The sequence below is a fragment of the Olea europaea genome, unplaced genomic scaffold, assembly GCF_002742605.1.
Source record: "Olea europaea var. sylvestris unplaced genomic scaffold, O_europaea_v1 scaffold3089, whole genome shotgun sequence".
Lineage (NCBI taxonomy): Eukaryota > Viridiplantae > Streptophyta > Magnoliopsida > Lamiales > Oleaceae > Olea > Olea europaea.
Window position 1 is genome coordinate 44822 of NW_019249625.1, and position 60676 is coordinate 105497.

General features: G+C 33.3%; 3 protein-coding genes, 2 long non-coding RNA genes and 1 pseudogene across 7 annotated transcripts; 4 read left to right on the plus strand and 2 right to left on the minus strand.

Annotated features, from left to right (window-relative positions):
• Positions 1 to 11813: 11813 nt before the first annotated feature.
• Positions 11814 to 13621, plus strand: LOC111385101. Its single transcript, XR_002701012.1, has 2 exons — positions 11814 to 11948; positions 12116 to 13621. It is a non-coding gene; the product is annotated as an uncharacterized LOC111385101 (long non-coding RNA).
• Positions 13622 to 22797: 9176 nt separating this feature from the next.
• On the plus strand, positions 22798 to 23690 carry LOC111385102. Its single transcript, XR_002701013.1, has 2 exons — positions 22798 to 22891; positions 23347 to 23690. It is a non-coding gene; the product is annotated as an uncharacterized LOC111385102 (long non-coding RNA).
• A 7232-nt stretch (positions 23691 to 30922) lies between these two features.
• On the plus strand, positions 30923 to 38907 carry LOC111385100 (CDP-diacylglycerol--serine O-phosphatidyltransferase 1-like). Of its 3 annotated transcripts, XM_023009467.1 has the most exons (15): positions 30923 to 31278; positions 31986 to 32070; positions 32888 to 33083; positions 33372 to 33437; positions 33546 to 33605; positions 34791 to 34881; positions 35176 to 35230; positions 35317 to 35396; positions 35538 to 35654; positions 35768 to 35852; positions 36713 to 36804; positions 37367 to 37433; positions 37896 to 38082; positions 38198 to 38286; positions 38397 to 38907. In XM_023009467.1, the coding sequence occupies exons 3-15, from the start codon at positions 32920 to 32922 to the stop codon at positions 38519 to 38521; spliced, it is 1278 nt and encodes a 425-aa protein (XP_022865235.1). In that variant the 5' UTR covers positions 30923 to 31278; positions 31986 to 32070; positions 32888 to 32919; the 3' UTR covers positions 38522 to 38907. The 3 variants fall into 3 exon arrangements, with proteins under 3 accessions (XP_022865235.1, XP_022865234.1, XP_022865236.1); XM_023009466.1 differs by lacking the exon at positions 31986 to 32070; XM_023009468.1 differs by lacking the exons at positions 30923 to 31278; positions 31986 to 32070 and adding an exon at positions 31639 to 31793.
• Positions 38908 to 38982: 75 nt separating this feature from the next.
• Positions 38983 to 39943, minus strand: LOC111385097 (annotated as a pseudogene).
• A 14076-nt stretch (positions 39944 to 54019) lies between these two features.
• LOC111385099 (ATP synthase subunit beta, mitochondrial-like) lies at positions 54020 to 58810 on the plus strand. The gene is made up of 6 exons (XM_023009465.1): positions 54020 to 54559; positions 57949 to 58024; positions 58114 to 58202; positions 58330 to 58447; positions 58536 to 58639; positions 58732 to 58810. The coding sequence occupies exons 1-6, from the start codon at positions 54101 to 54103 to the stop codon at positions 58801 to 58803; spliced, it is 918 nt and encodes a 305-aa protein (XP_022865233.1). The 5' UTR covers positions 54020 to 54100; the 3' UTR covers positions 58804 to 58810.
• Positions 58811 to 59641: 831 nt separating this feature from the next.
• Positions 59642 to 60670, minus strand: LOC111385098 (probable S-adenosylmethionine-dependent methyltransferase At5g37990). The gene is made up of 2 exons (XM_023009464.1): positions 60307 to 60670; positions 59642 to 60232 (listed from the first exon to the last, which is right to left on the minus strand). Exons 1-2 carry the CDS (start codon positions 60577 to 60579, stop codon positions 59885 to 59887), a joined length of 621 nt encoding a protein of 206 aa, XP_022865232.1. The 5' UTR covers positions 60580 to 60670; the 3' UTR covers positions 59642 to 59884.
• Positions 60671 to 60676: the final 6 nt, after the last annotated feature.

The window sequence follows — 60676 nt, forward strand, 5'->3', positions numbered from 1 at the left end:
AAAAAATATAGAGAGCAAAAGCTTCGTGCTGCACGGTGCGCACAGAGCGAGAGTTTCGTGTGTGCAAGGAGATTTTTTTTCTTACACTGTACAATTTCTCTACCTCTTTCTTGCTATTTTTTTCCCCTTGATTTTTGGGTAGCTCACAGTTCCTTTTTTGCATATCAGAAATTATTTGAAAGTATAAATTTCCTTTTGTTCTTAAAATCTCTTTGTGAGTTTTGTAAGATTTTGAATTGGGATTTTTGAGTTTAATTTATGTTTGGCGTTAATTACTTAGAGAAGTTTAAAGTCCTTTTTTCTCCTTCTCATTTGGATTTCAGGCAGATAAATTAGGTTGAATTTAGGTTGTTTCCTTCTTTTTCTTTTCCCTTTGTGTACGTTTGTCCATCTGAGAGATTTGGAAGTGTTCCTAAAGAAACCGAAAGAGGTTAGTTATACTTTCACTTTATTCTTTCAGTGTTCCATTAAGCTGAAGTTTGTAGATTATAATCAACTGCAAATTCTGTATTTGCTAGGTGTTGCTTTTGCACTCAAAGAAAGTAGTTCAAATATACATATCCTATCCTACATCATATCCTATCCTACTCCTACATATATAAAAGAGAGAAACACTCCAAGACACGTGTTGGAAAACTAAGCCGTTCACCAATTTATTTTTTTATTTCGTTTTTTTCTCGACCAATACCCAGACCATTCATCTGTTTCTACATTCTTGCATTCTACCAGACTATTCCTTCTCTTTCTTCATCCTTGCACTCAACCAGCCAACTGCTCCATTTCCCACAGCCTAAACCTCTTCTTTATTTTTCTTCTTTTTTTATTTTTTTCCCTGCCTACTGTTGCTGTAATTTTGCTGGAAAATCATTTCAATCTCGTGTACATATTTTTTGATCTTTTTCGTTTTCCTTTTAACATGCTTTGAATATACAAGGTGGGTGTTATTTTTTCCCTCCTTTTTTGGTTTATATTGTATAATTGGTTGCTAGATTTTTGGATTTCAATGCTCTGGAAGTATGAATATGCAAGTGTATAATGTGTATGTCAGCAATTTTACCTGGGTGTAGCATTTAAGCTTTAATTTTTTATATTAATCATTAATTCGGCTTGCGTTTTTAAATTTTTTAATTTAATGTAAATAACTATTCTTACATTATCATTGCTTTCTATTGCTTTTTTTGCTGTGAATTTAGGCTCTAATTATTTTTTCTTTGATAATTTGTGTTGGCAATATTTCTTCTTTTTCTTCCTTAACTTTCTTTTTCTTCTTTTTACTGTTATCATTTAATTCTAATTCCAATGCTTAAAATTGTTATTTGTGTTTAGTTCTTTGTCTAATGGATTCTGTGGCAAAAGAAACAAATTCACAAGAATCCTAAGCACGAGAATTGACATCTGGTGATAGAAAAGTACAAAGAATAGGTAGTTCTATAAATTCTGTTTTTGGTTTAACTATATATTTCTTCAATTCAAAATTTTCTTTTATTTGCCTTTTGCTTTATTTGCATTGTAGATAATTCTGTATTCAGAAGAAGTATTAGTCAAGAAACTAACAGAGAAGAATGTGACAAAGGTAAGTCATATGTTTATATATTGGAATTAATTGCTAATTGCGTATTTGTTAGGTATTACTTCTTCGCCAAAAGAAAGTAGTTCAAATATACACATTTTACAACAAATTCCAATCCAGAGTTATTTATTCTTCGTTTATGTTTAGATTATTCTTTTCCAGGCAACGTTTTACCTTTTAAATATTATTACATTTATTGTAAACTCCAAATCTCTAAACCCTATTGCATTATTGTAGCTTTTCTCTTCTTATGTACAACTCTAACTTATTCTTTATTTTCTTAATTTTTGCTTGGGGGATTGACAAGTACACAATTACAGCAACATTTTATCTAATTAGAATATTGTAGCACATAATAAACAATTTTAGTGCTTACCCATTGTTTGCACAAGATAAGTAAGGTATGATCTCCAACTCCATATCTTTATTTCTATATTTTCTCACATCTCTTCTCAAAGGAGTTGAAAACAATAAAAATGTTTGGACCATACCAACTGTTGCCATTATATAATTTATAACTTCTTCTTGTGTGAACATCATTGCTGCAATCGTATATTTGAAATTTCCACTCATGAATGTTAACAACAAAAAGGTACCATTATTACCTAGGTACAAACATGGAATTAATAGATAGTTGCACGCTGACTATTGGCGACCAATTGTAGGTAATTCACCATTTACATATCTATGTAAATCAATTGTTTCCAGTGCTTGATCTTTGTTGTTAACTTCTTTTTTGAATTTATGACCCAAAACATTTGGCGAACACATTCAATTTGAAATGCAAAGTCCATGATCGCATATTCTTAAGAAACAAGTGTACAACCTTCATTAATCCGTTGTTGCAATAGTTTTAACTCCACCTCAATGTTCTAATAAAATAAATAGGCATAAATTAAATATATAAAAATCAAATAAAACTTATTGTAGTTACTAAACTTTACTTACTGCAATGGTTAAATCTTTTGTTATATTCAATAAATCTTTCAATACGTCTCTTCTATACATATTGCCACATTCGTATTCCCAATATGTACTGTGTAACCAACTTAAATTAGAATTAGGTAAATCGAAATAAAATTATAATATTTAAGCTCACAAAGTAAAATTAAATTTCCTACCTAGCTGGATGTCTCGCGATCTAATCTCTAAATGTTGTGTATCTCTTCATCAGATGGTCTTCTAATGAAAATTTTATAGGGAAGATCGTACCTCTTTCCCCTTATTTTTTCTTTCTCTTCTCAGTCTTTCGAAACTCTTAATTTGTAGTTGTTGATGTTGAGATGTAGAAGATGGCATCAGTTGAGTCCTAGGAATTGAACTGTTGGGAATTGAAGTAGTTGCAGGAAGATTTTGCTACATAGAACCTATAATTACTTCCATATTTAATTCCCAGTCATGTAATTCGTTCAGCATACTCTTATTTTTTTCATCAATGTAAGATTTTAGTGAATTCATGCTGACATTCAATAAGATTCCATGCCTGATTGGATGTTTTGATAATGATTTTCTTGCCAATTCCGTTATTCTTCAAAGAATTGTTGTTGATTGTCAAGGATTGTTTGATAATCAACTTCTTGTCTTTTTGATTCCTGAGTAATATAATCTTTTTACCATTTTTGATGTTGTTGAAACAGTTGTTTTTTTATTTTCCAAAAGTTTTTCTTTTAGGCTGTTGTTGTATATAGCCAACATTTCTTCCATTTCTTTTTTTACTTATGTGGTTGCACTCACCAGAAGATGTCGCGGAGCTAGGTTGAACTCCAACTGAACCATATGTTCTTGAACTGCCAGGAATAGTCATTTGTTCCACATTCAAGTGTGTTCTTGAACTACTAGGAAGAGACATTTGTTCTACATTGAAGTCATCTGGGATTTGTTCTTCTGCTACATCATTCAAATTTCTATTTCCCACAATAGCATCTAATATGTTGTGTTGAATGTCCAATGACAGTGATAGAGTAGTATACCATAATGTATGTAATTCTTGTTTCTCTGGTTGTAGTAATGCAAATCAATCTGTGAAATCAAATATATGAGAATGATTGATTTTCTTTTTTGTATATTTAAATGTATTTGTAATTACTAATTGATAAATGAGAAAAATATACGTTTTCGTGGGCCAATAATTGTTTGAATATTTTCTCTATCAAGTAGAATTTTGATTTCTATTTATGCATTCATGAAATTTATGCTATTTTATATCTACGCCGTCCAAATCTTTCTCCGATTTTAGGAAATGCTTCATAAATCCAATACTATAGCATAATTGAAAATTCCTATTAGATGTATACAATATTTTTTTTGTATAAATAAATAAATTATACAAAATAGGTAATAGAAGAGAACAAAATTACCTGGAATGCAAGAAGATATCCATGCAATGCATATTTACAATCTATTTGTGGATTCTGTTGTGTCCTTTGTGCTTTTTCCAATTGTGATTGTTGCAAGGAGCTTAACATAACAAAATATGACTTACGACCCCATGGATAAGCAAGAAACTCTTCAAGGTCATCAACCATGCTCAAACTTCTATAATCAATATACCTTCTAGTTGGTTTCAGGACACACTCTACCAACATAATCAATCCAAGCTTAAATTTATCTGCTTCATTATCACACATGTGAAATATTTCAGAAAGCATTTTCATGTTGATCTTTCTACTACCGTTAAAATATTCATTTCTAAGTTGATTGCTATTAAAATCAATATTCATGGGTGGTCCGTGACAAGGTAGACCAATAATAAGACAGAATTCTTGCATGCCAAATCTAGCCAAATTGTTATCTAATCTCACCCAAATTTCACTTTTCTTACCAGAGTTCACAATTCTCATTATAAATTCGTGAACTAATTTGTTGCTAAATTGTTCATCTTCTCTTCTGTAAACAAATCCATAAATAAATCCACTAAAATTACAGCATAATAAGTCTACTTGTTTGTCAGCATGTATAAATTCCACGAAATCTTAAAAGTATTGATGATTTGAATATTGACTGATTGTAGCAGAAAACCACTGATTAGGAGATAGTGCATACTCTAAAGACATCTACAAATTATGCAAAAAAACATTTTTTTAATACGGGAAACAAGCAAGTATAAATAATGGATCATAGGTAGGAAAAAAAAAAAGAACTTGAGAAACCAGACAAAGAGAAGTACGATAATTTCTTAAGCATGCTCAAAGGATTTGTTGTTAACCAAGTACCTATGTTCTGTTATGTTATTGGTACTGTAACGGTTTGGCATGATTTGATGTTATTTTAGAATTTGAATGAGTTGTTCGAGTTGTCCATGCTTCGTTCTGTGTGCGCAAGGAAGTTTGCTCCTTGCGCGCACGGAATAGGTCGTTTCTTGTGCGCACAGGAGCAGGTTCTGCTTCCAGGAACAGATATGCTCCTTTCTACAGTTAAAACTACTCCATTTGCTATACTACTTCTCCATTTCATAAATTTATACAGTTTTATCATCAAAAACATTTTTAGCTACATAGATCTAACCAAAAAAATAAGTAAGCATACCTTTTTTTTCCTTTATGTGGGAGCTTTTTTACTTCTTTATTCTGTCTGATGAAAACTTGAGAGTAAGCACATGAAAGTGAAATAGTAATGGTAGAAGAAGATAATTAAAAAAGTTTGGTGAAAAAGTAGATATGACATTGAATATATGTTGAAAATTTCCAATAATTTTTTAATTACTAAAATATCAAATTATGTAAACTTTTTAAAATGTTAGAATTCCTTACTTATTTCAAACAAATTTTACTAAATGGGTAGAACAAAAATTTTAAATACTTCCAGCAAAATCTTGCAATTACATTGATTTTTTCTGCTAGCAAATCTTTCGGTCATACATTTCTCCACATTTATCCTAAAATTATGCCAAATCAAATTATTTTCATACCCAAATCCACTAACTCCTAATTTTCATATACTACCTATTGAAGAAACCATACTTATCATCTGTCAAAATCATACCTTTCTTCAACACCTTGAATTTTTAAATATGTTTCTTTAGCTATATATAAATGTATAATTTTGCAATCTTTTTCCATCATCAGTCGTCTTCTCATTTCTTAATCTCTTCATCTCTCTACATTTCTTCGTCTTGCCCATATTTCAAACTTTACAAAATGTATTTCCTAATAATTATACCATCTTTCCATTCCATAGAGCAAGAGTTTTTGTTTAGTTGCAAGACTCATCAGTAACTGTTGAAACTACGATGATAGGAGAACCTGATAAAAAGTTGTTACAATATTCTGCACTCATATTGATGAAACTAGCAGCTTTGGTTTGTACATAAAACATATATTTATATATACCCAATTAGATTACCAGATCTAACGTTTGCGTTTAATAGGAGAAGGAGCATGATTTCATAAAATCAATCAATACTTCTAAGATAGAGGATTGCCTATTTTTCTATATCAAAGTTATTAAACAACAAAATAGAGGAGAAGAGTATAAATACGATGTGATTTTTATTGTACATGCTCCTCTAACAGAACATTCGAGCAGTGATGGTACCAGTTTAACTCTATCAAGTCCATTTGCTGGCGATGGGAGCAAATCTCTAACTCCAATCACTAAATCAATTCAATTGATAGAGCAGGATTCAAATCAATCATCTGCTAAAATAGTTTTATTCTCTACTTCCACTCCTTCAAATACTACTAATGCCAAAGGCAAAGACATTGCATCTGAATCCATTGATGACAGTCTTTAGTTATGTAATCAATAATTTTTCTCTTTTGTCTTGTTACATTAGATGTAATGTAACATTTGTACAATAAAAAAATTGCTTACGCTATATAATAGTTATGCAATAAAAAACTTGCTTGTAATTTGATTGTATAACTATTTTTTTGTTAATTATATAAAATTATGCTTTTACTTCTTCTCAATCTCATTCTTTTAATTTATTTATTATTTCTTCAGCCATTATTTTATTTTATTTAATTCCTTATTTAGCACCTTACATTAACCTTAATAATAAATTTTATTTCTAACTAAATCTAGCAAATCTACCACAACCTTCCGTATATAATTAAATGAAAACGACTTCCCATTTTTGTTTTTGGGAAGAGTGATCTCTTCAATAATTTGTCTCCATTACTTTGTCTATTTTTGTAGGCTACTTTGTCTTTTTCTATTTTGTCTATGCAAGCTATTTTGTCTTCAATAATTTGGCTCCATTACTTTGTCTATCCGTGAACTCTTGTCAAATCCTCTAAAAAAAAAAGTAAAGTACATTTCATTAGCTTAAATAACTTCTTATACTATTTCTTCTCACCTAACAAACTTACGTATCTTTACGTACTGGCTTTACTAAAAAAACTTAGGTTTCATCTCTATTTATTTATTTCTTCACTTTTTACTAATTTTTTTCAAAATCAGTTTGTGGTTTAAATAACATCTAATTTTCAATCTTTAATTTTGTTAAAAATCATACACAGATTATTAATTCTTTATTTGTATGATATGGTGTATATAATTCTTTCTAAATTTAGTGCAGTGTATCAATACAAAATTGGATGTACCATTTAGCTTCTTCAAAATTATCAATCTTTCACTAGACCATAACAACCGTTTGGTAAGTTATATAATAATTTCTTTTTTCACATTTGTATAAATGTTTTATTAATATACCGCTTATATTTTTTTTTCATCTATGTAGATGCTTCCTTCATCTTTTGTTAATTATTGGAGACACGAACCAGGTGGTACAGTATAATTAATTTCATATGATGATTTAATTGTCACATTACAGTTAGAAAGAATCGACGGAGAAATATATCTAGCTAATGGATGTGAGCAATTTTTCGACCATCTTAACTTACAAGATAATTATGTCGTAGTATTTGAATAAAACAGAAATTTCACACTCAATATGAGGATATTTGATCATTCTAGATCAGATGTTACATATGGCTCCGATGTTGAAGAAGACAAGAACGCTTTACATATGAATAATCCTGCATTCGAAATAACACTAACACTCAATCACAACAAGCATCCAGAAATTATAGGTGTCATCTTTAATACCTCATTCTATATTTACCTCTTCCAAATATTTTTAATCTTAACATCAATAAATCATTCATCCATATTTTTCAATCTATAACATCAAGTTTTGCAAGATACCATCTGCCAAGACATATGCGGAATGTTCGAATCCACGACTCTTTACATCACAACTAGGATATCACCGCAAATTTAAGATCAAATGGCGTAATGCGCTGTCTCACTATAGTTTGGGCAGATTTTCAAGCGAAAAAAGAACTACAAATCGGCGATAGATGTGTATTTGAACAATTAAATAGCGAATCTCCAATGTTTATGGCCTACAAAAAAAAAAGAAAAGAACAAAACGATGGAACTCTAACACGTCTGTGAAACTTTTTTATTTATAACTATATTCGCCATCTAAATAAATAATTTTTAATTTTTATGTTTATCCATTTCGCTTTCACCACAGTTAACTATCTCTGAAAGATTTTTTTAAGAAATTACACTTTTTCCCATTTTTACAATTCAAACAAACTACAATATTTCGCCACCCCAATAACATTCATATCTTGTATATATCAAATACATATATAGTTACACCAATAATATATATACATAGTTACACTGATATGTTTGTCGAAACAACCACGACATTCTTATATTTCATATTCACCCAGCTAACGTGCAACGCATGTTGCCTCACTAGTAACCATTAAAATTTTAAATAATGGGGGCCAAACGGGCGCTTAAAGTGTTTGATAGATCAACATGGTGATTGATTGATTGTATTATTAACAAGTTGTGGACTCTTCGATAATCAAATATCTCTCTCTTACCTAATAAAAATGGAGCCCTCGAGTATAGTGAAATTGAACTTCGCCTCTTCATCGTGGATCGTCGGCCACTAGTTCTTCAATCAACACACCAAATCCGTAGGTCCTTTGCACTCTTGCCATGTATCCATCATCCATGTTGGCTCTTACACCAATGAGCTCCTAGAAATCACCGTAAGTTGTCTCATTTTGGGAATTTACAAATAATTAAGTATGCATTGTTTTGTAGATGTATTGTGTATGTGTTGTATGTAGAGTAAATTTAATGAATGCTCATTGAACTTTAGCATTGCTGCTACTTACTCACTTATTTTCATTTTCAAAAGGTTATCCAATATTCACCCATTCCTTCATATAATTATTCATCGACAACTCATCTAACTTGTATATCTTCAAATGCACTGAAAGTACACCTTCTGAATTTCTCTTTAACTGGAAGTTTTTGATGTTTTCGGGAATAATTTCTCATAGATGAATGGGTTGTTGGAATTCTTTTCAAAGTTTGGGAGTATTGAATGGCTTGAAGTTCTAGATCTGCACAATCTCAAACTTAGTGGTGAAATCCCTGTAGAGATAAGCAATTGTCGGTTTCTTCTCGAACTATGAGTTCAATAACCATCTCCTATTCTTCATGTTCATATCAACGTTTTTAACAATTGAACTGATGGAACTATATATATATTATGGAGGGATGTTTCTAGCAATTATTTAGCAAGAGCCATCCATAGAAGATGCTTTTTGGAACTACATGCATTCGTGTAATTGGAACTCAGGCCAAGATCCCCTTCAGAAGTTTCTCTAGAGTTTGTACAATCACAAGAAAAGTCTAATTCCAAGGGCAAATTGTATTCCTCCATTTAAGATTTTTTTTGGCCATCATATGCCAATAAGTAGACAACTTTCCATTCTTCTTCACTACGGACTCTAGAAAAATTACCCAGTGGTCTCTTTGCCCAGTCTCCATCAACAGATGCTGGATGGTTTTGTTGTTTCCGGAGTTTGAAGTTACTCCTTCGAAAACAATTCGACAGAATCATCTGAATGTAAGAATTGATCAACAGGATCCAAAATTGTAATTCGAGCCCACCGACTTCACGATGTTTCCTTAAAACGAATTTGCTGCCTTCAATGGTGCTAAAGGCGTCCAGCAATCGTTTCCCAGAATAGAACAAATTTTCGTCTCCTACGGAAGCAGCACTGCAGTCTGCAGGAGTTCCAACGAACTCAACGAAGTGCATTTTATTTCGAGACAATATCAGAACGAGAGAGAGGAAAATGAGATTCAAAGCACAGAAAGTTTGCAATCGGAACGAGAGAGAGGAAAATGAGATTCAAAGCACAGAAAGTTTGCAATGAAAATGGTGTGAATTTTCTGGTAGAAAGGCTGGCTATTTATAGACTTGTTCATGGTCGTTCGAACAGTCATCACCTTTCAGACAAGTCTCAAAAATTCAAACAGGCATGTTGTTCTTAAAAGTCGTATCTGTTAAGTCGGTTAACAGTCGGCTAATAGTCGACTGTTTGGTCGGTAAACAGTTGAAACAGTCGACTGTTAAAAGAAAATAAAACACCCGAAATAAGCCAAAATTTAAATTTCATATTGTATCCAAGAATTTGATTATTTACAATTTGGCCCAAAACCTTAAATAAATTTTGTCCAAAAAGTTAATATAGTGTAAAGGTCCACTCGCACCCGAACCGGATCGGACTCGGACACGTGCTCGTACTGAGCCGGTCGGACGGACGGCGGCGGCGGCGCGCGCGTGTGGATTTATGATCGAACTCAATAGGATATAGGTCTTCCCCCTTCCAAAGACTATTGGTACCCCTTGGGGCCCAAACCCAATTCCAAACTTCCACCTTGTAAACCACACCAAAATTTCCTAACTTTCCTATGTGGGATAAGTGTTTGGAAATCAAATTCTTCCATAATCTTTAGTTTATGTGGGTTACTTTAACACTTAATATTTCATTAAATTTTAAATGGTTTTCGATAAATAAATATATCACGTTAATCATCTCGCGGAGTAGAACGTGAATATGCTAGGTCTCGTATTAATTAAAAGGTGGGTCCCACTAAAATTTGGGCTCAAAGTTGACCCATTAACCATTTTTTTTCCAACAGGTTTTTTAAAATTTGGGGCATTTCTTCTGGAACATTGGATACAAGATTTAGGTATGCTATAAATTGCTTATTTTCAACTTGTGAATTTCTATTTTTGCCACGTATGGATTTTTGTGTTTATTTTCCGTCCATTTGAAGAGATGGAAGGTAGATGAGTAGTAGATGGGTAACCATATGGAAAGATGAGTGAGTATTCAGTAATTCTTTAAAGATGAATAAGTAAGTAGTAACAGTACTGAAGTTCAACAAGTGTTAGTTAAATTTACTCTTGGATGAACATCTGCATTTATGTACCTTTTGATTTATTGAATTGTAATGTAATGGTTTGACTTTGTCGATTTGTCGTCAGATATTCAGTTCTTCAGTTCATGGAATTATATTTCAAATTCAATTGTATAATTTTATAAAGTTATCAACTTTCTCTAGGTACTTTCTTCTGCAGGTTATGTAATTGTTTTCACTTTTTGATCTTCACCAAGTCAAACTAAGACGTCCAGTTTGGGTTGATGGGAATATTTGTGTTCATGTATGATTTATTGATGTATTTGGCATGTTAGAATTTTTTTGGGAAAAGTATGTTTTTCTATCATTAGATGATAAGGAAGCTTTTGTTATAACTCTAACTCTGTGATAAGGTAAGTTGTGGTAATATGACATAATTTTTGTTGATATATGTGCTGATTGATTGATAGAAAGAGTTCGTTATTCATTTTTTACCCGTAAGTCTTCTTTTCTTTTTCATTTTTTATTTACTGATTTAAATCGATTAACCAAGATTTGAAATAGTTAATATGTAGGCTCTTGGAATTTGGAAGCATGAATCATCTATAGCTATATTTTTCGAGTTTTATATGATTTGGAATTTAAAATCCAAACTAGATATAAAAGTGAAAAGGTTTTGAAGTTGAGATTACTTATCTAGTATAGTATAAAAGATTTTGTTCTCATCAACATAAGAGATTTTGTCTCCTTCCTATATGTAGAATATGCAAGCTTATATAAGCCCACCCAAGCATGCTTTATAGTAACTGTAAGCTGGGAAATGCTAGGTAGTTTATACTGCAAATATTTTTGCTTCTCGATTCTCATTAATTCTGTTGCCAAAGCTTTTTCTGATTTGTTCTTTTTGGGAACAGAAATCAATTGCATCTCCAGGTCATGGTATCCTTGCCATTGATGAATTAAATGCAACATGTGAAAAGAGGTTGGCATCCATTATACTTGACGACAAAGAAACAAACATACAAGCATATAGACAATTGCTGCGACCACTCCTGCCCTTGGTGACTATATATCTGGCGCCATTCTCTTTGATGAGAATCTTTACTAGTCAACTATAGATGGAAAGAATTTTGTAGGCTGTTTGTGAGATGAGAATATTGTAGCCGGTGTTGAAGTTGATAGGGTAAGCTAGTTATTATTTCAATCTGATTCTCTTCGATGAAATTTGTTTTAAAGATCACCAAATCATCTGAGATTTTGTGGTTAGGCTGCTATTTCATACAATACCTCTATTTTGTTGTTTTGTTTTGTTTTTTCTTTTTCTTTTGACTAGGTTTGGTTCTGTTACAGGATCCAACAGTAAATCTTGGTGCCAGGGGCTAAATGGATTGGCTTCTAGATCCGCTGAATACTATAAGCAAGGGACTTGTTTTGCTAAATGGTGTGTTGTTTTCGTTTAAACATGTTGTTTCCTTTTAAGGAAGAAAAACAAATGGTGCGTCGACCTTTTTCCTTTTGCATTCTGATATTTCAGGAGAACTATTGTTAGCATAGCCTTTCTACTTTGGTTGTTAAAAAAGCAGCATGGGGTCTTGCTCATTGTGTTGCCATTTCTCAAGCACCTATCCCAATTCCATTATATTCACTAAATTTCTCTTTTCAGCGTGCTTCTCTTGTTTTTGTGCACTGCATCCAGGTGACCATTCTTAAAAACCAAACGAACGAGATAGATATTTAACTTTCTATTGGTGGTGAAAATAATAAGATGTATTATGATTGCTTGGCAGGACAATTGGCTCTTGCCTATTGTGGAACTTGAAATCCTTCTGGATGCAGACCATCGAATTGAGAGGACACTTTGAAGTACCAGAGCGGGTGTGGTCAGAGGTGTTCTACTACTTAGCACAGAACAATGATGTCTTTGAAGGCATTCTACTAAAACCTTGCATGGTAACTCCAGGTGCTGACCACAAAGAAAAGTTTCTCCAGAGACCATTGCCAAGTATACACTCACCATGCTAAAAAGGAGTATGCCTCCGACAGTTCCAAGAATCATGGTATATATCTTGGACCCTCTATCAATTAAGTTAATTCTCCGAATTTTAAACCTTCGTGTTCCAAGGGACCAAGTGTGTAGCCTCTGAAGTTTGGTAGGCTAAAATTATGCACTAGTATATTGAGGTCAAAACTTAAGAAAGGGTGTTTCAAGCTCCGTAATTAGAGGTCCTCAATAAACATCACACATAGAAATGAAAAAAAAAAAATTGTTGCACCCAAATTTAACCTATATGCCAAATGGCGATCTTTTAACAAGTTGATGTGTTGAACTGAACTATCCTGCTTTTTTTTTCATAAATTAAACAGTTTCATGAGAAAAGAATATGAACAACATGAACTGAATACTTGCATCATGAATGCTTTTTAGCCTTACAATCATATAGTAAATGCTTTGGTCGTTATTTGAGTGTTCCAATCCATGGCACGCTCTTTCCACTATGCATGAGCACTACAGAACACAGTGCTTAAGACATGGCAAGGATGTGCAGAGAACTTAGAAGCTGCACAAAAATCACTTTTGGTGTGTGCAAAGGCGTCCTTGGCACAGCTTGATAAGTACTGAGCTGAAGGGGAGAGCGAGGAGGCTAGGAAAGGAATGTTTGTTAAGGGCTACACAAAACTACGTGCTAGGTTCACTCAAAAGTCAACTCATATAGTCGTGTAATTTTGATTAGTTCTTAGTTCTCTCTTGCTAGCTTTGTATGTCGAGGTGACAATGGAAAATCTCGTTGCTCTACTATTTCCATGTTTAGTACAATGCGGTTTAATAATAATAAGATGTGATAAGGATTTATCTGACTTTTGAAGCAAATTTAGTGATAAGTTAGATACTAGTAGATCATCTTGATGTAGTTAATTTTCAAAGATTTGGATAATAAGATGCTTTCAAAGGCGATCTTGACAAGGAGAACCGAAATTGTTTGAACTATTGTAATTGCATTTAGAATTGAACTATTTTGTCCAAAAAAAATTGACAAAATGCTTGACATACTTTCACATGGGTTGGGACCCATATGAATTATAAAAGACAAAACATTCTCCCACGACCCATATGACACTCTCTCTAGCAGTCTAGCAAGATTGTTGCGTTTATATTGAAAACTTATTGTGGTTGCTATTTTGGTAGTGATATTTGACCCATTTATCAACTTACTGCATTAGCTGCCTAGCATCATTTAGAAGCCTATAGGTGCATATTTAGATATTTAGTATGCAGTATTAGACCAAACTCCACAATTTAATATACAAGCTTTTAGTTTTTTTTTGCCTCATCAATAAAAGGCCAAAGCCATGTTATGAAGCCAGGAAAGATCATACACTCCTCTGCTTATTTTAAATTTACAAATTCAGAATATAAATATGATATTAGAACATTTCAAATAGACTTTCACATATATAGAAAATGTTCTTAATACTTAAAAATATGTTTACAGATATTCTATTTTAACTTTTAAAAAGTAGAGACTCAGTTTTACACTTCAAATTTTAGAGTCAAAAAGCAACCTTGTATTCTTAATTTACAATGAATTCATTTAATAAGTTACATTTTTAAATACTTTACTTCTTAAATTATTCAAATTACATTTAAATGGATTTGCTCTTTACATATAAATAAGAGATAGATAAGGAATCAATAAATGTTCCTTGAAAAAGCAAAATAATGAGTAGTGCTAAATTGTATGAATAAATTTGAGTAAAAATATTTTCAAGAGACTCTTTATTTTTAAATAACATATTCTATTATTTGAAAAGTATCTATAAATTTAGAGAGTGAAAATTTTAAAGTGTTCCAACAAACTTTTTATATTTAATACACAATTTTACCACTCCCAAAAAATATTTATTATTTTTTCTATCTTTTATTTTAACTAGCTTTTTTCTAAATTATTTTATCATTTTTCTACATTGAAAATTGAAACACTTTGAATGCATTTTATTATAGAGATGATTTTAAGAGTTGACTATTTAAAATAGAGAACATTTTTTTTTTAAAATGTCTATTGAAGATGCTATAATACTATTTAGCACCTTGGGTATTGCACAATTTGTTTAGGTGACACTCGGTAATATGAAATTAGAGATAAAATTAAATGAGTCACATAATTTTATTCATTTAATTTTATCTCTCTTTGAGCCTTATTACCTAGTGCAATTTAGATTTGTATTTTAGCACCAATGATGTTGGATATGATTATTTCAAAAATTAAATCTCTAAATTTAAAGATGTTATCTATTATGTTCAATATGCTCTTTATAAATTGAGAGATTCTTAAAGATGCTCTTAGAATGTTACTCTGTAAAATGGATACACCTGCCTTCTTTCAAAAATGGTACAATGAGGTTGATACATCGTAGACAAAATGAAAAAGAATTCATTCAATTTTATTTTTTACTTAATTTATTTCTTTTATTTTTGCCAAAAGTATAAATAATTTAAGTTTATATTTTTGAGCTCGAAATTTGAGGAGTCATGCTGAAATTCGATAAGAGATCGGGTATGATATTTATGGGCTTAAAGCCAGTAAAATATATTACGAAATCTTTCTAATTAATCTTAGAAATCCAAAAGCTACTAGGGATAACTAAATTTTAATAGAATTTATTGGAATTTGAGGTGTAGACACTTAAATTTTAATGTGATTTATTAAAATTTGAGTTATGACACAAACTTTTAGTCCCGACTTTTGGCGCCCCTATTTTTAAACCTGTCCCCGAGCCGGGATAGGGAGCAAGGTTCTTTAGTTGATGATAAATGGCATCCTTAATAATTGTTTAATAGAATTGGACAATAGAATTCAAGTACCTATTCTCAAGCTTGGTAAAGCTCAATAACTTTGGAAAAGTTACCATAATTGTAATTTTTTTCTTATAAAATAACTAGGTTAAAATCATTATAATTTGCTGAACCCTTTTTTGAAGGAAGCGTTTAAAAAAAAAAATCAAAATTTTTAATTTTCATCTAAAAACAGTGCATGACTAAGTTATCTTTCTTTATACTTGTCCAAATAAATTAATTTTTTTAATTTTTTATTTTTATCCTGACAATGAGACGGAGGAGCCATATTGTTTAAATTTATAGATTTTTGTGATTCCTCTTATTTTATTTTCAGATAGAGAAAAGGAAAAAAAAAAAAAACAGCTGTCCTCGAAATGTGACAGTGATAATATAATTTATTAGACATAATGTTAGGGAAAATTGGAATCTGACCATACTGAATTTGAGACATCTTAGGAAGGTCCGTTCTTTCTTGTCCTCAATTCTCATTAAAATTGTTACTCTTTTTTGTATTATAAATTTTGCTGGTCAACATCAAAATTGTGATTTTTTATTTTATTATTATTTTTTTAATCATAGAACCATACCAGTTTATTAAACCAGTTTATTAAAATTGAAACTTTGAAAATTCAGATTTCGTTGACAACGCAATACTCGACTTAAATATACAAATCTGTACTCGAGAAATACTTGCTTGAATTAGTAAAATACAACCACATTCCACAACCATAACCTCTACAAAATTTTATCTAAAGATGTTCTTTCATAATTATTTTTTGCATTAATTTTTTTTATTTTTTTTCATGAAAGTCATTTTCAAGTGCATGGTGTAACAATTAATCTAGCTTTATCTAAGTTGAACAAAGCTGAGCGTCCACGAGCAATTCAGTTTACTCTCAACCATCCATAAACTTTTTCACTTTCGTTCTATTGTACTTTTACTCTATCCGACAACATTTATCAAGTGACGTTCGTTATGAAACTCCAGGGAGATGAATTCAACAAAGTAATGACACACATCTGTCATTACCTTTGTTGGGGTGTTTCCAACTATTATTGTCCTAATCACAGCTTGCAAGTTGCAACATTTTTTTGTCACATTTTTCAACTTAAATTGACACTGAAGTTTAAGGGACCCCTAAGTCCATGGATCTATGGCAGGGGGGATGTCCTAATTGATAACTTCCATAATTTCTTTGACCCTTTAATTTATCTAAGACAAGTGCATTTGGATCTTCGATTTGTAATTTACACTCTGTTTGAGCCAACTTTTTGGAACATAAAAATTAATTTTTTTACTGTTACATCTCTCTTCAAGCCACAATTGTTAAACGGTTGTGTCATGTGTGAGACTCAGATTCTATTCCTACGGTCAACTTTTTTATGAAAATGATTTGAAAAATATGGTACAAACATACTCTTATCTAGTTCATTTAAAATAATGAAGAGATTTTGGGTCAAATCTCAACATGTGGGGTTGGAAACATAGTCAAGTGGAAACCCTACTTAGGTTGGATGTTCCTCTATTATTGATTATTTTTTCTTAAAGCCTACACATCCCTTTTGTTAGGCATTTATGGTTTAGTACTTTTTAAGGATCTTGGAGGCTTAAATGTGGACAACTTTCACTTGAGGTCCCTCGATTTCATCACCTTTAATTTGTCACAATTTATATTTTTGTTCTAGCGTTATTATTATTACATTTCTTTTTTTAAGTTGAACGGTCTTGTTAAACTGATAAAATTCTCATGACTAATGAAAAACTTTTAATTTATATGCTATTCATCATTGAACTCTGCTATGCTGACAGACTTTTTTGACAGATTTTTGAATAGAGAGCCTATTTGAGCGCCTTTTTCCATTCATCATTTGTGAAAAAAAAAAAAAAAACTTACACCGTTTAAACAAAATGAGTTGAATTCACCAATGGCCCACATTAAGTATGAAGGTTGATCATAATGAAATAAAATCAAATTGGATGGTTAATGTGGTACTAATTATAAAATTGAGTGGCTATTGGTGAATTTAGCACAAAAGATAAACATTTGGCAACACGACTTTTAGCACTTGAAAAATTTGTATAAGCTTTTTCATGAATTTTCACAATATTTTTTTCAGTTTTGATAAAAGTTATGATAATTTATAAAACCAATCAAATTTTTGTTATAAGAAACATAAAATTACAAGTGCAGACATAACATAATTGAAAATTCCAGTTGGTCCCAAAAACCATATGACTGCCTGATATTTGGTCGTAAATATAGGAGGTATGAATTAATAAACTTACGAATAAATTTGTCTTATGCTATATGTAAATACTTCCTTTTATAAATTTTTAAATATATCTCATAGTTTAAAATTAATTTTTAGGTTTTCATTGAAAATCAACATTTTTTACGAATTACATGTTAGAGTAACATATGTGTTATTATGTTTAGAGTGTCATTAAAATAGTTTAATTTTTTTTATTAAAAAATAAAATATATTTTTAAAGGTTACATATACTGTGTATTTTGGATAAACAATCAGCAGTCGTCGTCACCACCACTACTATCGGAGTCACGATCGAAATCAAGCTCTCAAGTACTACCATCATCTTCCAAATTTCGCATCAATATTGGGGCAACACATGTATTACTTGTAAGATAATACACATACTACTGCTACCATAACTCGACATATCCTAGTATAAAAAATTTGAACACCATCAATATGCACATTCTACTGTCGCCGCCAAATTCGAAATGAAGCTCCCAAACACTAACACCACCTATAAAATCTCACCAATATCGCCATTAACATTAAGGTAGCGCATTTATTATTTGTAGGGTAACCATTGCCATAAATCTCTATTCTCACAAAAGAAAATAAAATCAAAACATCGCCAATTTTCACCTTCTACCGCTGGCTATGAAGTCATCACCATCGGAATCAAGCTTCATACACTACCACCATCTTCCAAATCTAATAAACACCATCATCAACAGAAATTTGAAAAAATAATCACCATTTTAGGTAATCTTAAAACATTTCAAATACTACGAGCTCTTCTTCTGGATATTTATGCTTCAAACATTACCCACGTATTTTCTTTACTATTGCAAAGAGGGCAATCAGAAAAAAAAAGGCAGGAGGACGAGACCTGCTTGGACCTCCTATAGGTACGGTCTAGTCTAGTGCTTGTTTGGTAGGAATTTTGATAATTGATTTTTTGACCGTCAGAGATAAAGTTGATTTTACCAGTGAGAGAAGAATTAAAAAATGACGGTTGGAGTAGTGAAATAACGGTCAAAAAATTGATTTTTATTGACTTAATATTTGTACCAAACAAACTCCTAATCTGACCATCAATGGTGTTCGACAGCCCAGCTAGAAAGTGGAAGAAATGATAAGTTTTTCAACCTAATAACAATGACGACAATGACAATAACTGGAATAATACACCTTCGGTTCTCTTCTATTGGTGGATACTTTCACATCTATAGATCCAAATAAGGATGTTTGACAACGACAACACACGGAAGCAAGGAAAGCAAAGCTGTAATGGGAGAGAAAATTTTAATTTTTGTTATAATGGATGCAGGGTAAAAATTAAATAATAAAAAATTGGGTATATTTGCACTTTTTTGAAGAAAAATGAAGTATGTGGTGAACTTAATGCAATTTAGCCCTCGTTTGAACCCCATTTTTCATTTATTAAAATCTATTATTTAATTGTGATCTAACATCATTTTCATCACACATTTTTCAATAAAATAGTATTACATGCATACCCAAAATTTTTCTTACTTTTTAACCACATATTCTCCATCGTAACACTATTTCAAAATGCATTTTTGAAAAAAAATGGGGCTCTAATAACTCCTTATTATTGTGGGCAGATAATAGCCTACTCAGCTTCAAATTTTGTCGACATATCATTCTAATTAAACTAAGGTCGGATCAAAATTACGAGTTTAGTTAGATTTCAGCTAAACTTCATTGATATTGGATCTAGAAATTGAGAACCAGACGCTTAGTCATTTTAATTTTAGCGATATGCTATTGAGAAATGGATGGTATTCGTGGATTCTAAAAAAATTATAGATAAAAAATGATTGGACCAAAAATATTTTTTTGACCCTAATAATTGTAAAAGCACGTAAACAATGAGTCAAATTGTGCATTTAGAGGGTGTTTGGGAGACATTGTTATGTAAAAATTCATTTTTGAATAGTAAATTGATGAAAAATGCGTGGTTGAAAAATAATGAAAAGTTTTTTATTTACGTATAATATTATTTTAATAAAGAATGTGTGGTTAAAAAAAAAGAGAAAAATGCATTTTAAAAAAAATGGGTACCAAACGGGACTTTAGTATCAATTGCTTATGTAATCACTTCCCTAACATTTATTCTTATAATAGTCCACCAAAAGTAAAATCTGTCCAAAATGACCTATATTAAACAATCGCGCTATAAAACGTTTACATACAAGTATACAATACTTGGCATGCATTCATTAGAAGATGAAAAAAAAAAGTGAATCATATTTTGACGCGTCAACTTCGATAACAAATTTGTCAAAAATTTCTTATACTTGGGGCTTTTTCCCATATTAAAACACGTGAATAGGGACACCATTTCACAAGTATTAATAAATAATTCAAAATAATAATAATAATAATAATAATAATAATAATAATAATAATAATAATAATAATAATTGTACTATTTTCTTTTTCCTTGTATATCGAACCAAAAAATTGATCTCCCATCTCCCTAGAATCCATGTGAATTGAAGCTATTCCCCATACATCTTTTATATTTCAAAATTGGTATAATTTCGCCATTCTTGCTAAAATTTTATGGACGAAGCAATCATTCCATGCATAAAAGGGTTTATATTAGCACAATTACGAATGACTAAATTCTCTGCCTCTTTTCCGTTTGTATATTTTTCACGAAAAATATTTAAACGACATAGAAAATAAGAATTGTTTCATCCCGCCTCACCTTGTTCTAGCTCCAATTCCTGAAATATGTATAGCAGCCACCTCACTCCGTCCCACCTATCCCCACCTCGTTTCAATCACTGAGCACATTGTATGTATGCAAATTACCGCTAAGGATGAATGATCTCTTCCTTGTTATAAAAAAGTATAATAGTATTTTTAAGTACTTATAAATTGCAAATTTTATGAAATATCAAGATAATATGTATATTAAGTTGGGAATCTAAAAAAATATGTGAATAGAACATATATTCGACTATTTTAACTTAAGATTTACCAAATATGTTAAGGTGCAAGGAGAAAATTTAAGAGTAATTTTTCTAAAAAAATGAAAAAGAAAAAGAATACAAGAAAAAAATGATTTTAACTTTTAAAGTGGAGTCTCAATTGAAAAAAAGAAAGAAAGAAAACATATATGTTCCCAATAGTGTCAATAAAAAATCCGAATTTAATTTTTATTACAACAAAAGTTCTCTCTCTACAATTGTCAAGTTGAACTTCAAAGCCCACCCCCTCAAATCTTGAAAATCTCTCCTCACTCTCCCTTGTTCTTGATGCTCACTGTAAATTCACATTTATAGAGGCTCATATAAGCACATGCGCATATATCAGTACAGGAAGAGAGTTTGTGCGTGTGTGAGAGAAATGTCCTTTTTAGTTTCAGTCTTTCAGGTTTCAGCCATTATTTTCTCTTCAAATCTCTTTAACTCTCTCTTCTTTTGTACTCTTCATCAACCCTTCTTCCTCTATATTTAATTTGACGGTTGAGATTGCTTAGTCGTTTAATCGTGTGACTGGGGATTGATTTTCAGCCTTTCTTCACGTAAGTGAACTGAAAAATTAAGTGCATTTTGCCTTTAACCATTCTATAATTAATCGGATGTGTAAGTATGTGTATGCCTACACACCTCTAAGCACAAATGCGGATTCGTATACTTGCAGCTCTCTTTCTTCTCTCTCTGCATTTCTGTAAATAGTGGTCTAAATCTGTAATTATTCGCATGCACTGTTCATAATTTTGGCGTGTTTATGAGATGAAATCTGGGTCAGCGTTATTCGTACATAATTATCGTTTTCTGGGCCTTATTTGAATATTTCATTTGAAGTTTCACCCGTTGTTTTATTGGGTTTTGATTGCATGCATTGCAATTTTTTCGATTTTTTACTGGGTTTTGTTAAATGTGGGGATTGACAGTGACCTCAGTCTTTTCCTTTTCTTTTAATCATTTGTTGTGAAGTTGGTTAATTTTACCCAGAGTTTTGTTACTTCAGTATGCTGTATTCTACACTGTTTTTACTGTTCAGCATCCACACAAGGCAAATAAGGATTTATAAAAGGTGGGATGGTTTTAAAATACTGAATCATATTGTCATTTTTACATGTTATGCCTAAAAATTTTGAAGAATTGGATTACTTTACTTGTTTTGGCCATTTTGGACAGCTGTTCGATTGACTTTTACTGTTCAGCACATATTTTCTTTTGTTTGAGAATTTTATATGTCCTTCGGCATTTGATTCTGTACTGGTAGCATTTTAAGGGAGTTCCATCATTTTGGGGTTTAAATTTGATGCTAGCTGTGGATCTTTCCCTTTGTTGTAAGTAATGAATACAAGGTAAATGATGGTAATTTTAGCAAGATTATTCTAGCTCTTGAAATTTAGTGCTAAGTTGTTATATTCGGTAAAAGGGTGTCAAATAGATGTTGAAAAATCTGGCCTTAAATTTTTGCCCATTGCTGTAACATTTATTAATAAGTTTTGATTTGTTCTAGTACCTCTTCGCTATGTTTAAATTATTTGCTTGATATTATGTTTTGTAATTAAGTTGAGAGAGAGATGAGGGGCTCCCCCCCTCCCAGAGGAGATTAGAAAAGAGGGATATACCAAAATTAACATGGTATAGTTGCATGTTTTGCTAAGCTTAAAAGCTGTCCCTCTTATTTGCAACTTATCCAAAAAAGGTGTTAGTTTGTTGTTGTTGGGATGGTTGGGGGACTGTAGTTGAACATAACTAGTTTGTGTCCTTATCTATTCTTTAAATTTTAGATTTGATTTGGATGCAAAGACGGATTGTTGTCATATTAACTTGTAATGGTGGTGAGTTACGAATTTAATTGTGGGGAAGAATGTCATGATGGTAGTGAAGATTCTATGCCATCAACTGTCAAGGCATTCTACTAAAACCTTGCATGGTAACTCCAGGTGCTGACCACAAAGAAAAGTTTCTCCAGAGACCCTTGCCAAGTATACACTCACCATGCTAAAAAGGAGTATGCCTCCGACAGTTCCAAGAATCATGGTATATATCTTGGACCCTCTATCAATTAAGTTAATTCTCCGAATTTTAAACCTTAGTGTTCCAAGGGACCAAGTGTGTAGCCTCTGAAGTTTGGTAGGCTAAAATTATGCACTAGTATATTGAGGTCAAAACTTAAGAAAGGGTGTTTCAAGCTCCGTAATTAGAGGTCCTCAATAAACATCACACATAGAAATGAAAAAAAAAAAATTGTTGCACCCAAATTTAACCTATATGCCAAATGGCGATCTTTTAACAAGTTGATGTGTTGAACTGAACTATCCTGCTTTTTTTTTCATAAATTAAACAGTTTCATGAGAAAAGAATATGAACAACATGAACTGAATACTTGCATCATGAATGCTTTTTAGCCTTACAATCATATAGTAAATGCTTTGGTCGTTATTTGAGTGTTCCAATCCATGGCACGCTCTTTCCACTATGCATGAGCACTACAGAACACAGTGCTTAAGACATGGCAAGGATGTGCAGAGAACTTAGAAGCTGCACAAAAATCACTTTTGGTGTGTGCAAAGGCGTCCTTGGCACAGCTTGATAAGTACTGAGCTGAAGGGGAGAGCGAGGAGGCTAGGAAAGGAATGTTTGTTAAGGGCTACACAAAACTACGTGCTAGGTTCACTCAAAAGTCAACTCATATAGTCGTGTAATTTTGATTAGTTCTTAGTTCTCTCTTGCTAGCTTTGTATGTCGAGGTGACAATGGAAAATCTCGTTGCTCTACTATTTCCATGTTTAGTACAATGCGGTTTAATAATAATAAGATGTGATAAGGATTTATCTGACTTTTGACGCAAATTTAGTGATAAGTTAGATGCTAGTAGATCATCTTGATGTAGTTAATTTTCAAAGATTTGGATAATAAGATGCTTTCAAAGGCGATCTTGACAAGGAGAACCGAAATTGTTTGAACTATTGTAATTGCATTTAGAATTGAACTATTTTGTCCAAAAAAAATTGACAAAATGCTTGACATACTTTCACATGGGTTGGGACCCATATGAATTATAAAAGACAAAACATTCTCCCACGACCCATATGACACTCTCTCTAGCAGCCTAGCAAGATTGTTGCGTTTATATTGAAAACTTATTGTGGTTGCTATTTTGGTAGTGATATTTGACCCATTTATCAACTTACTGCATTAGCTGCCTAGCATCATTTAGAAGCCTATAGGTACATATTTAGATATTGAGTATGCAGTATTAGACCAAACTCCACAATTTAATATACAAGCTTTATTTTTTTTTTTTGCCTCATCAATAAAAGGCCAAAGCCATGTTATGAAGCCAAGAATCATACACTCCTCTGCTTATTTTAAATTTACAAATTGAGAATATAAATATGATATTAGAACATTTCAAATAGACTTTCACATAAATAGAAAATGTTCTTAATACTTAAAAATATGTTTACAGATATTCTATTTTAACTTTTAAAAAGTAGAGACTCAGTTTTACACTTCAAATTTTAGAGTCAAAAAGCAACCTTATATTCTTAATTTACAATGAATTCATTTAATAAGTTACATTTTTAAATACTTTACTTCTTAAATTATTCAAATTACATTTAAATGGATTTGCTCTTTACATATAAATAAGAGATAGATAAGGAATCAATAAATGTTCCTTGAAAAAGCAAAATAATGAGTAGTGCTAAATTGTATGAATAAATTTGAGTAAAAATATTTTCAAGAGACTCTTTATTTTTAAATAACATATTCTATTATTTGAAAAGTATCTATAAATTTAGAGAGTGAAAATTTTAAAGTGTTCCAACAAACTTTTTATATTTAATACACAATTTTACCACTCCCAAAAAATATTTATTATTTTTTGTATCTTTTATTTTAACTAGCTTTTTTCTAAATTATTTTATCATTTTTCTACATTGAAAATTGAAACACTTTGAATGCATTTTATTATAGAGATGATTTTAAGAGTTGACTATTTAAAATAGAGAACATTTTATTTTTAAAATGTCTATTGAAATGCTATAATACTATTTAGCACCTTGGGTATAGCACAATTTGTTTAGGTGACACTCGGTAATATTAAATTGGAGATAAAATTAAATGAGTCACATAATTTTATTCATTTAATTATATCTCTCTTTTAGCATTATTACCTAGTGCAATTTAGATTTGTTTTATAGCACCAATGATGCTGGATAGGATTACTCCAAAAATTAATTCTATAAATTTAAAGATGTTCTCTATTATATGCACAACATGTTCTTTATAAATTGAGAGTTTTTTTAAAGATGCTCTTAGAATGTTATTCTGTAAAATGGATACATCTGCCTTCTTTTAAAAATGGTACAATGAGGTTGATACATCGTAGACAAAATGAAAAAGAATTCATTCAATTTTATTTTTTACTTAATTTATTTCTTTTATTTTTACCAAAAGTATAAATAATTTAAGTTTATATTTGTGAGCTCGAAATTTGAGGAGTCATGCTGAAATTCGGTAAGAGATGGGGTATGATATTTATGGGCTTAAAGCCAGTAAAATATATTACGAAATCTTTCAAATTAATCTTAGAAATCCAAAAGCTACTAAAGATAACTAAATTTTAATAGAATTTATTGGAGTTTGAGGTGTAGACACTTAAATTTTAATGTGATATATTAAAATTTGAGTTATGACACAAACTTTTAGTCCCGACTTCTGGCGCCCCTATTTTTAAACCTGTCCCCGAGCCGGGATAGGGAGCAAGGTTCTTTAGTTGATGATAAATGGCATCCTTAATAATTGTTTAATAGAATTGGACAATAGAATTCAAGTACCTATTCTCAAGCTTGGTAAAGCTCAATAACTTTGGAAAAGTTACCATCATTGTAATTTTTTTCTTATAAAATAACTAAGTTAAAATCATTATAATTTTCTGAACCCATTTTTGACGGAAGCGTTTAAAAAAAAAAAAAGTCAAAATTTTTAATTTTCATCTAAAAACAGTGCATGACTAAGTTATCTTTCTTTATACTTGTTCAAATAAATTAATTTTTTTAATTTTTTATTTCTAGCCTGACAGTGAGACGGAGGAGCCATATTGTTTAAATTTATAGATTTTTGTGATTCCTTTTATTTTATTTTCAGATAGAGAAAAGGAAAAAAAAAAAAAAAAACAGCTGTCCTCGAAATGTGACAGTGATAATATAATTTATTAGTCATAATGTTAGGGAAAATTGGAATCTGACCATACTGAATTTGAGACATCTTAGGAAGGTCCGTTCTTTCTTGTCCTCAATTCTCATTAAAATTGTTACTCTTTTTTGTATTATAAATTTTGCTGGTCAACATCAAAATTGTGATTTTTATTTTTATTTTTTTTAATCATAGAACCATACCATTTTATTAAACCAGTTTATTAAAATTGAAACTTTGAAAATTCAGATTTCGTTGACAACGCAATACTCGACTTAAATATACAAATCTGTACTCGAGAAATACTTGCTTGAATTAGTAAAATACAACCACATTCGACAACCATAACCTCTACAAAATTTTATCTGAAGATGTTCTTTCATAATTATTTTTTGCATTAATTTTTTTTATTTTTTTTCATGAAAGTCATTTTCAAGTGCATGGTGTAACAATTAATCTAGCTTTATCTAAGTTGAACAAAGCTGAGCGTCCACGAGCAATTCAGTTTACTCTCAACCATCCATAAACTTTTGCACTTTCGTTCTATTGTACTTTTACTCTATCCGACAACATTTATCAAGTGACGTTCGTTAAGAAACTCCAGGGAGATGAATTCAACAAAGTAATGACACACATCTGTCATTACCTTTGTTGGGGTGTTTCCAACTATTATTGTCCTAATCACAGCTTGCAAGTTGCAACTGTTGCAACATTTTTTTGTCACATTTTTCAACTTAAATTGACACTGAAGTTTAAGGGACCCCTAAGTCCATGGATCTATGGCAGGGGGGATGTCCTAATTGATAACTTCCATAATTTCTTTGACCCTTTAATTTATCGAAGACAAGTGCATTTGGATCTTAGATTTGTAATTTACACCCTGTTTGAGCCAACTTTTTGGGACATAAAAATGAAATTTTTTACCGTTATATCTCTCTTCAATCCGCAATTATTGATCGATTGTGTCATGTGTGGGACTCAGATTCTATACAAACGGTCAACTTTTTTATGAAAATGATTTGAAAAATATGGTACAAACATACTCTTATTTAGTTCATTTAAAATAATGAAGAGATTTTGGGTCAAATCTCAACATGTGGGGTTGGAAACATAGTCAAGTAGAAACCCTACTTAGGTTGGATGGTACTCTATTATTGATTATTTTTTCTTAAAGCCTACACATCCCTTTTGTTAGGCATTTATGGTTTAGTACTTTTTAAGGATCTTGGAGGCTTAAATGTGGACAACTTTCACTTGAGGTCCCTCGATTTCATCACCTTTAATTTGTCTCGATTTATATTTTTTTTCAAGCGTTATTATTATTACGTTTCTTTTTTAAGTTGAACGGTCTTGTTAAACTGATAAAATTCTCATGACTAATGAAAAACTTTTAATTTATATGCTATTCATCATTGAACTCTGCTATGCTGACAGACTTTTTTGACAGATTTTTGAATAGAGAGCCTATTTGAGCGCCTTTTTCCATTCATCATTTGTGGAAAAAAAAAAAACTTACACCGTTTAAACAAAATGAGTTGAATTCACCAATGGCCCACATTAAGTATGAAGGTTGATCATAATGAAATAAAATCAAATTGGATGGCCAATGTGGTACTAATTATAAAATTGAGTGGCTATTGGTGAATTTAGCACAAAAGATAAACATTTGGCAACACGACTTTTAGCACTTGAAAATTTTGTATAAGCTTTTTCATGAATTTTCACAATATTTTTTTCAGTTTTGATAAAAGTTATGATAATTTATAAAACCAATCAAATTTTTGTTATAAGAAACATAAAATTACAAGTGCAGACATAACATAATTGAAAATTCCAGTTGGTCCCAAAAACCATATGACTGCCTGATATTTGGTCGTAAATATAGGAGGTATGAATTAATAAACTTACGAATAAATTTGTCTTATGCTGTATGTGAATACTTCCTTTTATAAATTTTTAAATATATCTCATAGTTTAAAATTAATTTTTAAGTTTTCATTGAAAATCAACATTTTTTACGAATTACATGTTAGAGTAACATATGTGTTATTATGTTTAGAGTGTCATTAAAATAGTTTAATTTTTTTTATTAAAAAATAAAATATATTTTTAAAGGTTACATATACTGTGTATTTTGGATAAACAATCAGCAGCCGTCGTCACCACCACTACTATCGTAGTCATGATCGAAATCAAGCTCTCAAGTACTATCATCATCTTCCAAATTTCGCATCAACATTGGGGCAACACATGTATTACTTGTAAAATAATACACATACTACTGCTACCATAACTCGACATATTCTAGTATAAAAAATTTGAACACCATCAATATGCACATCGTACTGTTGCCGCCAAATTCGAAATGAAGCTCCCAAACACTAACACCATCTATAAAATCTCACCAATATCGCCATCAACATTAAGGTAGCACATTTATTATTTGTAGGGTAACCATTGCCATAAATCTCTATTCTCACAAAAGAAAATAAAATCAAAACATCGCCAAATTACACCTTCTACCGCTGGCTATGAAGTCATCACCATTGGTATCAAGCTTCATACACTACCACCATCTTCCAAATCTAATAAACGCCATCATCAACAGAAATTTGAAAAAATAATCACCATTTTAGGTAATCTTAAAACATTTCAAATACTACGAGCTCTTCTTCGGGATATTTATGCTTCAAACATTACCCACATATTTTCTTTACTATTGCAAAGAGGGCAATCAGAAAAAAAAAGGCAGGAGGACGAGACCTGGTTGACCTCCTATAGGTATGTTCTAGTCTAGTGCTTGTTTGATAGGAATTTTGATAATTGATTTTTTGACCGTCAGAGATAAAATGGATTTTACCAGTCAGAGAAGAATTAAAAAATGACGGTTGGAGTAGTGAAATAACGATAAAAAAATTAATTTTAATTGACTTAATATTTGTACCAAACAAACTCCTAATCTGACCATCAATGGTGTTCGACAGCCCAGCTAGAAAGTGGAAGAAATGATAAGTTTTTCAACCTAATAACAATGACGACAATGACAATAACTGGAATAATACACCTTCGGTTCTCTTCTATTGGTGGATACTTTCACATCTATAGATCCAAATAAGGATGTTTGACAACGACAACACACGGAAGCAAGGAAAGCAAAGCTGTAATGGGAGAGAAAATTTTAATTTTTGTTATAATGGATGCAGGGTAAAAATTAAATAATAAAAAATTGGGTATATTTGCACTTTTTTGAAGAAAAATGAAGTATGTGGTGAACTTAATGCAATTTAGCCCTCGTTTGAACCCCATTTTTCATTTATTAAAATCTATTATTTAATTGTGATCTAACATCATTTTCATCACACATTTTTCAATAAAATAGTATTACATGCATACCCAAAATTTTTCTTACTTTTTAACCACATATTCTCCATCGTAACACTATTTCAAAATGCATTTTTGAAAAAAAATGGGGCTCTAATAACTCCTTATTATTGTGGGCAGATAATAGCCTACTCAGCTTCAAATTTTGTCGACATATCATTCTAATTAAACTAAGGTCGGATCAAAATTACGAGTTTAGTTAGATTTCAGCTAAACTTCATTGATATTGGATCTAGAAATTGAGAACCAGACGCTTAGTCATTTTAATTTTAGCGATATGCTATTGAGAAATGGATGGTATTCGTGGATTCTAAAAAAATTATAGATAAAAAATGATTGGACCAAAAATATTTTTTTGACCCTAATAATTGTAAAAGCATGTAAACAATGAGTCAAATTGTGCATTTATTATCAATTGCTTCTATAATCACGTCCCTAACATTTATTCTTATAATAGTCCACCAAAAGTAAAATCTGTCCAAAATGACCTATATTAAACAATCATGCTATAAAACGTTTACATGCAAGTATACAATACTTGGCATGCATTCATTAGAAGATGAAAAAAAAAAGTGAATCATATTTTGACGCGTCAGCTTCGATAACAAATTTGTCAAAAATTTCTTATACTTGGAGCTTTTTCCCATATTAAAACACGTGAATAGAGACACCATTTCACAAGTATTAATAAATAATTCAAAATAATAATAATAATAATAATAAATAAAAATTGTACTATTTTCTTTTTCCTTGTATATCGAACGAAAAAATTGATATCCCATCTCCCTAGAGTACATGTGAATTGAAGCTATTCCCCATACATCTTTTATATTTCAAAATTGGTATAATTTCGCCATTCTTGCTAAAATTTTATGGACGAAGCAATCATTCCATGCATAAAAGGGTTTATATTAGCACAATTACGAATGACTAAATTCTCTGCCTCTTTTCCGTTTGTATATTTTTTTACGAAAAATATTTAAACGACATAGAAAATAAGAATTGTTTCATCCCGCCTCACCTTGTTCTAGCTCCAATTCCTGAAATATGTATAGCAGCCACCTCACTCCGTCCCACCTATCCCCACCTCGTTTCAATCACTGAGCACATTGTATGTATGCAAATTACCGTTAAGGATGAATGATCTCTTCCTTGTTATAAAAAAGTATAATAGTATTTTTAAGTACTTATAAATTGCAAATTTTATGAAATATCAAGATAATATGTATATTAAGTTGGGAATCTAAAAAAATATGTGAATAGAACATATATTCGACTATTTTAACTTAAGATTTACCAAATATGTTAAGGTGCAAGGAGAAAATTTAAGAGTAATTTTTCTAAAAAAATGAAAAAGAAAAAGAATACAAGAAAAAAATGATTTTAACTTTTAAAGTGGAGTCTCAATTGAAAAAAAGAAAGAAAGAAAACATATATGTTCCCATATAGTGTCAATAAAAAATCCGAATTTAATTTTTATTACAACAAAAGTTCTCTCTCTACAATTGTCAAGTTGAACTTCAAAGCCCACCCCCTCAAATCTTGAAAATCTCTCCTCACTCTCCCTTGTTCTTGATGCTCACTGTAAATTCACATTTATAGAGGCTCATATAAGCACATGCACATATATCAGTACAGGAAGAGAGTTTGTGCGTGTGTGAGAGAAATGTCCTTTTTAGTTTCAGTCTTTCAGGTTTCAGCCATTATTTTCTCTTCAAATCTCGATAACTCTCTCTTCTTTTGTACTCTTCATCAACCCTTCTTCCTCTATATTTAATTTGACTGTTGAGATTGCTTAGTCGTTTAATCGTGTGACTGGGGATTGATTTTCAGCCTTTCTTCACGTAAGTGAACTGAAAAATTAAGTGCATTTCGCCTTTAACCATTCTATAATTAATCGGATGTGTAAGTATGTGTATGCCTACACACCTCTAAGCACAAATGCGGATTCGTATACTTGCAGCTCTCTTTCTTCTCTCTCTGCATTTCTGTAAATAGTGGTCTAAATCTGTAATTATTCGCATGCACTGTTCATAATTTTGGCGTGTTTATGAGATTAAATCTGGGTCAGCGTTATTTGTACATAATTATCGTTTTCTGGGCCTTATTTGAATATTTCATTTGAAGTTTCACCCGTTGTTTTATTGGGTTTTGATTGCATGCATTGCAATTTTTTCGATTTTTTACTGGGTTTTGTTAAATGTGGGGATTGACAGTGACCTCAGTCTTTTCCTTTTCTTTTAATCATTTGTTGTGAAGTTGGTTAATTTTACCCAGAGTTTTGTTACTTCAGTATGCTGTATTCTACACTGTTTTTACTGTTCAGCATCCACACAAGGCAAATAAGGATTTATAAAAGGTGGGATGGTTTTAAAATACTGAATCATATTGTCATTTTTACATGTTATGCCTAAAAATTTTGAAGAATTGGATTACTTTACTTGTTTTGGCCATTTTGGACAGCTGTTCGATTGACTTTTACTGTTCAGCACATATTTTCTTTTGTTTGAGAATTTTATATGTCCTTCGGCATTTGATTCTGTACTGGTAGCATTTTAAGGGAGTTCCATCATTTTGGGGTTTAAATTTGATGCTAGCTGTGGATCTTTCCCTTTGTTGTAAGTAATGAATACAAGGTAAATGATGGTAATTTTCGCAAGATTATTCTAGCTCTTGAAATTTAGTGCTAAGTTGTTATATTCGGTAAAAGGGTGTCAAATAGATGTTGAAAAATCTGGCCTTTAATTTTTGCCCATTGCTGTAAGATTTTTTAATAAGTTTTGATTTGTTCTAGTACCTCTTCGCTATGTTTAAATTATTTGCTTGATATTATGTTTTGTAATTAAGTTGAGAGAGAGATGAGGGGCTCCCCCCCTCCCAGAGGAGATTAGAAAAGAGGGATATACCAAAATTAACATGGTATAGTTGCATGTTTTGCTAAGCTTAAAAGCTGTCCCTCTTATTTGCAACTTATCCAAAAAAGGTGTTAGTTTGTTGTTGTTGGGATGGTTGGGGGACTGTAGTTGAACATAACTAGTTTGTGTCCTTATCTATTCTTTAAATTTTAGATTTGATTTGGATGCAAAGACGGATTGTTGTCATATTAACTTGTAATGGTGGTGAGTTACGAATTTAATTGTGGGGAAGAATGTCATGATGGTAGTGAAGATTCTATGCCATCAACTGTCAACATAACATGATTTAGCCTCGAGGACCTTCATCGTGTTGGCTCAGCTAACACTAATTGCTTTACTTTTTTTAATTTTTTTAATTTTATTTTTTGACACGGGGTACTTAAATGAATGCATCAGTTGCCATGTGCAAATTGTTCTCTACCTCTTTAATAACTAACTGTAATGACCTTTACAGTTGACTTAAGTTTCATTACTTTATTTCTATGATACTTTATGACAATGATCAACAATCTCATTTGCTCCATCTCTTGATCTGCAGCGAGGAAACCGAATCTTGTTAGATTCTATCCTATGGAACTTAATGGGCATAGGAGAGCTAGACACAAGGATCTTACCACTCATCAAAATGGTGATGTGATCACTTCAAATGTAGAGGACGAGCTTGATATATGGACTGCTTTGGCATACAAACCTCGTACCATTTCAATGTTACTTATTGGTGCATGTTTCCTAGTGTAAGTTACTTAACCTGTGAGTTTAGTCTCTTTCTTTTCTCTATTTATAGTTTTGTGGCTCGCTTCTTGATGGAATGAGTTGATTATCTCACTTATATTGTGAGGAGTTTTCCCTTCCATTTTTCTTTTTTTGGAGATGATTACATATGTTCATTTTATTAGTTCTGGCATTCGGAGCATTTGAATACTACTACATAATGTTTATAAGAAGCTTCACTATATCACAGTGATACAGTACTGCAAAGCTAAGTTGAATATACTAATTCTGTATATTAAAAATTCTACCAGATGGGCAAGTGGAGCGCTTGAGCCTGAACGTAGTGCTGCAATTGATCTTGTTACTTCTGTAAAAAGGTATGTGCTTGGTTATCCGTGTGCTATATTTGCATTGCTTTATGAACATACTTTTTAAACTGTCCAATGTTGAATTTTTATTTTTTATTTATTTTTATTTTTTGGTAGGGGTACATGGGCAATGATTGCAGTGTTTCTTGCGTATTGTTTGTTTCAAGCTCCTTCTACGTGAGTTGCTTATACTTTCTTGTTAATGTACGTTTTGGCCTTTTCATCGAAGTTTGAATTATTTTGATATTTGTAAATATGTTTGGTTCATCCTGAGGCTTCTAAATTTTATGATTTTTGTTTTTGTTATATTTGGTTGGAGGAATTGTCTCAGGATTAGAAAGTTCTTGCATGCAGAAATATGAGACTGAAAGTAGATCCATTTTCTAAACATCTAGCTTAACTACTCATCAGATGTCGAAATATGGTTTCTGAAGAGTTGTAAAATTTTGATGCTTGGTAATGCAATTGTAGTTATATGATGTTCTGAGTTCTTCAGTCCTTGCAAGCAAAAAGATTACGAAGAATAGCATTTGGTTTAAATGTTTATGTCATTGCATACTCATCTAATATGGACATCCGTTAGAGTTCAGTTTATCCAAGAATCAGAAATTAATAACATGTAGAGGCTGCATACAGAAGAAGATAAAGAATTTCTTTGGCGTTTTGATAAAGTTCTTTTATTTTGAAATTGAAGCCTGACAGAGGAACGTCTTTGATAGTCCATCACTTCTTCATTTTAGATAGAGGAATGCCATAATATTTCAGAATCTTCTTTTACATCTGACTCTTCACTGGATGGAGTTGGTCATCTCATTGGCTTAGTTGGAAAGTTCTTTTAGTGGTCAATCATTACTGAAATTAAGTAAGAGGGAAATGCTTCCATGATTTACCTACAGTGCTACTTAGATTTCGATATTAAAAATCCACTTCTGAATCTATTTGTTCTTTCATTCTGTTACTAAATTCTTTTTTCTACTAATCTCATGTCAAATGGAGTATAAGTTTACTTTAAGATTGTAATTTTACAAAATGATGTATTTTTTAATGCCCATGCTTAGTTGACTAATAAAAGAAAATTGTTGCTATATAAATTATTATTGCAACGTCTTTCCCTTTTCCACTGTTTTTCAAATTAGAGGTGGCAACTTTGAAGGGATTAGTTCCAGTTAAAGGTATGTGACTTGGAATATATTACACTACGGTAGTCATTGTCGCTCTCTACAAGGGAGCATCAAGGGTGAACGAGATAAATTTATAGAAGGCCTTTGTAAATATGGATGTTTGATGCTTACTTTAAATTTTATCTATGTATATAACCTGTTGGTCTACTTGCTCAAGGTTTGCTAATTTATTTGCTTACAGAGTACTAGTCAGGCCACACCCTGCAATTTGGCGCCTTGTTCATGGAATAGCTGTCGTGTACCTCGTCGCATTGACATTTTTGCTTTTTCAGGTCAGTTCCTAATGTTTGCTTCGTTGAGTACCTAATAGCTACAAAGACAGATTTCTGAACTGTAGTAAATTGTAACAGCATGTTCTTGCTATAAACTGTACGCCAAGTATAGTTGATAACATAAAGATTTATTATTTATATGGATTTTGTTTCCATATAACTGATTCTGGGATACTTTTTGAATTAATTCTTATAGGGCTTTTTATTTTAATCGTTTTTTGGTAACAATTTTTAGTCATTGATTCGTTTTTGTAGCCATTCTATTCTGACACGCTAATTTTTCATTGTTTCCAGAGGCGTGATGATGCTCGGCAATTTATGAAATACTTGCATCCTCATCTTGGTATTGGTAAGGAGTATACCTTCCGCTTTCTTTACAAATGCAAGTTTGTAATAATTTTTGATCTTTAATTACTTGTAATTTCTCTGATGCAGAACTGCCTGAAAGATCCTACGGTGCTGATTGCCGAATTTATGTGCCTGAAAATCCTACAAACAGGTTTAAGAATGTTTATGTACGACATCTTCTTTCTTAATATTTTATCTGTTACTTCTGTTTTTATGCAAGTTTTATTTTTTGTTAACCTTTTCTAATTATATGTTGTACTTTATAATTCTACTGGAGCTGAAGGACTACGATTTATTTTGATTTTAAGGAGACACTTTTCGATGAGTTTGTTCTGGCACATGTTCTTGGATGGTGGGGGAAAGCTATCATGATTCGCAATCAGCCTCTTTTGTGGGTACTTTCAATTGGATTTGAGTTGATGGAGGTCAAACCTTAATTCCTTCTGCGTGTTTCTTTTGCTATATGTTCATTCCAAGAAAATGTTAAAGGAAAATGTGTATTAGTTCTTTAAGACGATATTTATGCTGGTGTTCTCAGCTAACCTTCCGCCACATGTTACCCAACTTCAACGAATGCTGGTGGGATAGCATTATTCTTGATATATTAATCTGCAACTGGTTTGGTAAGAACTTTTTGATTTTGTTATGAGACACAGATTGTTAGTTTGTTCCATGAACTATTCGAGTATGTTTGGTTTGCAATATTGGACATGATTCTAGTGTCGAGTTAAATTGAATTGTCAACTTCTGAGATATGCTATCAATAATCTCATCTTTGCTGAGTCACCGACCAAATAACACTACATATTGTTTATGGTGGAACCTCTGAAATCTGAACTTAACCTCTCTCCCCATATGATTAGAAAAGGAGTTAAAATAATTTGCTTTTTCCACCTGCCATCATGCATAACTATTGATTATCTAGGTCAAACATGCATATTTTGGGATGACCTTTCCAGTGATTCATTTATTGTGCAACTAAGATTGAAAATAATAAAATTCGTCGATAGTACTTCCAAGCAAGGACTTGATGATTTTGAAATATCAATGGCAAATGGTTAATTAGAATTAAAGAAGGAAACATGTTGCAGATCATTAGACAAAACTAACTTGAAATGGTTATTGCCATATGTCCATCATTCAAGTTGAAGATCTCGTCTGCTACTTTATTTCAACTTAATTTTATGAACTAATCAGAATGTTGTTATCTAGATTTTACTAGTGCCATAAAGTCCTCATGTGAAACTGGGATAATTCAACCTGGTCTCCATCATAGTTTCCCAGAGCTCGATGATACCACCTTAAGGTCTTGTCTGCATCTATATTTGTCAAATTGTTATTGGCTAATAGCCTGTAGATGGACAACCATGGAACTATATCTCTTGCTAGTTCAAAGTCAAACAGTGATACTATGTTATGAAAAAAACTACTGTTTTAAGGAATAATAAGGAATGTAAAACATTTTCTTATTGTTGCTCTACAGGTATTTGGGCAGGAATGCGTACTGTTCGCTACTTCGATGGTAGAACTTACAAATGGGTTGGTATGAGCCAGCATCCAAACCTTATTGGGAAAGTATGCTTATTTTCGACATTTTCTTCTAGAATTTTTGTATCCTTTCCTTTAATTTGCTGATATATGTTTGAATTGAATGCGGGTTATGCATCATTAAACAGAACTTTTTGGTCTTCATGTTTAATATGCTTGACATGTTTTAGATCTCTACTGCCCTCTGGCAAGATATCTTCAAATAGCTAAAACTTCTCATATGCTTTCCCGTGCGAATCTCTTCAGCTTCAACATTTAGCAATTTTACACTTTTCAAAGGTCTCCGTATTGTTATGTATTGCTAAAATTTTTATAGCATTTCCCTTTTATCCTTTATTGTCATGTGAACCTTCTTGTTCCACCACCAATTTTATTATTAGGCGTGCTTATTCCCCTTGACTACCCTTGTATCTCCTGTGTCAGGTTTTGTTCGCAGCTAGCCACCTCATTCCTCGTCATGTTACTGTCTCTTTTCTATATCCATCTTTTATTCCTTCAAAACTCCATTTCGGTTTACTGTAAGAAGATAAAAGGTTGCCAATTATGATCTTATATAAACAGGGTACTTATTACTTCCTTTCATTTGCAGGTCAAAAGAACATTGGGTCAATTTACACCTGCACGGTGGGACAAAGATGAATGGCACCCTCTTCTTGGTCCTTTACGATTTGTTCAAGTTCTCAGCCTTTGCATTGTTTTCTTGACTGTGGAACTCAATACGTTCTTTCTCAAGTTTTGCCTTTGGATTCCTCCACGAAACCCCCTCATAGTATGGAGATTGGTTTTTTGGTGGCTTATAGCAATACCAACAATTCGTGAATACAATTCTTACCTGCAGGACAGGTATTTTGTGCCTTTCTCAATTCCGATGCATGCTGTATAGATATTGGGCATTGGCGTTTGCAAAATATGCGTATTATCTTCTCACTTTTTGCTTGATTAATGATATCACTTATAGGAAACCGGAGAAAAAGGTGGGAACATTTTGTTGGCTTTCTCTTGCTATCTGCATAATGGAACTCCTCATCTGCATCAAGTTTGGACATGGTGTGCTTCTTATTATCTTTTGTTAATTACGTTTCTGCAATTTTCACTTGATTTATGGCACCCTCTTCTTGGTCCTTTACGATTTGTTCAAGTTCTCAGCCTTTGCATTGTTTTCTTGACTGTGGAACTCAATACGTTCTTTCTCAAGTTTTGCCTTTGGATTCCTCCACGAAACCCCCTCATAGTATGGAGATTGGTTTTTTGGTGGCTTATAGCAATACCAACAATTCGTGAATACAATTCTTACCTGCAGGACAGGTATTTTGTGCCTTTCTCAATTCCGATGCATGCTGTATAGATAATGGGCATTGGCGTTTGCAAAATATGCGTATTATCTTCTCACTTTTTGCTTGATTAATGATATCACTTATAGGAAACCGGAGAAAAAGGTGGGAACATTTTGTTGGCTTTCTCTTGCTATCTGCATAATGGAACTCCTCATCTGCATCAAGTTTGGACATGGTGTGCTTCTTATTATCTTTTGTTAATTACGTTTCTGCAATTTTCACTTGATTTGTTGATTTCACTGTACTCTTTTGTGAAGAATGTTCTCTTATTCGATCATTTTGCAGGATTGTTTCCTAATCCCATGCCCAAGTGGTTGGTAAATTTTTGGACGTCTGTTGGGATTGGCCTTGTAATATTCTTGGCTGCGTGGTCATGGCAACTGCAAAGGGTGATGTATAAAAAACGGTGATAAGTGCATTTGTGGTTGAGTTATTCTTTAGATTCATACATTGTGGCAATGAGTCTTGCTGTAAATCCACATCACAATTGTAGTTACAAATGTCTACTCCTTTAGGTTAGACATCATAACCGATTCATGTAGAGAACCTTGATTCTTTTATACTAGGTGTAGTAAAGGTCGATTTTTTTTCTCGAGTGGAGCATAGCTCGTTGAAAGCAACCTCCTTCATCTTCAGTACCGTTCTTTTTCCCCATAGGCAGCCCCCTTTCTCTTTCTTATTTTCAATTGTAATTCAATTGTGTCGGCGAACATCTGATTATTTTGAGCAGCTACCTTGAATTATATATGCTTGTGAGCAAGCGATATGATAATGCCAGATACATTTTTTAGGATAATCTTTTCTTGTTTATGACAACATTCTGGATTTGACATCTGACTAGAATTTGTACTCGTTCATAGGACAGTCAAGTGTGTGTTTAGTACACAATACTTAAAACTTTTCCTTAGAGGCGTGTAACAAAATCATTTGAAGAGGCTTTTGGATTTCCTAGCTCTAATTCTGTTTCGCAAGTAACGCTGGAAAGCTTCTCGAAAAGCAACCTTAATTGCAGAAATTTCTCGCGGTGGATGAAGGCATGTCCCCACCTCATCAACTTGTACTCCGATTCCCTGAGAGAGCACCAAGAGTTTTTCTAACAGAACCGTTGAGATACTACAACCATCTCCACTCTCCTGCTTAAACAAGCGAATCAGTTCCTTGATAAATGCAACTGTTTCAGACACATGGCTGATAGTTAAATGAGCAATCTTAATCTCTTTAAGTGACAGGTCATTGCCCAGATCTCCATCACATGAATCATTATCGTCGTCTGGTTTTTCTCTGCTTTCATGTCTACCTTATGATATCAGAAGCTTCATCTGCTAGGTCAAAGGAAGGTAGTTTCAGTTCCTTCATTTCACAATGAACCTCCTTAATGGAAACTGCAACTTGGGTCATTGCTCGTCCAATTGCCATTACATTAGTGGAAGGAGTCTTCTTAAGGGCTGAACATATATCCCAGACTGTGCTCACTAGTTGTGGAATTGTGAGTTTTTGAGATTTATCATGGGATCCTAATCAATTATTTAGGAAAAGGAATAAGTTGATTTTGAGTTAAAAATAAAAAAGAAAAAAGAAAAAAGGAAAGTTGCATACTCATAGAAATAAAAGCAGGAAGTTATCAAAATTCGGTCCATGGATACAAGAATATTAATATTCTCATGAAGAAGAGATTATATTTTACTATTGCGAGAGAAAGTAAAGTTATTGTGAAGCCATCTCGTGCATACTTTATGACAGTACCATTTTTTGGCTTACTCACTGGACATCCATAGCTTCGAGGAGGTACTGAACAACAAAGACATCCACACAAGGCAAAGGAACGAATTCATAAACACAGCTCGCTATATCCTTCCATTTCTTGTTTTTCCTTCTTTTATTTGAATTCTTTTAATATGCCAGTGTGATCTTTGGCCTACAGGTCTGCTTGTTTAAAACACCCCATCAGCCTGTTTAGTTGTAAGGATTTGGGCTGCTGAAATCTTTGAGCCCAATTGACATTTTGCATGACCCGGCCCAATGATTTTAACACACTTACCGAAGGTTCTAGACTTGACAAAGTCGTGTTTTCTTGAAACGCAATTTAACTCCAAAATGCGTCATCTGCTGGATCTCCTACGCATGGCATATTTGTGACTGTTGGATTGGTCTATGGGAGACGCCTCATATAACTAGGGTTTGAGATATTTTGTTCAACCCTAACTTTTCATTTTCTTGACTGTCGTTCTTCCTCTTCGAACTCTCCATTTTTCTGTGGGTTTACTTTGTGATTTCTGTGTGAAATCCTTTTAAAGAATTGTTGAGATTTATCTCTGTGTGACATCTGTGTATAGAATCTGAGGGCCTCTTGTGATTAGGAGAAACGGCAGTGTACTCTCATATGTTTGTAACTTGGTTTTGCCCAATATGGGTATCTTGATAGTGGATTCGAGTTTAATCCGTATGGATGCTTAACGGGGATGTAGGCGTTAGTTGGTCGCCGAACCTCGGGGCATTTGGCCGAAAATTCTTTGTGTTGTTTTATAATTTTTCTGCACTTTAAGATTTTGTATTTTACTGAAAAATACTCGAACGAATAAAAGATTTGAACAACTGGGACTAACAGTGGTATCAGAGCCACTGCTAAAATTCGTTTTTCAAAATATTATTGTTCAAATCTTGCATTCTCTAACACGACTGTACTTAGAACTATAAAAAATTAATAGATCTGTTTCTGTTGTACACGAAATCTCTTCGATCTGAATCTTGAGCAGATCTGTGGAAACAGATTGGTACCCTTCGAAATAAACTGCAGATCTGGTGAAATCTATACCTTGTCCAAATTTAAATATTTACTGAATCCTGATTAGGGTTAAGTTAGGGATTTCTTCGAACCCCCTTAATTTTCCTTTGTCTAGGGTTTCATGCGAGAACCCTAGAATCTGAGGGAATTAAGGAACGGTGAAGAAATCCATTAGGGCATAATTTTTCTATGTACTGCGATTTATGTTAATTTCTGCATATTTTAAATTTGGTGTATAGGAATTCACAATACTAGTCAACAATCTGCAGTTGACACTATTCAATTATTTTTGTGTATGCACTTACATTTTACATAATTAGGCAAGAAATTGTTTTATTTGTTATTGCAAGAATAAATTGTCAAGTAAGAAGTTTACTGAGTGTGAACTGTTTTATGCAATATATTTCTGTTGTGCTCTGCATAAACTGTGACAATTTTTGGGGAATTAAATCTTGCCTAACTCATCTAAAATACTATAGTGCTATACTTGCACAATATGTCCCACAATATGTCCACTAAAATTGATATTCAACATTGCGATGGCAAAGGGGATTTTACTCTCTGGAGCCAGAAAACGAAAGCCCCCTTAATGCAATTAAAATGTGTTAAAGCAATTGATGAATCTTGGCCAGAAACTTTGTCAGAAGTTAGAAAAATCGAGCAAGATGAATTGGCATGGAGTACAATATTTCTTCATCTATCTGACTCTGTGATTAGAAAGATAGGAACTACTACTGCTGCTGTTGAGTTGTGGACAGCCTTAGAAAAATAATAGGTTTCTAAGTCTCTCCCAAATAAGTGCTTCCTCTGGAAACAATTCTTCAGTCATAAATTTGACCCTATTGTAGACCTAGAAGAAAATATGGACAGGTTTAATAAAATCACACAAGATTTAACCAATTGTGGGGAAAAGATCTCTGATGACCAGAAAGTTGTTGGTCTTCTAAATGCCTTGGGTGATAAGTATAAAGACATTAAGAATGCCTTAGAATATGGTAGGAGTGACTTAACTGTTGAAATCAGTCATGACTCACTCAAGACTAGAGATCTAGAACTTAAATCTGAACATAAAGTTGCCTTAAATGTTGAAAAATCAATGTCCAATCCAAAAATTCCCATAAAAGGTTTAAATAACTTTAGTCAAGCTAACTACAATAGAGATAAAAATTTCTCTAAGAAGAAATGGGGAAATAATAAAGGAAAGGACAAGAAGCTATACAAAGGAAAGGCTAACAATAGAAAATGTTATTATTGCGGTAAAACTGGTCATTTGATAAAAGACTGCTTCAAAAAGGCTAAGGACCTAGGAAATGACTCTAAGCAAGAAAATGGCACTTCAGCCATTGCTGCTTCCTATGAAAGGGAAGAAGATGCTGATATTGGGGTAGCTTATGTGCACTCATTAGAGAAATCTGAATATGACTGGGTTCTAGATTCATGGTGCTCCTTTCATATGAGCCCTAGTATTAAATGGTTTACTAATTACACAAACCTTAGTGGTGGATGTGTAAAACTGGGAAATAATGATTCCTGTCAAGTAAAAGGAGTTGGAAACATTGTTTTAAAATTGAAAAATGGTCAACACCTAAGACTAAATTATACTAGATATGTCCTAGCACTTAGAAGGAATCTTATATCCCTTGGGGTCTTAGATGATGAAGGGTATCAAATTGAAATTAAGGATGGCTTCACAAAATTAAATAGAAATCAGTCACTTATATTCAGATCACCCAAAATAAATGGTATCTATATCCTAAATCCTGATGATGTCATTCAGAATGCTGCTGTGAATTTGATGACACAACTAGATAATTCTGATCTATGGCACAAAAGACTAGGTCATCTTAGTGAGAAAGGTCTAAAGACACTTTCAAAAGCTGGTGTTTTTTAGGAATGACAATGTTCAGAAGTTAACCTTCTGTGAACATTGTATTATGGGAAAACAGAATAGAATGCCCTTTAATCATGGCACTCATAAGTCTCAAAATATACTTGAATACATTCATAGTGACTTATGGGGCCCTGCACCTGTGTCCACTGTATCTGGATATAGATATTACCTCCTTACTGTTGATGACTACTCCAGGAAACTTTGGATCTTCCTACTAAAATCAAAATCAGACACCTTCTTAGTCTTTAAGGAGTAGAAAACCTTAGTAGAAAATCAAACAAGTAGGAAAATCAAAGTTTTAAGAACTGACAATGTTTTGGAGTTCTGCAATACTGAATTTAATCAGTACTGCAATACTAATGGCATACTAAGACATAGGACTGTCACCTATACTCCTCAACAAAACGGTGTAGCTGAGAGAATGAATAGAACCATTCTTGAGAAAACTAGGTGCATGCTAATTAGTTCAGGATTACCAAAAATTTTTTAGGGGGAAGCAGTAAAAACTGCTTGCTATCTGATAAATTTGTGTCCTTCCACTTCATTAAATAATAAGATACCACAACAAATATGGTCAGGATCTGTTCCAGACTATTCTCATCTAAAAACCTTTGGGTGTGCAGCCTATGTTCACCAAATTGACTCAAAACTTGACCCAAGATCTCTGAAATGTGTTTTCTTAGGATATGGGGAAGGGGTAAAAGGCTATAGACTCTGGCTGAAGGAAGCAAAATGATTTAAAGTAATCATAAGTAGGTTTGTGATTTTTAATGAAGATGTTTTCCCATGTCTTGGTGACTATAATGAAGACAAAATTACAGATAATGATTTTGTTATGACTGAAATAAATTTTGAAAGCCAAAATTCCCTTGAACAAATACATACTGAGGTGGAGACACCTCAGGTTGAGATCCAGTCAGACACTAATGATGAGAATGTAGATAATTCTCAAGAATTAGAACATGCACATGACTTGCAGGACTATCAGTTAGCCAGAGATAGAGAGAGAAGAACTATTAGACCTCCCTCTAGGTACCAGTTTGCAGACTATGTGTCTGACCAGGTAGATAAAGAATTCTTAGATAAGGAACCTGAATGCTATGAAGAGGCTATCACCTCTAAAGACTCTGCTAAATGGGTTGCAGCAATGCAAGAAGAGATGAGTTCTCTGTATAAAAATAAAACCTGGAACTTAGTGGAAAAACCTAAAGACTGCAAACTAATTGATTGTAAATGGGTTTACAAAATAAAAGAAGGAGAATATACTTCAAATGACAAAAGATATAAGGCTAGGCTGGTTGCTAAAGGTTTTACACAGAGAGAGGGCATTGACTACACTGAAATATTTTCACCTGTAGTGAAGTACACTTCAATTAGGATACTTCTTGCCCTTGTTGCTCAATTTGACTTAGAACTTGAACAATTAGATGTAAAAATCGCTTTTCTGTATGTTTTTTTAGATGAAACCATATACATGACACAACCAAAAGGCTTTGAAGTTAAAAATAAAGAAAACTTAGTGTGCTTATTAAGTAAGTCCTTATATGGCCTAAAACAGGCCCCAAGACAATGGTATAAAATGTTTGACCTTTTTATACAAGGACTTAAGTTCAGAAAATCTGAATATGATCCCTGTTTTTATTACAAAAGAAATGAGAGATCTGAATTCTTTTATCTGCTTTTGTATGTGGATGATATGCTCCTAGCTGGTAATGACTTTGATGCATTGAACTCTATAAAAGAAAAATTGAAGTCTAAATTTGAGATGAAAGACTTAGGACCTGCTAGGAAGATTTTAGGAATGGAAATAAAAGGGGATAGATAAAATGGAAAATTATTTTTAACTCAAAAAGGGTACATTGAAAAGGTAATTAGACGCTTTTCATTGCATGACACCAAACCTGTTAGTTTACCTCTATCTGCAAATATCAAATTGTCTATTGATCAATCACCTAAAAATGATATTGAATTTAAAAGAATGTTACACGCACCATATGCTAATGCAGTTGGATCTGTAATGTACATCATGGTATGTTCTAGACCTGACATAGCCTATGCTGTGAGTGTTTTGAGTAGATTTATGAGCAACCCAAGTGAACTTCACTGGGAAGCCATGAAAAACTTAATGAAATACTTAAAGGGCACACAAAATTTAGGACTTATGTTTAAAACTAATAAAAATGGTTTAAGTTTGAAAGGCTATGTAGACTTTGATTTTGCTGAAAATTCTGACAATAGAAAGTCAACTACTGCATTTTTCTATGTGATAAATGATACATGTATTAGTTGGAAAGCTCAGCTGCAGAAATTTGTGGCCCTATCCTCTACTGAAGCAGAGTATATTGCTACCACAGAAGCAGTAAAATAAGGAATCTGGTTAATGGGTCTGTTAAATGAATTAGATGTTATAAGAAATAAGGTGGAGCTTTGTTCTGATAATCAAAGTGCAATTTTCTTGAGTAGAAATCCTATTTTTCATGATAGAACAAAATATATAGATGTTAAGTTTCATTTTATAAGGGATATTGTAGAAAAGGGTGATATAAAATTGGTTAAAATTTCTACCAAGGTCAATCCTGCAGATTTAGGTACAAAGGTAATACCTATCAGTAAATTTTTTGATTCTTTGAAATTTCTGAATCTTGAAGTTTACTAATTTTTATTCTTTGTTAACAGGTAATAAAGAGCAAATGAAAAACAGTTTATAATCGAATCCACTTAACTAGCTTCAAAATTCCAGCAAGGTGGAGATTGTAAGGATTTAGGCTGCTGAAATCTTTGAGCCCAATTGACATTTTGCATGACCCGGCCCAATGATTTTAACACACTTACTGAAGGTTCTATATTTGTCAAAGTCGTGTTTTCTTGAAACGCAATTTAACTCCAAAATGCGTCATCTGCTGGATCTCCTACGCGTGGCATATTTGTGACCGTTGGATTGGTATATGGGAGACGCCTCATATAACTAGGGTTTGAGATATTTTGTTCAATCCTAACTTTTCATTTTCTTGACTGTCGTTCTTCCTCTTCGAACTCTCCATTTTTCTGTGGGTTTACTTTGTGATTTCTGTGTGAAATTCTTTTAAAGAATTGTTGAGATTTATCTCTGTGTGACATCTGTGTATAGAATCTGAGGGCCTCTTGTGATTAGGAGAAACGACAGTGTACTCTCATATGTTTGTAACTTGGTTTTGCCCAATATGGGTATCTTGATAGTGGATTCGAGCTTAATCCGTATGGATGCTCAACGGGGATGTAGGCGTTAGTTGGTCGCCGAACCTTGGGGCCTTTGGCCGAAAATTCTTTGTGTTGTTTTATAATTTTTCTGCACTTTTGGATTTTGTATTTTACTGAAAAATACTCGAATGAATAAAAGATTTGAACAAGTGGGACTAACATTAGTGCTATTGGGCAAATACGATTTTGACATTGGCTGAGATTCAAACCAACCATCAGCACTCCTGGGAGCAGTCAAATATGAATCACAGACAGACACACAAACATGAGATTCTGACAAGATACAACATGGTCCCAGAGATACGTAACGTTTCAGAATAGGCATGACATGGATAAGTGGTTCTCGTCTATTCAAATTTTATCTATATATATATATTAGGTTTCTAGTGTATTGTCAAGGAGTTCAAGATGTCCAAGAAGATCACATATGATCATTGGAATGCAATTAGAAGTCTAAAGGATATCAAAGAGTCGCATAAATTATGTTCCACATTCTCAGTCATAACTTGCAAAGCATTTTTCCCATAGAATACATTGTAATTTGGACAAGGCTATTTAGAAGATTTGTAGCCCTTTGAGTGAACTTTTCAATGCATTTTGAATCGCCTCAATCATACATCGAAAGAGAAAATTATGATAAAAATATTGACGACTGCTTAGCTGTCGCTCGCTACTTGCTCAAGCGATATTTGTATCCAGCCAAACCCTATGCTGCAATTTGAAGAGTTTTACACAACCCATGACATCTATTTGCCCCCATTTATAAATACTAGAGTCATGGACGAAAATTGTCATGGCAAGTGAGAAAAATTGTCACGGCGATTGTCATGAAAATTGTCACGGCAATCAGACATCTAATATAGTGAGAAAAATCCTTAAATCCTTACCCGAGCTTTTTAGGCCTAAAGTCATGGCAATTGAAGAAAGTAAGGACATAGACACCATCAAACTAGAAGAGCTAGTTGGATCCATCCAGACCTATGAGCTGACCGTAGGCAACCCAACGAAGGAAAAGTCCTTGGCCTTGAAATCTGCCAGGAATAATCACACCGAATCTTTTGACTCAGATTCACCCAATAATGAGGAGATGGCCTACCTAGTTAAAAAATTCTGTAAGAAGCTTAGGAATAAAAAGAAGCTGCAAGAAAGACCGAGAGGTGGCATGAATGAATCTAGGAGAAGATCTAAATTCGTGAGGTGCCATAACTGTCAAGGTGTAGGTCATGTTAAGAGAGAGTGCCATAGTGCTAGGAGAGTCGAAGAGAAGGCTATGAATGCTACTCTCACTGATGACGACTCTAGCTCGGACAATCAGAGTGAGAAATCTATTCGTGAGGAAAGTGGAAAATAGGTTGCCTTCGTCACTAGGATTAATAGCTTGTTTGTCTCCCATTTTAGAAGAAAATATAGAGTTTTGAATAGTAGTTCTTGGAGAATGTTTGGTTGAAATTAAAAAAAAAAACTTTATTGGTTCGTGTGTAGAATATTTTATTGTGTAAATGTGTGGTGGAAAATGTTATTGTAGTAAACAATTTATTTTGTTAAAGGATGACAAATAAGGCCTAAGAGTGGATCCGAACAGAGGAGTGAAAGAAATGAGGACATAGATAGTGGCGAGGATTCTAGTGATGAGTCTGTGAATGAGGAAAAAATTGAAGAGGCCTATGAGAAAATGTATCTGAAGAGCCTGAAAATTCTCAGTAAAAATAAGGCCTTAAGCACGACTGTTCAGAAGCTGCAATTGGAGAAAGCTAAGTTAGAAGCTTACGTTAAGGAATCTTCTACAGTCTTGAGTGAGCTTAAGTCGATAAATGAAGCTTTAGAATCTTAGGTTAAGAATCTCACCATTGAGCTTGAGAGGTCCTCTAGAAAAGTTAGCGAGTTGACCGTCATGAATGAGACTTTAGACATTCAGGTTGTGAACATTGTGAGCGAATTAGAACATTCTAAGTCTTAACTTCATGTCTTTACCAGTGGGTCGTCTAAGTTAGATAACATGCTAGGTATAGCACTCCAGTTGGAAACATGGGAGGTCTAGAATGTAACGGGAAAGATCATGATGTCGTTAGCATGTCTAAGACCACATTTATCCTGCCAAAGACCTAGGGGTGCCATTCAGCTCGTCGGCTCAGGTCGCCCCGCAACCTGGCTCGAGAAAAGCCCGAGCCGGCTTGGCTCGATAAAAGCTCGAGCTGGCTTGGGCTCGAGGCTCGGGCCGAGCCTCATTTTGGAAGGACAGGCTGAGCTCGAGCTGGCCTGTGAGCCTGAGAAGGGAAAAAAATAGGCAGCAAAATGCTGCCTTAAGGGGTAGCAGCAACTGGCTGCCTTTTAAGGTAGGCGGTTGTAAAAAAAAAAAAAAAATAGTGAGCTTGCCCAGCTCAGCTCGTAAAGGCCCGAGCCAAAAGCTCGGGTCGAGCAAAAATTAAAAGCTCGGCCCGGCTCGGGCATAAAAAAAGCCTGCTCATTTTACCCAAGCCGAGCCCGAGTCTCAAGTTTTGGCTCTCGAGCTGGTTTGACTCGACTTGTTGACATCCCTACAAAGACCAGCCTAAACATATGCATAACCCCGAACCTAAGGAAAAGGGTTTGTATGACAGAGGTCTATCAGATAGCGTAAGACCATTGACCTAGGAATAGACGTCAGCGTTCACATAATATAGGTCCTATGTTAATCCCTACATGCTATCTTTGTGGTGAGTTAGGTCATATTCACCATAGATGTCATTAGTACCTAAACAAAAGGAAAAACATGAACTTGAAAAAGAACAAGAACAAGAATCAAATGTCTGTTGGTCAGATTGGATTCTTTACCGATCAAGTGAATTGTTTAACCAACTTGGTGACACAACTGTTTGGAAACAATTCTCCCACCAAGCAGGTTTGGATGAAGAAGAGTGATCTGCCAAATCTGGTAATAGATCACGGTGATCTTAAGGGCAAATAGCACTCATATACCTAGATGATTAGGTATTTTTGATGCATGCCTGTTCTTAGCTATCATATTATCTGTACATGCATCACTTGTATGTTTTTATTTCTCTTTCTTTATTTTTGGTTTCATACATGTGCATTTACATTGGTTTGCTTTGGTGCATGTATATTTTATGTTTGTTTTGTGTACTTGACCTTATTTTTTCTCTTTTGCGTGTGAGCATTCATTCTTGGAAAAATGAAAAACATAAAAAGATTAAAAAAATTGAAAAACACAAAAATAGTTGGTTATGGAACACTTCTACAACATGAAATATGTTTCTTGAATTTGAATGTTTTGATCATGTATGAGCTGAATTGATAAGTTGTAGAATAATTTCTATTACTTGTTTATGCCACTTTGGATTACTTAGTATATGTGTCTTCATATACTATCTGCACTGCACACACTTTGAATTTGTTAGTAAGACTCTATCGTGTGTGTGAGATTTAGGATGGTTGTCACATGTTAATAGGGTGACTTCGAACACAAATTGACCTAATTTAGTAGATCTAAGACCGAAAAGACTCATATGTAAAAGCTCATTATCTTAATGTTCTTCTTTGGGGCCTATTTGACTCAAGCAATTAAGTTTGTGGGGCCTTTTAAAACCTGACGCCTATAATCAATTGACTTGGGTTAACCGGCCTAAGGTTCGTTACAAGAGTCATCTCGGTCGTCTAATGGAGAAGAACCTACACTTTAGATGCAAAATAAATAAGCTTGAAAAATGTGAAAATATGAAAATGTGAAAAATATGATGAGTTGAAAAAATATGAACAATTGAAAAATATAAATGCTAAAAGTAATGGGGAGAAAAATAAAAAAATAAAAAGTAAAGGTCCTACTGCACTTTCATGGTTCGATTTTCATTATTAGGCGAATATGCTTATTGGCAATGATTGACACGTCTCTTCTTACAAAATCAAGATTTGGAGTCCTGTTTGCATTAGATTAGTGACACTTTACACACATGAGTCACTTGTATTCTTTACTCAATTCCGATCTGAACTAAGTACGTGGGAAGGTTTATAGTCTATTGATTTTACTTGTGTTTGCTATCAATTACATTTTTAAGTTATTATATGTTATTGCTCTGTTTGATTCTGATAGTATTTCCTTCAACATTTGTGATAAAAGGGGGGAAGAGAAATGTGTAACTGAGGGAGAGAAAATAAGAGCATAGAGCGATTTGTGTGCACTGTTTTTCACTGTTTGATTGATTAACATTTTGCATTGCTATGTATAGGGATTGTTTGGGAGAGAGATAGATATATTTTGATACTGCATAAAAATGTTGAGCATTTGCAGTAAGGGAGAGAATTTGCATTGCATTGCATTCCATATCATAATGCACAGTTTTTTGAGTTTTAATGTTTTGTGTTGTCAATGTTTCGATTGGTGTTTGGATTGACATTAATGTCACGTCTCAAACTAGCATGCTTATTATGATTATAAACTTCAATTGTTACATTTCATGTATCACATGTTTTTACACCAGGTATTTGAGTTTTTGATTTCAGGGAACAAGTTTAACAAGAAATGCGAGAAACAAAGTTTAGATAGATTAGATTTTTGCTTTTACTATCTTAACTTTATTGTATAGCTTTGTCACAAAATATCAAAGGGGGAGATTGTTAGGTTTCCAGTATATTTGATAATTCTTTAGACAAATGGATTACTATAAAAAAGTTGTAAAAATCAATTTTTTTTTGGAGTTAGTAGTATAGTCCTTGAAGGAGTTCAAGATATCCAATAAAATCACATATGATCATTGGAATGCAATTAGAAGTCTAAAGGATATCAAAGAGCTGCACAAGTTATGTTCTAAATTCTCAGTTGTAACTTGCAACACATTTTACGTATAGAAAACATTGGAATTTGACAAGGCTATTTAGAAGATTTGTAACCCTTTGAAAAAGCTTTTCAACTTATTTTGAATCACCTCAATCAGACATCGAAAGAGAAAGTTATGATAAAAATACTGATGACTGATTAACTGTCACTTGCCTATCGCTAGCTACTCGCTCGAACGACATTTGTATCCGACCAAACCCTAGGTGGCAATTTGAAAAGTTTTACACAACCTATGACACCTATTTGCTCCCATCTATGAATATCAGAGCCATAGACGAAAATTCTAAGGTTTCTCATTGTGCCTTCATATCTATAACACTTTCATATCATTGTTCAAGAGATTCAATGCGCAATTTATTGGTGAATCCATCATATTCGTTCTTGTGATCCGGCAATCAAATTTGGAAAAATATTACATCTTTGTAATCCAAAACACCAAACTTCCTTAATTCATTGAGAAATAGACTCTCTCATTTGGGGATTGAAAGAGGTGGATTGAAGCGTATTTACAAGCACAAGAACAGACGGTTCTTGGTGTTTCACTTGGAGAGACATTTAGCATAAGGCCAGGAGGCTTGTAGGAGATAGTAGATTGGGGTGCAGGAGATAGATCAGTAAGTCTAGCAGGAGACTAGAGGCATCTACGGTAGCAGGAGGCTACAAGAAGTAGATCAGGACGTCTAGCAGGCTAGAGGTATCTATGATAGTAGATCGTGAGACCGTGACAGCGGGTCCTAGTAGATACAAGAGTTGAAATTGTTGTATATTCCCTGAACTGTCTATAGTGAAGGTAATTGACTTGGTCTTGGAGTTTTTTTCCACTTTGGGTTTCTTCGTCATCAAATTTTGTGTTCTTTACTTTATAACAATTTATTACAAATTGCGGTATTCAAACATAGGGTTAATTAAATTGTATGTTTAATTATCTGGAAACTAATTAAATGTGACTTGTTTGCTTTAATTAGTCAATCCCGTATGTGAGGTCGAACTAATTGGTAATTTAGAATGTAAACTTGGTAACACTAAAATTTGAATTGGTGATTACAACGTCCCACGAACTTTCAAGCGTTATCATGGTGTTCTAAGTGAGACTTTTCAATATATGTTATACTTTTATTTTGAAATTTATTTATTTTACAATAAAATGGATATGTATTTTTTTAACTTTGATTTTCATTTTGGAGATGATTATTTATTTATTTATTTTTAAATGTGAGTAACTAGTTCATGTACTTCGTATAACTATTCAAAATAAAATCTAAATATTCACGGATTGAAAATTTCATATTGCGGATTTAAATAAATTCATCAAGAGATTTTTATTTTATCTCATCGGATTTTAGGACAAGTCATATGGTATGTAAGACGTGTCTGAGTCCTTGAGATGTGTTGGAAAAGTGTGTATGGATATATTGTGTCCGAGGAGGGTTAGTGTTGATGAATGTTGGGCAAGGAATTTCAGCCTAGGAGGAATATCTGTAGCAGTTGACATCCTAGAGTCTAGTTCTGAAAGCCTTAACTCAGTCCACAAGCACATAGGGAGAAAATGCATATCAAAAAATACCCGTCAAGGCATGACACATGAGTGCCGTGACCGTGCTTATCTGATTTTGTGCTCTAAACAACAGAGCTTTAATATCTATTTTGTATTCGTAATCTTTGTCCATGTAAATGAACTTTTTGTATGGCTAATCATGAAAAAAAAAAAGCACAAAAAGAAAACATCCTTCAATTAAAAATTAGAGATGTCAATTTACCAAGGCCATAACAAACTTTTGAAATAAGTCCATTGTAAGGGAAAACATTTCTTAATGTGCATTACATTAACAAAAAGAGAAGATGATGAGTGTGTCAAAAGTAAGCAGAGTTTCTATTCATAGTAGATTTCGAGCATGAGCTAACGTCGAGTAAGCCGGTTATGTAATCGTTGATAAAACCGGTACGAGTTATAAAATCAACACAAATTCGTTATTTATTTAACCAAATCCTATCAATATTCAAGGCAATATTGATTAATCAGAAGATTCCAAACAGCTAAAGTTCCCTAAATAAATTAGGGAGAATTGAAGTCCTGGTGCCCAATCTACGGGATTTCTGTCAACTTGGTCCTCAACTTATATTTTTGGTGATATCTATCCCCAGCTCACGAGCTTTGCAGAGGGACGTCAAGGAGCCGAAACTCGAGACTCGGGCTAGGCTCAAGTAAAAATGGTTCGAGCTGTTTTTGGTACGAACCGAGCAGAGAGCTCAGCAAAAAAATCTAAACTCGATCCGAGCTTTCAGCTCGAGTCTTAATGACGATTTTTTTAATACCTACGGTCAACGACTTGCTGCCTGACATAGGCAATGTGTAGTTGCTTGCCTACCTGCTGTGCGCTGCCTAGCTTTTAAATTTTTTCTGCTCTACTTGTCATGGGTTGAAAATTGCCTGTAACACAAGTCGGCGAGCCATGAGGGATGGGTCAGGCTCTGGTCGACACCCTAAAATGGGGCTTGGCCCTAGCCTAGGCTTTGTTCTATAGAGTTGCTAGCCGGGCTGGCTTAGGACCGAGCCATTGTTCGCTCGAGCTAGCCAGCCGAATTGATACCCACAGGAAGAAGTGATTGTTATTCATATATTTTATGGATCCTACAACTTTTATCGATATTTTAATCACATATTTTATAAAAATTTACTAAATTTGAATTTAGTACAAACCAAATTGAGGCATTAGTTTGCAATTTGGTGGTGATTTGCGAGGTATAAAGTGGGTGAGATTGATTGAAGTAAGTGATTCTAAATTTTTATTTTCTCTTATCGCAAATAGAGTCGTGGCAAAAAATTACTCTTCAATAATAATGCGAAGGACCCCAAGCCCTTCTCTATCAATTCCAACCTTTCACCCGGTCGCTAACCTATCTTTTTGAGTCCCTTTGTTCGCCCTTCTTTCCTGCCAGTAGTGTAGGCGGAGGACTTTATTTATGCTATTTCGTCAAATTAGAAGTTTGCAGGCAAGGACAAAAAGATGTTCTTTCCTACTTACTATAGGTAGCTGCGTTGCAGATTGGACGAGAAAATAGGTTGTGACTGATTTTCTTCAAAGTCTTACACTGGGGACCAATGCTGCAATTTTTCCCAAAATTTATCCGACAGTGAACAGAGCACACTCGCAGTCTCGATTATACCTCCCAATAACCATTTCCCCGTTTAACCCTATCATTCTGCTTTTCATTTGCGTACACTTTCTCTAAAACATCATTACATCACAGATATGGCTTCGCGGAGGCTCTTAGCCTCGTTACTCCGCTCCTCCGCCTCCCGTAGCTCTATATCAAGAGCTTGGAACTCCGCCCCAAAACCCAAGCACCGGCCATCTCCAGTCGGCTACTTCCTCCACCGCGTCGTAGGGTACTCCACCTCTGTGGCCTCCTCTTCTCCAAGCCCTCCTAAAGCTCCCGGTGGAGGTCCCAGTGGGAAGATCACAGATGAATTTACCGGGAAAGGCGCCGTCGGAAAGGTGTGCCAGGTTATCGGTGCCGTAGTTGATGTGAGGTTTGATGAGGGTTTGCCTCCGATTTTAACGGCCTTGGAGGTATTGGACAATCAGATCAGGCTTGTTTTGGAGGTTGCCCAGCACTTGGGTGAGAATGTGGTCAGGTGTATTGCTATGGATGGTACTGAAGGTCTTGTCAGAGGCCAGCGCGTGCTCAATACTGGCTCCCCAATCACCGTGAGTCGTTTTAGATTTATCTTATCAATTTGTGTATATTTTCTTAAAGACTATCTGTTCTCTTGAATTGATATTGTTTTTGGAAAGGGTCTTTATATTTTAATTTTATTTTTTAAAAATCAGTGCTTTTGATTAGTTTTTAGGGAAAGAGGTTGGAGTTTCTATGGTTTGGGCGATATGTAGGTTTAGATCCAGACTTTGATGTGGGTTTTAGCCGTTTCGATTTGATTTGGGATATTGATTCTTAAGAATTTGATTTATTGGGATATTGGCATTTTTGAATTCTTTTATTTAATATTGTGAAGACTGAATTTTTATACCTGTTGTGGATGGGTGTTGGATTTTGAGCTTTCAAATTTTGTGAAGTAAAGTGCGTAACAAGTAATGTAGTGGATATTTGAGTGTGGGTAATTGTTTTGACGAGGACTATAATTTAATCCTAATCTATTATTTTAACTCCTATTTGATGAATGAGAACGAATATAATTGTTGTGGTTGTTTTTCTAACGATATATAACTAATTGAAAATAACAATATGCATACAAAGATCGATTTAGGATTCAAATATGGAATGAGATATTAGGGCATAAAAATTTCATCCGTTGATTACTTTTAAGTCTCAGATTAAGATTCACAAATCTCATGTAGTTTTCGAAAAAAATTCTTCTACCGCATTCAATTTACCCATCTTGAGTTCTTATTAAGCCTATTTAACTAATTCAATTTTATATCTCTATGTGAATCAATCTTAGTTAAACGCAATATTTGTTCTAAGAATTCATATAACGATTGCAATAATTAACATAAGTATATCTACACGTTATACTAAATTATTGAATTTTACTATGTATTCTAAATCTAAAATTCACCTCATTCGTAAAAGAATCACCAAATCATTGAATTGTTGATCAGGTAATTCAAAGCATTAAATTCATGAATAAAGTCAGCATATATGATGAAAGAACTAGAACTTTGAATAAAAGAAGTAAATGGTCTCATATAGCTTACATTGTTCAATCTAATATATGATTTAGCTACTCGTAATATAAAAAGAAAAACAGCAGATTTTTATTAAATACAATATCAGATTTTAAATAAAGACGTAGGAAAAGGGACGAATCTTGCACCAAGATCTTCTGCTTCTTCTTCCAATCAATTCTTTAAACCCTTGATTATTTTGATGTTTTTCTCTTTTAATTTGCTCTCATAAATCTCAACTTGTGTTCTTTGATTCTCAATGTGTGGAACCTTACATTAAGTGTCTCCTCCCTAGATTTGGAGTTTTCATGGGATTCGAAAGGGCTAAAATTCCATGCCCTAAATACAATAGGAGGCGCTTCGATAGGAGTGGCGCTGAGCTCAAAGTCCTAGGTGGCACCTCGAAGCCGGGGAGGGCTGTAAGCAAAAATTGAAAAATCGAATCGAAATAACATTTTAGAAATCGTCGGTTTGGTGTCGCGTGGACCCAGTCAACGAAATGGTTTTGGACCAAACCAAACCGGTCAAAATGGTTTGGTTTGGTTTAGGTTTGAGAATTTTAATTGCAATTTAAGACCAAACCAGACCGACGAAAAAATATATAAAAATGAAAAAAAATGAAAAAAATGAATTTTTTTGAAAATTCATTAAAATGTGTAAAGTTTAATGGTTTTGTCATTTGTGGGTATTTTTGTCAATTTCTAATTTTCTAATATAGATATATTATTATTATCCAATAATCTTAATTTATATCTAATAATCTCAAGATTAACATAATCTATCAAAAGCCCTTTTCCTTTTCAGAATTTAGATGAACTCTAGTCGACATCTAACACAGTCTTGAGCCATCGGTACTATACACTTCTTTTTTAGATTTTTCACGCCTCTTTAAAGTTGAATTGAAGTCCATTATACCAAATCGGAGATAGAGATCCTAGACATTTGGTGATAATATTTGCTACGAATAAAGTTTCAGATCAATAAATTTTTTTGGAGCAAATTAAGATAAGAATCTGAAATTAAATGTGTTTCGTAACATCATACAGATGTAAACTTGTGTAATTGTTATGTTTATATATTATAAACAATTACTTTATTGTGGTTGGTTATTCTTTTTGTCTAATCAGTATCATTTTTTTTAGATATGATTATCACGAGATCTTGTAGGACATCATTATTTTTTTGGGCCTTATATTTAGTTTAGTAGACTTGTATTGTAACGTTATTGTATCGTTATTAGCCTAAAAAAAATTGAACAAAAATGAAAAAAACTATGTTTTAGTTTATTTTGATTTCACTTTGATTTAGTTGGTATTTAAATTTATAGTAGATATATTTAGCCCCTATTTGAGCTATATTTTTCATATCATCATAATGAAAAAATTGACGGTTGGAGAGGAGGTTGGGTCCCACACATGAAACAGCAGGTCAACAAAAACGGCTGAACTTGTGAGATATCGATCCAAATTTTCATTTTTTTCCTAAAAATTTGGTTTAAACACAGGCTTAGTTTGTTTTAGATTTATTGCTAGTAAGATATAAATATGTATTGAATTCAATGAAATAATGACATAAAAGTAGACAGGCAAAAAAAATATATGGCAAAACCGGCGGTTTAAAACCAAATCAAACTATTAGGTTTAGGTTTTGGTGTTTTTCAAACCGTTCAAAATGGTTTGGTTTAGGCTTGAATTTTTCTCAAACCGGTTTAAACAGTTTGGTTTGAAAATCTGTAAAAAATCAGTAAAATCGAATTGCTTACACTCCTGTATGACCATCTTTGCCTTCCTGGCTTCTAGTGGCGCCTAGGGGCCGGCGCCACCTCTCCGGGGTATAGGTTTTACTCACCATACCTATAAAACAACACTAATAAACACATTACAAATGTTCAATACACATAAGATCTAGCCAATAATCAAGTTAAATTAGTATAAAACTCGTGAGTAAAACACACTCGTCATAAAGCTTAAAACTAGGGTTATATTACTTAAGGATGGTATTATCTGTCAAGTTGCAACACTTTTCAAATGACATTTGCATTTGCTTTTGAAATCAATGACAGGATTTTGATTGGCTTCTGCATCTCTAAAATGGTTTGATTTTAATTGAGTGGGTAATCTTTGTTGCTTTTGTTGAGGTCTTATGGGGGTGAGTTCTTGTCTTCATTAATTAAGGTGTTTTTAAAGATACATCTGATGTCCGTTTTAGTCTTGAACATTCCGTTTGCTTTTCTTTTCCAAACAGTTTGAAGACTTGATTTTGTAAGCCTCAAGTGTGGCTTGACTTTCTGGTTGTGATGGTTGAAAATTATTCAAAATATTCCTACTTTGATTTCTGAAGCTGTTTATGATTATGTACTATAAGAGTTTTATTTTTCGTGATGATTTTTGTTTCTCTTCATTTGATCGAAGGTGCCTGTGGGCAGAGCAACCCTCGGCCGCATTATGAATGTCATTGGAGAGCCTATTGATGAGAAAGGCGATATGAGTAAGTGCTGTTGCTTCTGAATGATCGAAACATCCTTAAAGTGTCTGAAGAAGGCTTGTGTCTTTTCTAACAAATGAATGGTGCTGCAGAAACCGATCACTATTTACCAATTCATCGTGAAGCTCCAGCCTTTGTGGAGCAAGCAACTGAACAGCAAATTCTTGTCACTGGTATCAAGGTACTTTCTCAGAAGTCCAATCTGTACTTGATGGATCCATTCGCATTCACTTCTTATTTATTATACTTTGGAAGTTCATGTCATTTTATGTTGGTCACCAATTTTTTGTATTGATTTGTTACACAAGGTCGTAGACCTTCTTGCACCATACCAAAGAGGAGGAAAGATTGGGTTATTTGGTGGTGCTGGTGTAGGAAAGACTGTACTTATCATGGAGCTGATTAACAATGTTGCAAAAGCTCATGGTTAGTTTTTGATATTATGCATTATTTCTTTTAGAGCCCTACGTTGCTTAAATCTCTGACTTGTGCTGTTGTTTGTTTTCCTTGTCAGGTGGTTTCTCTGTCTTTGCTGGTGTAGGAGAACGAACTCGAGAGGGTAATGATTTGTACAGAGAAATGATTGAGAGCGGTGTCATTAAGCTAGGTGATAAGCAGGTCAGTATTTTTTTAATTTTGTCAATTGTTCTATTAAGTTTATATTTTCTCTCTCTAGTTTGAACATATCTCATCTAATAATTATTTATCAGGCTGATAGCAAATGTGCTCTAGTCTATGGTCAAATGAATGAGCCCCCAGGTGCTCGTGCCNATGTGAGATAACCTCACTCCTGTTTTTTCCACCACTGGATTTTGTTCCGGGGGGCATATCCATATGAACTGATCTAATTGCATGTTAGGCAAGTAACCATTTATCATAATTTAAAGGCATAAAAGAAGAATAGAACATACTCCACTCATAGATATAACTTGTAAATGAGTACCATGTACACTGTACACACATAAATCACATAGCACACTCGCATGATATTTTCATATAAGGCACGTAATGTAAGTTTCTGTCAACATCTTACATATTATACATATATGCACGTAACATAGTTTACTTACCTAAGAAAATCAAAATTTGCTTAACCATAAGGACTGAGCTAGTGACTGCTTGATCACGAGGTATTATAGCCTTTATTGTGGAGAGACCAGGGTTATCAAAGTCATTTTTTAAACTAAAGATGTAGGACATTAACGTACTCCGGAATATGGAAACTCGAAGGTATTATTATCTCGGAAAAGTGGGAAATAATAACCAGCATCCAGACATCATCTTCTTCAAGAACTCAACCATATCTAACTCTTTATTACATTAAAGAGCTTCACATCATAACTCTAAATTCGGATTTTCAGATACTTCAGGATTCTCCACACTTATTTCTTTTGGACATTTTGGGAATGTAGCTAATAACCAATGAATGGTAAGTATTTTCCTTGTGTGGGTCCTATTTCAATGGGAGCTTGATCAGTTGATCCACCTACACGTCTTGCTTTTACTATTATATTGGAAGTACTCCATGTATTGCTTGACGTAAAACGCCCGTACAAAAAATTGGCTACCCATTAAAATTCAAATAGTCTAAAGAACAAAATATAATCATTTAATTATTAATAAGGCCCAAGTAGATTATTAAGCACTATTGCAACCACTCTCCACATATTGATGTAATTTAATTACAATAAATTACATATTTTAAGATCAAGATACAAAGCATCTTCGTTGAGACCGAGTTTTATTTTCCAGTAAGGGCAGCAAAAGAAAATAGTAATCACACTGAAATTCAAAGAGAAACGCAAAAGAAGAAAAGAAAATTGGTGGAGAGAACCATGATTTGACTCTGTAGGTACTACGAGATTAAGTCATTCTAAAAACACGTTTTACGAGGACAAATGTGATCATAGATGTCTCTTTAGGATTCGATGGAACTGCAGTTTCTTCGATTTTTTCTGCGTATAGGTCGAACAGTTCATCCATGAATTCATTTCCAAAATGTTCCTGTAATAGTCCCTCGAACACAGCTCTTTTGGCCAGGGAAAAAGCTTTGGGGTCAGGATCAGTTTGATGCTTGCTCCGGACGTTTAGTACCTCTATTCTTTCAATACTGAAATCTTGATTTTTCTCAATTATGGCCTTCAGTTCATTTGGATATGTGTAATATACAGGCAAATTGAACGAGTCTACTTTGGCTGCATCGAATCGTCCCTGCAACAAGAAAGAACATTAATGAATTCTTCGATAAATTACTATGTAATATCCAGTTCAGATCTTCATAGTACCCTCTCGGCCAACTCAATAAGACAAGTCCCCAGAAGATCGTATGAAGGGAAAGTGATACTGGATAAATCACTATTAGGGTTAGGCACAGTTGGAACAAGAATTGCCATTAAGCCTCCACAAACCAACTCTTGTGCCCTTGCTTTAAAAAAAGAATCCAAATCCTTAGCATACTGAAGTGCATAAGCTTTTAACACTTCCTTTTTCTCTCCAGAATATGTAATTTTTCCTTGATTCCATGCGGGAGAAGAGTTATCTAGTATCTCTTGAGGCATCACAGAAAGCCAATTGAGTGTACACGATGAATGAGCAAAATGAAGCGAGTCCTTCGGGAACTGGCGTTCGTAAAACGAACCAGGTACACCAGCCGCG

What these genes read in the sequence shown, in the direction of transcription:
- LOC111385100 (XM_023009467.1), top strand. Translation starts at nt 32,920, where the DNA reads ATGGAACTTAATGGGCATAGGAGAGCTAGACACAAGGATCTTACCACT. An exon ending in ACAGGTTTAAGAATGTTTAT is followed by an intron (nt 35,397 to 35,537) that starts GTACGACATCTT and finishes TTTGATTTTAAG; the next exon opens with GAGACACTTTTCGATGAGTT. An exon ending in CTGCATCAAGTTTGGACATG is followed by an intron (nt 38,287 to 38,396) that starts GTGTGCTTCTTA and finishes ATCATTTTGCAG; the next exon opens with GATTGTTTCCTAATCCCATG.
- LOC111385098 (XM_023009464.1), bottom strand. Translation starts at nt 60,579, where the DNA reads ATGCCTCAAGAGATACTAGATAACTCTTCTCCCGCATGGAATCAAGGA. An exon ending in TTATTGAGTTGGCCGAGAGG is followed by an intron (nt 60,233 to 60,306) that starts GTACTATGAAGA and finishes TTCTTGTTGCAG; the next exon opens with GGACGATTCGATGCAGCCAA.